Raw genomic sequence first — 72,089 nt, 5'->3', positions numbered from 1 at the left:
CTGCTGACCAAAAAGAACACAATGGCCCATCTCACATTTGCCGACAATCCCCAGGACTTTGGGTAAATATTCTGTAAACTGACAAGACAAAAGTAGAACTTTTTGGAAGAAGTGTGTCCCATTACATCTGGAATACATTTTAAAACACATCGACATACACTGAGTTTAAAACATGGTGGAGGTAGTTTGATGGTCTCCTTTGCTGCTTCAGGGTCTGCACAACTTGCTGTAATAGATGGAACCAGGAGTTCTGCTGTTTACCAGACAATCTGTCTATCAGTTTGTGACCTCAAGCTCAGGCGTACTTGGGTTCTGCAGCAGGACAATGATCCAAAGCACACAAACAAGTCCACCTCTGAATAAATAAATAAATAAATAATACAAAATGAAGGTTTTGGAGTGGCCTAGACAAAGTCTGATTGAGATGCTGTGGATGATCTTAAACAGGCTGTAAAAGCTGGAAAGTCCTCCAATATTTTTTTTTCCCTTAAGAAATGACATTATCATTTAAAACTTTTTTTATATATATTTAATCAAAAACAATAGAATTTTGTAGGGCAGAGAAAATACTTTCTCTTGGCAAGCCTCGAATTATCATTTCTATCTTGAGCAGCTGATCAGGGTGGGCTCCTCCAGTTTATTTTTACCACGTTTTGTATCCCGTTTTATCAAATCTGGTCATGTTTGGACGCTTTAACACCTTCAGGCTGGAAATGAGCTGCTTTAGATGAGCTGAGAGAGTGTTGATGCTCTTTATTCTTGGTGAGCGCTGAGTGTTGAAAGGTCCTTTTGCAGCGCTATTGTTATGTTCCATATTTATGGGGACGCTGTGAAGGGCTTTGAAGGTGTGTGAGAATTAGGAGAGACCGTCACTACCCCCTGCTGGTGGTAATAAATACAATTACCCTGATTGTGCAGTGCTGTTTCCTCTAGTTATTTCAAGACCCACCAACTTTTTACTGCACAGTTTACATCTATACACAGGTATACATGTACATGGACATATAGTGACAGAAGTATTGGGACACCTGCCAATGGATGGATCTTCTAAAATCAAGGGTGTTAAAAGAGTTCATCTGTCCATCATAGGCTTTTTAGCAGATTTTTAGACTTTGCTGTGAGGATTTGATTGCATTAACTGACAACATAAGCATAAGTGAGATCAGGATGTTGGATAACTTTATTAGACATCTAATAACATGAGGGGATAGGCTCCACCCCTGACATACACATACAGCACTCCAAGGATCCAAGTCCTATCAACCAGCAAAAACAATATATTTACAAAAAGACTTTTACTACTAAAGTTTTTACTATTGGTTCTGTATGGCACCATTTAAAATCTTACATCAAGGGTCGGCATTTTAAATATTAAGATATTTACCAAGCCATTACGTGTAGGCCAACAAAACAATTCTGTTTTGGAAAATGGAGTGTAATGGAATGGAGTGCTACAGGCTAGTAGCTCTCCAGCCCAGAGGGTTGTTGAACCCAATTGCAGAACAGTTGAATTCAAAGCAGGTAAACACGAGAAGAAAGGAAAAAGAATTTATAAATAAACACACCGCTTCTCACGCAGGATCGAACCCGTGTCATCAGGGTTGCGGTCCAATACAGTACCACTGCCCCGGCTAGTGAATTGGGACATGGCCGGGAAAAAAACTAAGGAAAACACTACAGCTATTAATGGAAAAAAATATGGTTTAGGGTTTAGTGGCTCTTTAAAGGAACTACATTTAAAACATACACCCAAAGCTCCATACATCTGATGAGAGCCAGTTTCATCATAATGCTTTTGATGGTTTTGCGACTGCACTTGAGGATATTTCCAAAAAATAATCTTGATTTTTTTTTTCCTTGACTGACCTTCATTTCTTAAAGTATTTTTTATTTACTTAGTTTGAGTAGTTCTTGCCATACTATGGATTAGAACATTATTCAAATACAGCTATTCACTGTATACCAACTCTACCTCTTCACAACTTTACAACTGATGCTCTCAAACACATTTAGAGGACAAGAAATTCAAGTAATTAACTCTTGTTCAGTACAGCTGTTAACTGAAGGCCATTTCAGGTGAGTCTACCTTATGAAACTGATTGACTGACTGAGGAAATTCCAGATGAGATCATCAGTATTAACAACTAACAGTTATAACACTACTGTGAGATCTGATTGCATTCAGGCCCTCAGAAAGACTAATGAGGTGAGTGAGGTACTAATGATGGCCTACCAGTTCTGCAACTGCTACTAGACAAGCATTTGCAGTTGCACATCTCTGTCAGGAAAGAGTACAACTTATTGTGTCTGAATGCATTAATTGGAAGTTATGTTCAAATGTCTTTGGATACTGTATTTGTATTCAGTGATATTCTGTGCTGTAAATACAGTACTACGTTTCAGTGTATGAATACTGTAAAATGTCAATTATGTTCATCCAGATTCACAGCCAGACCTCCAATTTGATCTTCTTGTGTTCAGAGAGCTGTATGACCTTTACCTGCTGGGTACATCAGCAGGGCTACACCTCAGGTGCTGCACTGTATGGGGTCAAATGTCAGTTCTGATCCAGTTTCGGTTCCCTATGGTCTGTAAATATCAGTGCTCTATATAAAGTCTCATGTTCATCTGATGGGTAAAGGCCAAATGGGTGGATCTGCTGTATGATGATGAAGTGTGAGGGCAGGACAAATGGACAAGCATAAGAATATGAGACATATTGACAAAAAATAAACTGTGGTGTTCTCAGCAGTGACTGCGTCAGAACATTCCCACAACATCAGGCAGGTCTTGTGGGGTGTTACTGGTGTGCAGTGGTCAGTACCTACCACAAATATCCAGTGAACTGATAACAGGGCATTAATATTGTTTTGGGTTTTTTTTTCAGTGGTTTTTGGCTCAATATCAGTTTTTCAGCTCAGTATATCTTATAATATAACTTAAAAGATCTATATTGATGTCTGGAGCTCAATATCTCTAATGTAAAGATCTATATTGATGGTCTGGAGCTCAACATCTCTAACTTAAAGATCTATATTGATGTCTGGAGCTCAATATCTCCAGCTTAAAAATCTATATCACTGGTCTGGAGCTCAATATCTCTAATGTAAAGATCTATATCACTGGTCTGGAGCTCAATATCTCCAGCTTAAAAATCTATATCACTGGTCTGGAGCTCAACATCTCTAACTTAAAGATCTATATTGATGGTCTGGAGCTCAATATCTCTAACTTAAAGATCTTTGTTGATGTCTGGAGCTCAACATCTCTAACTTAAAGATCTATATCACTGGTCTGGAGCTCAACATCTCCATCTATATTAATTCTTAACTCATTTTATAGCAAAATAAGGGCATGAATAAAAAGCTTGGTGAAAAGTTGGAGCTGCCGTTGTGCTGCATGCTGGTGTATTTGTCTTCTTTCCGAACGCTGTGTCTGATTCTCTGTGTCTGGAGAATAAGCTTTAAACTTATCGTCTTGTGCTGCACGTAATTAAGCTGAGCAATTAATCAATCATTAAAGCAGTGCAATAATGCAGGACAGATAAATTCGTTAGCTCTGAGCTCAGGGAGAGTTCTCCCCCCAGCGGGGTTCTACAGCGACAAACACTCGGGGCTTATTGTAGAAACAGCTTTATCTGATCTACTGCCGATTATTATTCTTATTATAATGTATGATATCCATTAATAATGCCTCAGCACTGTTTGTTATGAGTTATGAGAGTAGTTGAGAACTAACTACTGCTTTTTACCTCTGGTGTCTGGTGGATTTCTACATTTCTGAATGCTAATATGTGCATCATCGTTGAGGAATTTCTCCTCTACGTTTCATTCATTATCATGTATCTCCTGATTATCTTCGCTGGGTTTAAGTTGGTGGTGTTGTGGAGGCTCATCTGCTGCACCAATATCATTGATTTTCAGCTCAATAATTCTAACCTAGATGTCAGTTATCTTGCCTGTAGCTCAAAATCTCTAGCTAAAATATCTATATTACTGGTCTGGGGCTCAATATCACTGTTTTGTAGATCAATATCAGTGGTCTGGGGCTCACTATCACTGGTTTGTAGATCAATATCAGTGGTTTTCAGCTCAATATCACAGTTTTTTTTTTGGCTCAATATGTCCACCCTAGATCTCAATTACACTGGCCTGCAGCTCAACATCTCTAACTTGAATATCTATATCACTGGTTTGGAGATCAGTATCTCTGGTTTGTGAATCAATATCAGTGGTCTGGAGCTCAATATGACTGGTTTTCAGCTCAATATGTCCACCCTAACATCTCTATCACTGGTCTGCAGTTTAATATCACTGGTTTGGAGATCAATATCAGTGGCCCAAAGCTCAATATCTCTCGTTTAAAGACCAATATCTCTAACTTAAAGAGCAATATCACTAATACGAGACTAATTTCAGATCTGTAGGCCTGTACATACATAATAAAGATAATAAAGAAAATAAAGATGTGTCAATCACTAGCCTGGTTAAAGGAATTAATGGATGTTTGGTTGGATGAATATATGGTTGGCTGAATGGATGCATGAATACATAGTTGGATAGTTGGATTAATGGTTGAATGAATGGATGGAAGGATGTAGAGATGGATGGATGGATGGATGGATGGATGGGTAATTGGATGAATGTATGTATAAATGATTGGATGAATGTGTGGATGATTGGTTGGTTGGATGAATATATGTATAAATGGAGCACAATCTCACTTTCTGGTTGGATGCATTGTTGGATGTATATACGGTTGACTGAATAGATGCATAAATAAGTAGTTGGATGTTTGGATGAATTATTGGCTGGATGGAGGAATAGGTGTATGTATGAAGCTGCTTGGTTATAGGGATATATGGTTGGCTGAAAGGATGCATGAATAAATAGTTGGATAATTGGATTAATCGTTCGATAGATAGATAAATTGATGGACGTATGGAGGGATGGATGTATGAATTTGTGATTAGATGAATGTATAGATGATTGGATGGTTGGTTGGATTAATATATCTACAGATGGAGCTGAATATCACTTTCTTGTTGGGTGCTTGGTTTGATGGTTATGTGGTTGGCTGGATGGAAGCATGAATAGATAGTTGGATGGTTGGAGGAATTATTAGATGGATATATATGTGGATGGGTTGATGAATGAATGGAGGATGTAGGAATAGGTGTACAAATGGATGACTGGAGGAATGAATGTGTATGTATATATGTATAGCTAAAGCTCAATATCACTTTCTGATTGAACAGTTGGATACTTGCTTAGTTGGAGGGATATATGGTTGGCTGAATGCATGCATGAATAAATAGTTGGATAGTTGGATTAATGGTTGGATAGTTGGATGAATGATTGTATATAGTTCAATATCACTTTTTTAGAGCTCAATCCCATTGGCTAGAGTGTGATACGACTGGCCAGGAGCTCTTTAATACTGGCTCAAAGATCAGTATCTTTAACTTTTTAAGCTCAGCATTGACTGGACTGATTAGGAGTTTAAAAAGACTGATCTGGATGACTGTATTAAGCACCTTTTTAGACAATTTTCTTGCCACTCTAGTGTCTGTATTCTACTTTGTAACTCTTGGGGACTGTTGATATGTATGAGCACCTGCTCATGGATTTAGGGGATGTCGCACCGCCTCAGAAAAATGCTGTTTACTGCAGTTATCCTCTTGAAAAATAAAGCATTAAAAATTCTAATGTAAACAGCACTGTGCCTGAAGCCTCTGTACAAGAACTCCATTATATAACAGCACTACAGAGGCTCTGCTCTTAAATCTTTATATTCCAGTGTATTCTGTGCTACATTTCCCTGTGTTTTCTACTGTTTTATAAAAGAACAGCTATTTCCTCAGTCAATACCAGGCTGGAACATTGCTGCAGTTCCTACTGCAGGAAATAAAGATATTCCGATGTATAATTCACTCTGTCCAACTAACACATTTCCACTGAGATGAGTTTTAGGGCTGCAGATATCAAAGGAGCACACTCTCCTTTCTGGTTTAAAAGATAAAATAAGCTCACCAATGTAATAAAAATGTTATAAGAAACCATAAAACAATATAACAGAATAATATTACAGCACAGTCACACATATACACACAGTTTTAGCACTAGCTCTATAAGGCTAATAAGTGTTTGAATCTTATACAACACCAATTAGCATGCCGCTAACTGCAAGTTTTAATCATTAGGTTACACTTTATTTGGAGGGCGTCATTTTAAAATGAAATAAATAATCATCAGTAACTTATCATTATTACACTGTTATTACAATGTAAACCCATTTGAGTTGTTTGAACTCAAATAATTTAAGCCTGTTTTATATAAAATTGGATATTTCTCAACAATACTCAACTATTTTGGGTTAGTTGATCATTTGTGGGCACATATACATTTAAACTGTGATCTTTGAGTTGAACCAACTTATAATAACTGAGTTTATTCAGTTGCCATTATCAGCTTCTTTTCCATTGTCTTCTGTCACAATCTATTTGCATACTGGGTGTGTCCAACAGTTTCTGACTAACACTCACCATCAGTGTGTAGTGATTCCCCCTGGGCTACCTTAGAAATAAATCAACTTCCCCTTATAATAACTAAAAAACTTGATGTTTTAATTTAGGCTAACTCAAGTTTTCATTCTCTATTACTTAAAAAAAAATGAGCAAACTGCCTGCCTTAAAAAAGTTAAGTAAACAGTAAAACAAAAATAAAAAAGTTTAAATCAGCTTCCCTTTCAGTTGTAATAACTTGATGTTTTAAGTTATGCTAACTCAAGTTTCCGTTAACCATAACTTAACTTTTCTAAGGCTGTTTCCTCAATTTTTTTTAAGTAAATACAACTTATCCAGGCTTACAGTGTATTATTAAAAATATCAGTTATGTAGCAGCATTTGTACATCCAGTAGATTATCAACAGACTTTTACTAAAGACTAAAACTGATTTCAAACTAAAGCTGTTTTTCTCGTCATTTAGAGTATCTATCCTGTTATCTGTCGATTGTAATCACTGAGAAATCAGTGATCATGTAACAGTTCTAATACACACCATCTAACTCATCTAAACAGACCTGCTACTGACACCAGTCTGACACTGGAGCTTAACCTGATCAGGGATTAGATTAAGGGACCAGATTTAGGTCTTTAGGATTTAGTTTAAGGTTAGAACCAGGTTTGGTAATGACAAGGGCTAGAGTTATGAGTTTAGGACTCTTTTTGGACTGAGTCTGAGGTGAGTTGTATGAGAACCAAACAGTCAAACTTTGATCAGTGTCTTGCTGGATCAGTGGACAGTCATTAACTCAAATAAAGGTAAAGATATGAAATTAGATCTGATTGGATTTGGATGAGTAACAGAAAATGTGATCAGATAAGTCTGGCTATTGACTTATCCAGCAGATCTGACTATAACAGCCTAACTGAAATCAGAGAGCCAGAAGGTAACATAGACATGAGGGCATTGGGAAACACTGGCATCCACCCACTCTACCATCCTTAAACCCCTCTCTAAACACTCTAAAACGTGATTCTGTGTTATAGTCAGGAGAACTTACCGGGCAGTACAACTCAATAAAATAGGTTCAGCAAAATTCAACCTAAAAACGTAAAAATGCTTAATGAGCCGATGAAAAAAATGTGATTTTAACCAACTTTTAGTATACTACCCGTATCAACGCTCTTTCTACAGAGTTGGTTTATATACCTTTCCCATAAGGCTCTTGGCACCATATATTGGCATATTGGGTGTGGCCTGTACCTTACTACATTTTTTAAGCCCCCAATACTTTTAAGCCTCCAAACTGTTGAGTTCATTTAACTGTTGTGTGAACAAAACTTAGTTGAATAAACTTAACTAATTCAAGTTATCATCTAGCTTTGACTCAGTTGAATAATGTTATGTATTTACAACTTAACTTAGTCAAAGCAAAAGGATAACTTGACTGAATTAAGTTGAATGAACTTTAAATATTATATACGCACTAAGAAAAGTAAGTACAGATTTGTACTTAAAAGAGTACAAAGCTTGTCACTGGGGCTGTACCTCATATTTTTTCACCTTTCAGTGAAAGTCCTTTTTTGTACCCATGGTTTTTGTGCCAGTAAAGATTATAAAGATTATAAACATTATCATTAACTAAATATGGCTCAAAAACTTGATGATCCAAAATTGTCTGGCTTTCAAATAAAAAATGTGCAATTAAAATATATATAATTTATTAGTAGAGTGATACAGAATACTGAATGTACACTTTGGCTGGTTAAATGGTACAAATCTGTACTTATTGCTGTTAGAAATTACTTTGTACTTCAGAGGGAACAAATCTGACCCTGTAAAGAACCAATATTGTACCTTTAAGGGTACAATTATGAAGAATGTACCTTTATCGTACCTCTGTTTTTTAGAGTGTATTTACTATTTCCATCTTGACTGAGGCAAAGCAAAATGATGACTTAACTGAGTTAAGTTGAACCAATGAATATTTTTTTTCAGAGAAATATAATGAAAGCTGTCTGGGCTTTTGAATGAGAAACCAAACTGTTGTGCACTAAAATTTTTATAAAGAGAAAATCACTTTTTTTAAATGAAATACTGTAAATAATAAAAAGAAAACTCTGACATTACTGCTACATTAGACTTTTACAGCCACTGCAAAACTACAGAAGCAACCTTCAAATGTATTCATGTCTTGACACAAAGGTTGCCTCTGGAATAAATGAGAAAAAATGTTTTTTTTTTTTTTTTTTTTTTGCTGATGATCATTGAGTTAACAAAGTGTCTGACAGACACTAAAGCATTCATCATAATGTAATTGGATTGGACATTACAGATACAGTTCAATCTTCATATAGAAGACTGACTTCAGATTTTCTCCTTTTTCCATCCCCCAGTGAACCACAGGATGAGCAAAGCCCCCCAGTGCCTTTCAGACTGTGCTACAGGTAAATGGACCTCATCAGTGTGATAAATGTCTTCATTAATTCTCCCAGTAGGAGGCAGCGGTAAATACAGCAGAACCAACCAACTGCCTCAGTCTTAACTGAGGAGAGACAGTTCTGCAGCTGAACCAATCAGATTACACTATACAGATATACAGTAGATTAAGGTAAAGCGGGGTAACTTTCATTAATATGTTTTTAACTAATGATCAGTAGATGTGAACAAAGCTGTAGTTCATTATAATTTAAATATTAAAAAATGCTCACACATGACACTTATTTATCAGCATGATATTTATATTAAAAATGTTAGCAAATCATTAGCTCATTAGAATTTGAACATTAATAGATTTATTGCTAGTAAATGCGAATTTTAAACAAGGCAAATGATTATTAATTGCAGTTCATTTTATCAATGCGTTCATTAGTATTTACAAATGTGATTGCAACTTTTTAGTTTCTTAAAATGTAAAAATGTAATAGTTATTAATCATTAGTTAATGGTATATTAATGAAAGTTATTATAAAGTGTTACCAGCAGGCAGTTCTGCTCTTGTTGGATGCAGCTTTTTTTGTTCCAATAATCCAAAAGTTTTGGAATACTGAGAGTAATCTATTTATTTCTGCTGTAGACTGAAAACATTTTGGTTTGACATTAAAAGATGAATACGATAGAAAATATCAACATTTTAGATATTATTTTTTAGGTATATACGATTGAATCTGATACACACCTTCTGTCTGACCCCACCCATTTTTTTTTTTTTTGAGGAAAAGTATTGAAACAGATCAAGGAGGCTTTAAAGCCAAATAAAGGTACGTTTTGAGTTGATTTACTCCCCGTGTCTGTGTTCTCTCTGTGCTTCCTACTACCGGGTCACAGTGGCCACACCCCTAACCCCAGGGGCCGGTCACATAACACATGACCTCGCGTATTCTATTGCTTTTATAAAACAGTTTTTTTTTTTTTTTTACAAAATGAATCAAGAAAATAAAAGATCCTCAAAAAATTATATTGAATATGCTTTAATACGGACCGTGCCTTTCACCAAAAAGCAGTTACACAACAAGTGAACTGCAACAGAACTGTAGCTACAAAACGGCGTATGGTTTATACGTTAGCTTGAAATTAAAACTAGGGATTGAGGGGGTTAATAAACGTAAGGGCTGCATAATAATGCTGAAACTCTCCAGCTACATGAAGTTGTCTTCATGTGAAAGCTGCGCGTTTGCAGGCATTTCTGCTTGTTTTGCTGGGTGGTGTTGGTTAGCTAGCTGGCTGGACTGTGGTTAGGTTAGCGTAGCTTGCTTTAGCTTAACATTAGCTTAGCCTAGCCTGGCTGGTTACCATTCTGGCTGTGAGACTGTGGCCAAGGTGACTGATGCATTTTCTTTTTTTTTTTTTTTTTTTTTACACAAAAGACGAGCCAGAGCAACTCAGCAACACGTACGCGGAGTAATACAGATTTAGTGTGAGAAGGCCGTGCTGTTATCACAAATATCAGCATGGTTAGAACACTTCTCAACCAATCAGATTTTGAGGTCAGAACTAACTGTTGTATAAATAAGGGTTAATCTACTGTTGCAGTAAGTAAATTAATTCACAGTCTAAGTCTTGTGTCCAGACTGCTGCGTGACAACAAGGGGAGTCTGAATTCGGCACAACACCAATTCTTTTATCCTCTGCCATGTTTAAAGACTGACACAACTTCCAGTACTTAGTCCTAAGTTTCGACCTCTAGAAAAGTGTTTTTTGTTCTGCAGATGAACCAGACTATGGTTTAGTAGATCTCTTGGTTGAGCCCCTTTTACCGCTTTTTTTGCTTTAGTTTGGAACAAACTAAAAAGTTCAGAAAGTCAAGACCGAACATGGTGTGAGGTATGAAAGCACCCTCAATCTTTTTTTTTATTATATCATGGTCAGTAGAAGGTTAAATATATTAAAATATTCAAAATCTTCCAAAAATATAGTGAGGAACGTCTTTCTGAAATGGTTCCACTGTTTTTTTAGATGCAGTTTTTAGTAGATTGGTGAACTTCTGCCCACTTTTGCCTTAAAGGAGACTCTGCTTCTCTAAAATGTTCTACTGAGTCACGAGAATTAGTTATGATGACTTACTTTTCCAGCCTTTTGATACTCCATCACAACTTTTTGTTCCAAACAAGTTGAAATGGTAAAATGTCTCAATATGTTTCAACAGTTGATGTGTGTTTGATGTTCTATTGTGAAATAATAACAAAATGTGGGCCTATGAGATCTGTTTTTATTCTTTTTTTATTCACATAGTCTATAAACCAATTTTATTCAGTGCGTTGACCTTTAAAAGGGACCAGATTGACGTCCCAAACACAGCCGGCTGTCTGAATCTCAGCACTGAGGAGAAGCCCTTTAGACAAGTTTATGTTTAGACCTTTATAAACAGAATTGTGGACGCCAGGTTCCTCTTTACGTAACCTGCAGCCCATCACCTCGACTGACTCCCGAAACACAAGTCCGGATTCCACAGAGCTTCATAAACTGCCGGCATTTACAGCCCCGCCCCTCAGCCACCAGTTTTTACGCTCCTGATTCTAATATTTAGACGTTTAATCTGGAGACATTCAAGCTGAAGAACACTTCACACCCACACTGACATTTCCAAATGTTTGTGCCAAATTTCACACAATGACCTTTCTCTCTCTCTCTCTTTCTTTCTCTCTCTCTCTCTTTCTTTCTCTCTCTGTCTCTGTCTCTCTTTCTGTCTTTTGAGTCGCTGAGAGAGAGAGAGGCTTTTGTTTGTGTCTAATTCCTCTGGAAAGACTAAAGCTGCTCACTGCTACAAGAATAAGAACTCTTTCAGACAGAGGCAACGAGAGAAAAAAGAGGAAAAATAGTTTTTTTTTTTGTTTCTGAAGAAGTTTAGAAAACAGAAAGTTCCCTTACAGAATTCTAGGACACGCTCGGTATTTTTCAGATATATAGGTTCAAGGTTGCGCTCAAACCAACCCTGTTTTGTTCAGATTTTGAAGGTTTTCAGATCTGTAATCTCTGTAGTTTCTCAGGTTTGAATCAGTTGATGAGTTTGTTTACTTAGTTTACTGTCTCGGGGCGAGTCGTGGGAACCGTGCTCAGGATGCTCAGGATGTCCAGCTGAGCCGTATGGGATTAATCAGCTCAGCTGACCATATATAAAGGCAGATCTCACTCATTCATACCAATTACAGTAGGTTGAGGCTGGCTATCATCACCCATTAAGAACAATAGAAAAAATAAAGTAAGTGATGTTGTGCTGAAATGTGACTTCCCTTGGCATGAAAGCATGTTACATAGCAGTATAGGTAAAACAGATTACATTGGTGATTGCAATATCTACTGTAACTATATAAACACAAATAACAGGAATCTGAGGGGAATTTGTTACGCTCATTCTGCTGAGGAACAAGGATTAGTAAACAGGATGTAGTAAAGTTCTAGTTTAGTGTGCTTAAACACTAAACTAAAGAGTAAAACCAAAATTAACCAGACTAAATATTTAGTATACAACGTAACAAATACACAAAAATTGATGTGAACACTGATCAGGTTTTTGAGGTGGGAAAAATGTCTTTGAGTTCATGGTAGGCAAATCTAGCAGCCAACAATCGCTTACCAAAAGGTACACTATCCAGAAGTAGCTTCTGAGAATTTTTTATAGGGCAGCAGGGGTTAATGCACGTTTAACAGACCACACCTATAATCATTTACTGTGCATACAGTGATATAAAAAAGGTTGGGCAACCCTGATAATTTTCATGATAAATCATTGGCTGTTCAGGTTAGCAATTTCAGTTAAATATATCATATAACAGGTGATCACAGTAATTTCTGAGAAGTGAAATGTAGTTTACAGGATTTACAGAAATTGTGCAATAATTCTTTAAACAAAATTATGCAGTTGCAAAAATTTCAGCTGATATTGACTGAAATCCATGAGACCCTCAACTTTAACAAGATTCCCAGTACCTGCACTGATCACACAGCCCCACAGCATGATGAAACCACCACCAAATTTTACTTTGGGTATCAAGTGTTTGTCTTGGTATAGCTTTAGCATACCTCAAGTGACTCTGTTTGTGGCGTGTGCTCAGAAAAGGCTTCTTCTGCATTACTCTCACATACAGCCTCTCCTTGTGTAAAATGCACTGAAGAGTTAAACTCCATCTGTAATAGTAGTGACTCCATCTGCAGTAATATGATACTGTAGGTCTTTGGAGCTGCTCTGTGGGTTTACTATACCATTGTACTTGCCTGGTAAATTATAAAATCAGGACAAAATACATCTTTATTATCAAGCTGCCGGCGTTCAGAGGGAGCAAAATTGGCCCTGCTCCCTCCGGGTGGGTAGATGGCGCTCTCTCTCCCCACATCACTCCTGGGGTGATGTCCGTGGCACTGGGTGTCTGTGAGCTGATGTACCGGAGCCGAGCCGCTGCGCTTTCCTCCGAGCGGCAGCTCGAAAAGAAGCGGTGGCTGGCTTCACATGTATCGGAGGAAGCATGTGTTAGTCTTCACCCTGCTGGTGTGTTGGGGCATAACTAGTGATAGGGGGAGTCCTAATGAGTGGGTTGGGTAATTTGCTGTGTAAATTGGGGAGAAAATGGGAAAAAAAATAAATAAAATTAATAATAATAAAAAAAACCCATCTTTATTTACTCTCCGTTTGTCTGATTTGTTTAAATAAAACTAATTATGCAGCATACAGTATGTTAAGCCTTTGAGTTTCGCATTTTGTCCTTTAGTTTAATGTATTTTTCTTCTGCATTTTTCTTGATTTCCTGATTTTAATTCTGGCATTGTGTTCCATTTATTCTAATAAAGCTCAATACTTACATTTTTCTTTATTTACATACAGCTTTTCTGTACACTTTCCCATCTCATAGCCACTCAGCAGTGGCTGTTAAAGGGACTACGGCTGGCACTGACCCAAGGCCGTCCACATAATGAAGACTGTATAACGGAACAGCTTCCACTAGCAGGATGCACATTTTCACAAACTGCGGCCATAAATTCAAATTACTCTCCGTTCAAGGCTGATGGAGTTCGCCGCGTTCATTACCGCACTTTATCTGCTTGTTTGGCACTTTCCTGGCGAAGACCTTGTTAGCGCAACTCATCTCCACCACTTTACTGCCCGGGGAGTGGACACTTTCCCTTTGATTGTCAAACACAAGCACACACTCACACTTTTACACACACACACACACACACACACAAATAAAGAAAACAAGCACTATTTTATTTAACTTTATGAATCAAAACTTTTTTTCATCAGATTCAGCGAGTGCCTCAAGCTTCCCCACGGACAGAAATTGCTTTTAGGCTTTAAATGTGGAGTATATTCACTGCTTCAGAGTTTTTTTTTATCATCCTTTCATTTTTTCAGATAAACACTCACACTTAAATATCAGATAATTAAAATAAAGATAACCTAAATTAAATAAAAAAAAAACATTTTTTTAATGACAATTTCATTAATTGAGGGAAAATCTATCCAAACCAACCTGACCCTATGTAAAAAATTTGTGAAGGAATTTTGGCCCACTCTTCTTTTCGAGCATGTTTAAGATTATGCCACAGCATCTCAGTCAGGACTTCAGATCAATGTCCTGCTGCAGAACCCGAATACGCCTGAGCTTAAGGTCACAAACTAATGGCCTTTCAGGATTTTGTGGTAGAGAGCAGAATTCATGGTTCTATCAATCACAGCAGGTTGTCCAGGCCCTGAAGCAGCAAAGCAGCCCCAGATCATCACACTACCACCAGCATATTTGACTTTCAGTATGATGTTCTTTATCTGAAATTAAGTATTAAAATTTTACAGCAGATGAAGCGGGAAACACACCTTCCAAAAAGTTTTAAAATTGTCTCGTCAGCCCACAGAAGTCCTGGAAATCATCAAGATGTTTGTTGGCAGATGTGAGATGGGCCATTGTGTTCTTTTTGGTTCGCAGTGTTTTTTTTTGCCATGGAACTCTCCCATGAATACAATTTTAGCCCAGTCTCTTTCCTCCTGGATGAGTTGTCCATGCCCTTTTGGAGTAATTTCGGTATGCTAGTCACTTTTGGGAATGTTCAACAGTGTTCTGTGTTTTCTCCATTTGTAAATATTGTAAATTATTGTGGTCCGCTAGAGTCCCAAAGCCATAGAAATTACTTTGTAACCTTTTCTAGGCAGATAGATGTAAATATTCCTGTTTTTTTTTTTTTTCAGATCAGGACATAAAGTGATTTCCTGGTTCTATAAGGTTTCATTATAACCAGGGGACAATTACTATTTTTTATAGGGCTATGTTGGTTATGACTGCTTTTTTTATATTAATAAAAGGAATAATTTTAAAACTGCTTTATTATTTTTACTCAGGTCATTTTTTGCTGGTATTAAAGTTAAAATCTTACTCTGCCTCCCTCTACCTCACTCTGACTCGCTCTACTTTGCTCTACCTAACTGTACCTTACTCTACTTCACTCTACCTCACTCTGACTCAATCTACTTTCCTCTACCTTACTGTACCTCACTCTACTTCACACTACCTCACTCTGACTCGCTCTACCTTACTATACCTCACTCCACTTCACTCTACCTCACTCTGACTCACTCTACTTTGCTCTACCTAACTGTACCTTACTCTACTTCACTCTACCTCACTCTGACTTGCTCTACCTAACTGTACCTTACTCTACTTCACTCTACCTTACTCTGAATCCCTCTACTTTGCTCTACCTTACTATACCTCACTCCACTTCACACTACCTCACTCTGACTCGCTCTACTTTGCTCTACCTAACTGTACCTCACTCTACTTCACACTACCTCACTCTGACTCGCTCTACCTTACTATACCTTACTCTACTTCACTCTACCTCACTCTGACTCGCTCTACTTTGCTCTACCTAACTGTACCTCACTCTACTTCAAACTACCTCACTCTGACTCGCTCTACCTTACTATACCTTACTCTACTTCACTCTACCTCACTCTGACTCGCTCTACTTTGCTCTACCTAACTGTACCTTACTCTACCTCACTCTACCTTACTTTGAATCGCTCTACTTTGCTCTACCTAATTGTACCTTACTCTACTTCACTCTACCTTACTCTGACTCGCTCTACTTTGTCCATCTTACTCTACCTCACTCCAACTCACTCTACTTTACTTCACATCACTCTGCATCTCTTTGCTTCACTTGACCTCGCTCTGCCTCCAGCCTAGTTATGTCATGTGAGTGCAGCATTGAGAGCTCCCTCTGTTGCTGCATGTGGGAAACAGAATTTTAGTTTGCTGCATTCACAATGTTATTGCAGGTTTTTTAATGAGTTTATCATGAATGACTCTGACTCGCTCTACTTTGCTCTACCTAACTGTACCTTACTCCACTTCACACTACCTTACTCTGACTCGCTCTACTTTGCTCTACCTAACTGTACCTTACTCTACTTCACTCTACCTCACTCTGAATCCCTCTACTTTGCTCTACCTAACTGTACCATACTCTACTTCACTCTACCTCAAACTGGTGGACACCTCTTCTAATGAGTTCTGAATGTGTTTGCACCCATTGTTGACACAGATGTGTAAACGCACTCAAACAGCGTGTCTATTTCCTGTAGTAGTAGTATTAGTAGTAAGAACTGTCAATAGAATAGAAGTAAGCTTGCGGTATCCCAAGCAATGGTTGTGAAGCAGTATAACTGTGTTCTCTGGAATGATGGAGCTCCATCCGAAACTTTTAAATGGGATGAATTAGGGATCTGGTAATAACGGTGGTTGGGAGATCATCTTCCAATGTCCTGACCTCACTAATTCTTGCTCATGTTGGAAAATGCAATCAAATTCTCACAGCAATGGTGGGAATCTAAAATCTATCAGAAAGTCTTTTCTGGACAGTAGAGACAGTTACTCCAACAAAAGCAGGACAAACTCTGTTTGATACTCCTAAACTCTCTTGAGAAAAAAAAATAATGAGCAGGTGAATTAATGTCCCAATACATTTGTCCATATACTATACTGTATGCAAAGGCACCTTGGGTTAAACATACAATCAGCAATAAATTGCTCAATGCTGTTTCTTTAACAAGATAATTGTAACTCTGACTTGCCTTTAGAATAGTAGATTATTATGTATTTTTGTATTAATCCAATACTTAATAATCGATAATTAATTATGTAATTATCACACGTATTGGTTGCAAAAGTCTCATATATCCAGAATTATCAAATGTGCTACACTTTGAAGGTTTTAAAGGTTTTAAAAATGATTTAAAATGTACTGAGGCAGACAATATGTGCTTTCTGATGGTCCTAATCCATCTAATGCTTTAAAAAACAGAAGCAATAAAAGCTAATCTGATGAGAAAGTATTGCATTTTTTTTTACAGACTTTAGCCCACGGGGTGTTTCTATACTGGTTTCACTCTCTTCTCTGCCACCGTGCTGCTGAATATAGAGGCCAATTAACATGACTGACAGATCCAGTAACCTGTGGGAAGGTCAGTGATGGCCGTAAACAAGCAGACTGTTCTTTAGTGACCAATATATTAAATACAATCATTCAAGATAAAAAAATACCAGACCAAGAAGTTGATAGTAGGAATAAATGAAGCTTTATATGTGTGAATGTAATTATGATATATGTAAGTTAATCCTCCTGCTAGCCTTAAATTTATTAACACTCTTTATTCTCAGGGTCAACATGATCCCAGCTATTTAATCCTCCAGAAAATTATTATAATTACATTTAAATAAACATGTTACCAAAGTGTATTTGCCAGTTACTTTACGTTTATTTGATGAATTATCAGCGGTTCTGGCATTCTTACAATGTTATATTAGTATTATATAAGTATTATAAGTGTTGTGTTGTTAACCCTTTGAACTCCAGGCTGTTTTGGTGTGTTTTTTCTCTATTTTTGTCAGTTCCTCCTTCAGGTCTTATAACACAGTAATTATATCAGTCAGTCACATGATCTGATCTCTTTTACTGCAGAAGCCATACGGCTGCTCAAAAATATAATCATTTAAAATGTGAAAAGAAGCAGAATTGTTATATTTTCCTGGAACTGATCATGTTTTGGTCAAAATTTTACCAAGCGCCTGTTTTTTTTTTTTTTTTACTTATTTTTGAATGTATAGACTTTAAATATATTCACATCTAAGACACCTTTTCAAAAAAGTTTAGACTAGAGTGTATATGAGTTAAAAGCATAAGAATATTGATGATAGTTACATGGCTTATTAATTATTACTTTGACAAAATACATGGAGAGCATCAGGCGGATTTATTTTTCTTGATAATCACACCTCTAGGATACATGTAGATTAACTTATTAAAAACTTGACACTCAGAGCAGCCTATGCTTTTCAGTATTTTGATCAGGACACACAAAGAAACTTATATACTATTCATTTTTAGTCTAAATATACAAAAATGTATAGTGCAAAATAACTACTTAGTAAAATGTGCAAGTGAAATAAAAACTATATAAAGTAGTGCGCACACCATATCTAGCTTTAGTTTGAGTAAAGCAGGTAGTTTCACACTTTTTCTGTGGACACTTTTGAGTCATATACTGTTATTATTTAGTTTTATTTTTAGAAAGAGTAAATTCCGCCCTTTCTAACCATATATGGATTATGTTTATGTGTGAAGGGATTCCTGAGTAATTAAGCTGAGAACACAAGGTGCGATTTTGGACGTAAAATCCGTCCATAAGTTTCTAAGGGTTCAGTCAGGGCCTAAAGCAAAGAAATATTTAGAGAAAGATTATAAAACTGAATGTTATAGTGACCTCAACATTATGACCACACAAATGTGTTGATATAATATTGATATTTCTTATGTCCGGTGCATAAAAAACAGCCTTACTAACAGACAATGAATTCAAACCATTAAAAACATTTTATTTGTTACTTATGTCTTCAATAAATATGAATCACAAAACTAATCAATAGACATTAGACAATGTCAATTTTTTCAGAGACTCAAAACATTGAATGGCATCCTGCCGCACATTTACCCACATATGTTGCAGCTGGGTCTGTAGATCCTGCACACTTGTAGTTTTCTAAAGCTGGCATCCCAGCTGGTCCCATAAATTGCAATAAATTTGCCAAAGAACTGGCCAAAGAAGTGTTTCAATTTGGCGGAGACATTCTTAGGAAACTCTTGCTGTGTGTGGGTGATTATTATCCTGCTGAAAAATGTCAGTTGGTAGCCCTGCCATGAGAGGCAATGTTCAGCACATATCATTAAGCTGTTAGTGTCCCTCATATCACTTCTAGGGGTGACAGACTATCGTGTTTGATGATTAAACTAGCAGATGGTATCTCAAACAGAATCTGGATTTGTTGCTAAAGACAATGATGCAATTCTAGTCCATAATATTCCAGGTTACACTATTTTCTGTAGGATTTAATTCAAATTTTCTCTGATTTTCCTCAACAATTTAGGTTAGTTAGACTGACTGTTCAACATATTTAGCTGCTAGCCAGCTGTATATCTCCAATCACTAGTGATGCCACAACACAAGGAGGGTGAAAACCCGATACATGTGAAGTCAACCACTGCCTCTTTTTGAACAGCTGCTGATGCAGCATTTCCGAGTAGCATCACAGTTCACTCGGAGTAAAGTGCAGTGACTCGGTTCTGATACATCAGCTCACAGACGTCTTGTGCTGATCGACATCTACTCAACCAGAGAGAGTAAAGCAAATTGTGCTCTCTCAGAGCTCTGACAGCTGATGGCAAGCTGGATGACCAGGATTGGAACCAGCGATCTCCCAATCATAGTGGCCACGCTTTAGACCGCTGCACCACTCGGCACCACAAGTTACACTATTACAAACAGCCTAGATGAGCTAAATTGTGGGAATTTTGTCAGCGTAACCATCTTGCTTTTCTCAGTTCCATGATACAACCCCTCTCAAATTCTGTCACCTGGGCAAAATTTGAGTGCGACTTAGATTGTTCAACAGTTCAGTTGAATTGTGTTAGAGCACAGTTCTGCAGTTCTGAGCTGCTGCGCTTTCCTCCAAGTGCGCTGTGATGCTGCTCAGCAATGCTGCATCAGCAGCAGCTCGAAAAGAAGCGGTGGCTGACTTCACATGTATCGGAGGAAGCATGTGTTAGTCTTCACCCTCCTGGTGTGTTAGGGCATCACTAGTGATTGGGGGTGTCCTAATGAGTGAGTTGGGTAATTGGCTAAGCAAAAATTGGGGAGAAAATGGGAAAAATTAGGAATAAAATTATATAAAAAAGGCACTCCCTCTTGGGACCACATCTTCTTGATAAAAGGCGGTGCTGAATTCAGCACAACCCCATTATGTTTGTTTATAGGAATGTTGCATCAATAACATCATCTTGTTCTGTCCTTGTGCACGGACCGCTCTCACACTGCATGTCCAAATAAAGAGGTGGGCCAGGGCACGGTTCAGTGTACCATGCCTGAGTCCAAATGGACGGGCACAGTTTGGAGTGATTTCACTATGCTTTGGGAGGTAACTGTGCCCGTGCACGGAAACAGATTGCATAGTGGAGTAAACCTTTAGAGGCAGGTCTAGCAGTTAACGATCTCTCACCAAGAAGTACACTACCCAAACATACCTACTGAGAGCTTTTCATAGGGCTTTTATGTATTAATAATATCAGCCTGAGACAAACCTGCATGCTGAGTTTTATAGCAATCTGTAATGTGTTATTTTTCTATTAATTAGTGTATGAACCAATCATTTATAAGAAATTCATTATGCAGTCTACATCTCTGAGGACGGTTAGAGTCATATTATATTGTGTTTGTTGGAAGCAAGCACTTTTGGTACTTAGAATAGTGTTCCCCTCTCTCTCTTTCTCTTCCTCTCTCTCCCTCTCTCTCTCTTCCTCTCCCTCTCTCTCTCTCTCTCTCTCTCTCGAGCCCCGCAGGGATTGTTGACCCAGATATGAGGATTGTACGGGTGAATCTGGTGGCGGTAAAGCTTCAAAGCAAATTACTTTTTGTTGTGTTTGTCTTTTCGCTGTTTGCGTGCCCTCTTACAGCATGGCAATAACGCACCGCAACAGGCCTAATGCCTGTACCGAGGGACTGCTCACAGTACCGCTCACCCGGCCAAGAGAGAAAAGACGAGGAAGACAAAAATAGACCACAGAGAGATTCTGCTTTTGTCTTAAATGTTCACAGATAATGATGTTTATTCCCTCTATTAATAACATTAATAATCTGATCCTCTCTAATGCAGACAAGTTTACTTGTTACAGCAGCAGTCTGTCATATTTTATTTCTTTAAAAAAAAAAGCAGTAGAATTCCTGCTTCGGAGTTGGTAGGAGACAAAATATTCAAATAATGGTATTAGTCCTGGCATGACCATCGCTGCATCGAACATTCTGCAAATTAGAGTTGAAAAAATTCAATCTGATTTACCATTTATTTAGATTCATGATCCTGCATTCACGATTTAATTTTCTCATGATATTCGAAACTAATTTTGAATGACAAAAATGAAGAGACTTTTTTTATTAAGTGTATAAACAATGCAAAACGCCCCTTGTATAAATGCTCTCTGCATTAATATTTGTATAAGTAGTATTTATTCAGTTTTAAGCTTAAACAAAGTACTGTGCTTTTTAATTTCTCAAATAATTACTTATTTTTTAAGCAGTCTATATTAAAGTATCATTATCTAGGACCCCGGTCACCCCAGTCTTCAGCCTTCTTCCTGTTAGGCAATGGTGCTAGCCACTGTGCCACCCAAAGAGCAGTAACAAAGTTATTAGTTACTCTGCTTGAATAGTTTTTTTATGTATTTAAACTGAAGTATTTTTATTTTTTATACTTTTTACTTTTGTTTGACTGAATTTCAATACTAAATATCTTACTTTTTACTTCACTACATTGTTGGAAATCTGTTGTTCCTTGTTGTTCCTGTTGGCTTGTTTAAGCCCTTGTCACCTGTGGATTTATTGCTTCATTCATGCCAACATAAAAGACACATACAGGTGCGTCTCAACTCATAAGCAACATTATCAGAGTAAGGCTAAGCTCTGAATATCTAAATAAAGGGAGAGAGCCAGAAGGTAACATAGACATGGAGGCACCCAAAAACACTGGCATCCACCCACTTCACCGTCAGCAATCCTATATAACAACACCTGGTAGATTGACAGTGTGGGCAGATGCCAAATCCTGCTGAAAAATGAAATCTGCATCTTTATTAGTAGCAGAAGGAAGCATGAAGTGTTCTAAAATTGATGTCCTGTAACATCAGCATTCACATTCACAACATTCATGCTTATCCACTCTTTCTTCAGACTCTGGGACCCTGATTTCCAAATGAAATGGCAATTTAATTTACGGATGGTTAGGGATGAGTTTGGCATATCTAATAATGAAGTATTTCTCCATTCTGTTAAATAGATTAAATAAAGTAAGTGTGTATTAAAATGTGCAGGTGGGTGTCGATGTACTGAATTTTCACTTACAACATCAACAATAAACAGTATTTTGATCTGTGGTGCCCTATAACTATTGCACTCAGGTGTAAATGTTATTAGCGGGTTGAGTCAAATATAAGATTTGGAATCTAATTAGGCTAATTAGTTTATCTTACTAAGAACACATTGCAGATCACATCAGCAGTTAGTTTAGCTAAAGCTAAGGCAGGATCTACACCTGCTCTGTGCAGCTGAACAGTGCATGTGTCGGCTGATGGACTACATTAGTGGTAAATGAGATTTTCCTGGTGCTATGAGTCTTCAGCTCTGGAGTTGAGTCTCTCAGGAGAGCAGGTGCAGAAGTACGGGACGCCGCAGTAATGTAAACCACACTGCCGGCTGGAGGAGCAGCTGATGCCCGATCTCCGGGGACGGCTGCTGTCTGAGAGAGGATTTAATAACGCCGGAGCCTCCAGGAAAACTGTTCCCAAGTGCACACAGTTTGGGGACGACTGCCATTTAAGCCTGTCCAGAGTTCCCAACTACTGCTTAACCCAATACTGCCCAAATCTGAAATGGGAAATGTCTTACATGTGTTGTCAGTCAGAGTGAACACCTGAAGGTAGGGATGGAGTGCTGATAGCGTGTCCAACAGCAGCCCACACATATTCAATCAGGGATGAATCTGGCAGTGTTGCTGGCTTTAGCATAGTACCGTATTTTTCTAACTATAAGGGGCACTTAAAATCCTTTAAAAATCCCCAAAAATCATTAGTATGAATTATACCATTCAGGTTGTAAGAAGCAGTAAAGCCACTTCGCTGAAGTGCAGTGTTATACTGTACAGGAGTTTTAGTTTAGTTTTCCTGCAGTATTAGCATAAGCTGCTAAGCGCTAGCTCTTTCGCAGCTAGCACTGCTGGAGCAGCATTAGCACTAGCTGTTAACCCTGCTTAGCACTAGATCTTTCACCGTTCAGAGGTAGGTATTATCAGTCTGAAGACTTCTGCTAACCCTGGCTAGCACTGCTATAGCAGCATTAGCATTAACCGCTAACCACGATAAGCGCTAGCTCTTTCGCCATTCAAAGGTGAGTATTATCGGCCTGTAGCCTGCTGCTAACCCTGGCTAGCACTGCTGGAGTAGCATTAGCACTAGCTGTTAACTGTGCTTAGCACTAGATCTTTCGCCTGTCAGGGGTGAGTATTATTGGCCTGTAGCCTGCTCCTAACCCCGGCTAGCACTGCTAGAGCAGCATTAGCATTACCTGCTAACCACGCCAAGGGTTACCTCTTTCGCCATCCAGAGGTCAGTATTATCTGCCTGTAGCCTGCTGCTAACCCTGGGTAGCACTGATGCTGGATCTGTATTAACATTAGCTGTTAACCATGCTTAGCACTAAATCTTTCACCATTCAAAGGTGAGTATTATCGGCCTGTAGCCTGCTGCTAAGCCCGGCTAGCACTGCTGGAGCAGCATTAGCATTAACCGCTAACCATGCTAAGTGCTAGCTCTTTTACCATTTAAAGGTGAGTATTATCGGCCTGTAGCCTGCTGCTAAGCCCGGCTAGCACTGCTGGAGCAGCATTAGCATTAACCGCTAACCATGCTAAGTGCTAGCTCTTTTACCATTCAAAGGTGAGTATTATCTGCCTGTAGCCTGCTGCTAACCTTGGCTAGCACTGCTGGAGCAGCATTAGCACTAGCTGTTAAACCTGCTTAGCACTAGATCTTTCGCCGTTCAGAGGTGAATATATCAAACTGTAGTCTGCCTGTTTGCCATGTTAAAACAAGCTTTGTGGGATGAACCGCTACCTAATATCACCCTGGCTTACTGGAACACTCAGGGTTCCTTAGTGCTAGTTAGCTGCTAACGCTTTAGAGGAAATCTGAAAATCTAAGCTTACTGTAAAAAAAATGGAAGTGCTTTACTCACCCAAATAAACAGTTTTTAGGAGAGAAATCTGTGTAGATTAACATGCAGAGCTCATCTGACTGTAAAAGAAAATCAGTAAAAGAAAATTACAGTTTTATATAATTATCTTAGCTTTACTGGCTTTACACCACTCAGCGGTGTGACCTGCTGAATTAAAAGGAAACCATGGTGACACCCCTGTTCCTTACTAGTGTCGCATAATAGGCCATATAATCTAAAGCGCCTTATGTATGAAAATAGACCAGAAAATAGACGTTTATTGATAGTGTGCCATATAATCCAGTGCACCTCATAGTGTGAAAAATTTAGTACCTTTGTCTTCAAGGCAAGCTCTTGAGGCGCCAGCAGTATGTGAGCGAGCATTGTCCTGTTAAAACAGTGCAGAGGAGTGTAGAGCTACTGGTTGCAAGACATCATTTACATAAAGTCCTTGTAATGAAGACAAAAGGAGATCTGGCATTGTATAAAACTGCCCCCACACCATGATAGCAGTTCTTCTGAATCCGCTGTGTGTTGATGCTGTTCATCACAGTCACTGATGTCTCTGATTGGATATGAAGCACTGAGCCCCAACTCCAGACTATAAATGAAAGTGAACAGGTCAAAATTCCTCTCAGTCTATTAAACTTCTACTCACAAACAGTGAGCAACTCTGGTCCTGGTGTCCCGTTCATCCCTGCAGTGCAGTGATTACAAGACAAAAACAGAAGGTCTGAAATCACTGATCACTGTTTTCAAACAATATGCTGCACTCTGCTGAGAAACCCTGAGAGAAGGCCTGCTCCTTATCCTCCTGCTCCGCCCACACACTCCACTCACCCAACTGTCATACCCACTCATACATATTCATAAACACAGTGGGAGGGGTTAGGAATGATTATGACCAGAGAATTCATAAATAAAACTATGATTACTGTAATTAAATCTACAGTCAATTGATAATGTGATGATCTTGATTGTACTCAAGCGTTCTTAGGGTACCTGTCGTGTGAAAGCAATTTTCTAGATGCTTCAGAATTTTGGTCGGATTACAGGAAGTTGAGGAAGTCGAGGAAGTCTTTAAACAAACCGGAGGAAAAGAAAATTGGTGTTGTGTCGGAATCCGACTCCCCTTGGTGTGCAGGCGCATCACGCAGCAATATAAGCTCTATTTTAGTGATCTATAGCGCACTAGTTAATTGTGCTTTGCGCTTCTGGATTTAGGGGCTTAGTTAATATTTTAATTAATGCATCATGTGTATCAATTATTATTATTATTATTATTATTATTATTATTATTATTATTATTATTATTATTTTCCCCTACAAGTTCCATGTCTGTCTCTGTGTCTCTGTCTCTTTTGACAGCTGTGACAGCACTATGAATTATTCAAGATCTAAAATATTTTATTTATGATCTCTATTTTTTTAAATGTATTATCTCTACCAAATATGAGTGACACCCCATTTTCAAACTATAGGGTGTAATATGCAGTTACAGCAGCTTCAACTCTCCTGAGAAGGCTTACCACAAGGTTTAGGAGTGTGTTTAGGGGATTTTTTGACCATTTCTCCAGAAATGCATTTGTGAGGTCAGAAACTGATGTTGGAATGAAGGTCTGACTCGCAGTTTCTGCAATAATTCTTCCCAGAGGTGTTCTATAGGGTTTAGGTCAGGACTCAACTTTGCAGGCCAGTCAAGTTCTTCCACACCAAACTTGCTCATCCTTGTCTTGTCTCATCCATGTTAGAACAGGATGGGACCATCCCAAAACTGTTCTCATATAGTTGTGAGCATGAAATTGTCCAAAATCTTTTGGTAAACTAAAGCATTAAGGGTTCATTTTACTGGAACTAAAGGGGGCGATCCCAATTTCAGAAAAAGTATCCCCACAGCATAATCCCCCCTCCACCAAACTTTACAGCTGTTAGACAGGTACCACTCTCCTGGCGACTTCTTGCCAGAAATATAAACGTGATTCATCACTCCAGAGAACAAATTTCAACTGCTCTAGAGTCTAGCATACTTTATTTGTCATGAGTTGCTCAGAATTCCCTTTGAATTATTTAGGAATCAAAATAAACTATCCTATATTGATTTATTCAGTGTCTTCTAGGTATCTACTATGAAATATTCCATATTAACAATACATTATTATCCTATTATAAATTAGGAATTATAAAATGCAGCATAACCACCAAATGTTGGTTTATTATTCATGCAGTGAAGGATGTTGTTCAAAAGATTACGTTTGAAATTTAGTTTACATCAATACAGAATCACTACCTCTATCTAAGAATGCTTTAGTGAAGCTTCTAAAAATCTAAAAGTGACAAATGTGTGCATTGGGCAGTTTTGATTAGAGATCAGATACCCACAGCAGCAGAACTGGGTAGATACCAGGCAATGATTTGGAAGCTGCCACCTTCAACTCATGCAGTCTGCTATAATGGCTGAGCTGGTTCTCACGCTCAGAGAGTCAAATAATCTTAATCAATACCTGCCCAGAACTCATGAACTCAAACCACCAGTGTCTTTTCTGACCAGAACTGCTGATTATCTCCAAATATGACTGAAGAAGGTGAAATGGCGTTGTTTTATCAGTTCTGAAAATATATTAAGTCTAAAATATGTTTTTAAAATCACATACAGTATGTGAACCCTTATACATATACATTATACATTTTTTTTTCAAGCATAGTTTTATTAAACACAACATGTTAACATTTAAGTCCAGGGTGGAAAAAGTATGTGAACCCCAAGGCTAATGACTTTTCTAAGAGCTAATTGGAGCCAAGACATAATGAGTTAGGATGTGTTGGTTAAAGCTGCCCTGTCCTATAAAAACACACACCAGTTTAAAGGTTGTGGTTCTTAAGAAGCATTGCTTGATGTGAAAAGAGCTCTCAGAAGACCTACGTTCAAGAATTGTTGACTTGCATGAAGCTGGAAAGGGTTACAAAAGTATCTCTAAAAGTCTTAATGTTCATGTGTTTACGGTAAGACAGATAGATGGTCTACAAATGGAGAAAGTTCAGCACTGTTGCTACTCTCCTTAGGCGTGGTCATCCTGTAAAGATGACTGCAAGTGCACAGCTCAGAATCATCAATGAGGTGAGGAAGAATCCTAGAGTGTCAGCTAAAGACTTCTCACTTGCTAACATTTTTGTTGACAAATTTACAGTTAGGAAAACATTAAAAAAGAATTCATGGGGGTTCATGACAGGACACCATGGAGGAAGCCACTGCTGTCCAAAAAAAACATTGCTGCACATTTGAAATTTGCAAAAGAGCACCTGGATGTTTTACAGCAGTACTGGCTAAATATACTGTGGACATAAGAAACCAAAAATCTAGTTGTTTGAAACGAAAACACAGCACACCATCATCAAAACCTCATCCCAACTGTGAAACATGGTGGAGGGGGCATCATGGTTTGGGGCTGCTTTGCTGCCTTAGAACCTGGATGGATTGCCATCATCAACAGAAAAATTAATTTTCAAGTTTACCAATACATTTAGCAGGAAAACTTACGACCATCTGTCCGCCAACTGAAGCTCAACAGAGTATGGATGATGCAACAGGACAATGACCCAAAACACAGAAGTAAATCAACAACTTAATGGCTTCAACAGAAGTAAATATGCCTTCTGGAGAGTCATCAACCCCATTGAGATGCTGTAGCCTCATGACCTCAATAGAGCGATTCACACCAGATATCCCAAGATTATTGCTGAACTGAAACAGTTTCGTGACGAGGAATGCTCCAAAATTCCTCCTGATTGTTGTGCAGGTCTTATCTGCAACTACAGGAAACGTTTGGTTGAGGTTTTTGCGGCCAAAAGAGGGTCAACCAGTTATTAAATCCAAAGGTTTACATACTTTTACCCCCCTCACTGTGAATGTTAACATGTTGTATTCAATAAAATCATACAAACATATATTTTTTTGTGTGGTATTGGTTTAAGCAGACTGTGTTTGTCTATTGTTGTGACTTAGATAAAGATCAGAACACATTTAATGACTAATTCATGTAAAAAGACGACATGTACATGGACTTACAGGTGGCTGAGACGAAATGGACCTGCAACATCATTGTATGTGAGAGTGTATTTATTGACTTTAATTTCGTCTTCTGGTTAATTAAAAATCCTGTATTAGTATGTAATTGTCTATGCAATCTACAATACTGGTTTTCCTTTTTTATATTTTATGTATATGGATGATATAAAGGGTGTTTGTGACCTGCTGCCTACAGTGTTGTGCCAGTTCACAGCTTTTCTGAACTAGTTCAAGTTCAGTTCATACATGCTCAAAGTGAACAGTTCACGTTCAAAGTTCACAATTTTAATTCTGAACTAGTTCAAAGTTCAGTTCATTTTCCTTTGTTTCGTGAGATATTAAAAGTAAATACTTTTTTTCACACTACAAGCTAGAAATCACTATACTGTATCTGTGTGTCTCTCTCTCTCGCGCGCGCGCTCCGCGCTCTCGTCGTCGGTCTCTTTCTCTCTCTCTTTCTCCCCCTTGCGCTCCGTGCTCTCGTCGTCGCTCTCTCTCTCTTTCTCGCCCTCGTGCTCCGCGCTCTCTAGCCAACGTTCATTTACAGGGATGTCTGCCATTCATGACACACACTGTGAACTAATTCACGTTCAAGTTCTTTATTAAAAATGTATTGTGTTCAGTTCAACGTTCACGAAAAAATGAGCGTGTTCAATGAACGCGTTCTTTTGAACTCGTTCACGCACAACACTGGCTGCCTAAATCATTTGAGACTTCAGCTATCTCCTCGAATCGGAGAGTACTTCCCCTCTCACACTGCATGACCAACAATGCAATACTACAAAATACTACTAAATACTACAAAGCTACAATTCAGCCGCATCTGACCAGATGGGGCTTAAATCAGGCTAAAATCACACACAGTGTCCGTCTGGCTTGAGGAATCAAAACATGATTAATTATCTCGAGATCACGCTGTCTTCAATTAAATTAAATGTTAAAAACTCAGCATTTTCTTTATGTTTCTTTTTTCCTAACTTTTCTGTTGTAGATGATTACAGCCAAAACTTGTAGAGTAAAACTTGTTGAACACTCGCATCGCTGTGCTGAAGAAGTGCTGAACGTCCCAATGGACTGATATCTGAAAGATAAAGCTGCTCTCTCAAAGTACAGCTCTCAGATCTGTCTGTGGATGCTTTACTGGTTTAATGAGAGTGGTTTAGATGGCAGCTGCCAACGTTTAGACAGAGCGGCATTCAACCTGGCACTCAAAGCGTTCCTCCATCGCTGTTCAAACACATCAAAGAGTCTGAGGGGTTCATCTCCCAGTGTTTGAACTTCAGCAGGTAGAGTGTATTTATGTGTTTTCTACATACAAACTTTGAGTGAACAGCACAAAAAATACATTTATTAATTTCAGAAATTACTAAATATGTATACACACTTTTTATTAGAAATGCCTGCTGCATTTGTAGTTCCACTTACTGGCCACATTATTGGAAACACATACCTTAAAGGAGAAGTCTGGTGTAAAATGGACTTCTGGTGCAGTAAAACATGACAAAAGTACTTACCTTCGATGAATAGCACACCTCTGTCCTCCCACAGCTTTTGTCCAAACATCCTTCAGACTGGGTGACACATCGCTACAGAAATATATACATAGACTCTGCATAGTGTAGCAGCCGGTGCCAGGAGGCAGGCTATGCAGAGTCTATGTATATATATGTCTGCCATTATCAGTACAATGATGGTGGCACACGGAGCTGAAGCTAGCGATATGGGATGTAAACATAATGAGCTTTTTAATGAGCTTCTTGTGCACTTTTTAAGTTATTAATGCCTCGTTTTAAATGTTAGGGCTCTCTGGATTCAAGCAAGGAGGTGTGGAGCTACTTTGGAAAAAAAAGCGATTTATCGGGGCAAATTATGCCCCGTGTCACCCAGTCTAAAGGCTTCTTGGACAAACCGTCCAAATTTCTGGATCTTGGAACGCTGTGGCAGAACGGAGTTGTGCTATTCATCAAAGGTAAGTACTTTTATCATGTTTTACTACAACACCAGAAGTCCATTTTACACCGGAGTTCTCCTTTAACAATATAATGGAAGATTTTCTGTTTCTGTTGATACACAAGCTTTGACATAAGAAAGTTAAAAGAAGTCATTAATCAAAGACATAGAACTTACTATTCATTCATTAAAAAGAGATTTTGAGTGGGAAGAACCTTTAAATGCAGTGTATTGCTTATTCCATTTGTATATTTATTCATAATTCATTTAATAAAAGATTTGTCTCTGTCACGCATGGCACCGAAAGCATTCCTCTCTTTTCCACACTGAGCTCTACCTGCAATCTCCAGGTTCCGGACTATGATAATCAGAATACACCACACACTGATGTTACTGCATCGCACCACCAGGAAGTCAATCACCAGAATATTGATTACACCTGTTCACAACACCATCACATTATACTTACCTTTTTTGTTTTTTTCTGACCTCGATTTCTATCTTCCCTCTGATATCTCCTGCCTGTGTATGACCTCTGGACTGTTACTCATCTATGGTATATTTGCTCTCTGTTGCTGCTGTTTACTGGTATTTACCCTGCTTTTGACTACTCCTTTGCATCTACTTTATTTAATAAAGTGCTATAATTGCATCTGCACATGTCTGGGTTTTGTCCAGCCATGACAGTTGTTCAGTAGAGTTTGGAGTTGAGTTTTCGTCTATACAGAATCACTACCTTTATCTAAGAATGCTTTAGTGAAGCTTCTAGAATATCTAAAAGTGACAAATGTGTGCAGTGAGCAGTAATGATTGGAGATCAGAGACCCACAGCAGCAGAACTGGGTCGATATCTGGCAATGATTTGGAAACTGCCACCTTCAACTCAGGAGGTCTGCTATGATGGGTGATGGTTGGTAAATGTGTAAGGAGCTTTTAAAAGGTTCTTTAGACACATATCTCTAATTTCTAAAATGGTAGTGATAATAATAATATTTATTCAGCAGAATGACTCTTCTATGTAATCACCCAATTTACCCTTTGTAGCATTTACAATTTGCATAATCATGTGCATTTATAAACCATCACTTTCTTAAATATAATTATGAATATTTCCTATTACATTTGTATTAGTTGATGGTCTCCATGGGAGAGTTCAAAGACAAAAAAACACTGCTGACCAAATAAAAAAAACAGTCTCACATTTGCCAACAAACATCTTAATAATCCCCAGGACTTTGGGAAAATATTCTTTGGACTGACATGTCAAAAGTGGAGCTTCTTAAAGGTGTGTGTATCCTGTTAGATCTGGAGTATAACTAACATATAATTCCAGAAAAAGAACATCATACTGAACTTAAATCATGGTGGTGGTAGTGTGATGGTCTGGAGCTGCTTTGCTGCTTTAGGATCTAGATAAATTGCTGTAATAGATGGAACCAGGAATTCTGCTGTTTACCGGACAATCCTGAAGGAGAATGTCCGGCCATCTGTTTGTTACCTCAAGCTCAGGCATACTTGGGTTCTGCAGCAGGACAATGATCCCAAAGCACACAAACAAGTCCACCTCTGAATGGCTTAAAAAAACTAAAGAAAATAAGGGTTTGGGAGCAGCCTAGTCAAAGTCTTGATTGAGATGCTGCGGATGATCTTAAACATGCAGTTCATGCTCAAAAACCCTCTTATGTGGCTGAATTAAAAACTTCTGCAAAATAAAAGCAGACCAAAATTCCTCCACAGAGATGTGAAAGACCCACTGCCAGTTATCAATAAAGCTTGATTGCAGTTATTACCAAGTTATTAAGTTTAAAATATATTTTCACATAGGGCCAGATTGTTTTGGATGGATTTTTCTCTTAATAAATGAAATTATAATTTGAAACTGCGTTTTATATTTACTCCGATTATATTTGTCTGATATTAAAATGTGTTTCCTAATCTGAAAATGTATGAAAAAGCAGAAAGAAAATAAATCTGTAAGGGGGCAAAAACTTTTTCACACCACTGCTTATCAATATGTGCCATCAAATATCAATATTTGAATAATTGAAACATAGATGCTCTAATACTACTTAAGCCTTGCTGCCCAATTTGATTTACTATAGTTACTGCTTCACTATTCAATATGTAATGCTAATCAAATGAATAGTGTATTGTGATACCATCATGATACCATTATTATCTTGGGCAATGTATTGTGATAATATTACATACTGAGGTGCCCTATAATTCCCACCCCTAATAATTTACACAGATTAATAGTTTAATTTCAGACTTTATTTGTGTTTAACTATTAAAGGTCTTCTTACGCTAAAAAAAAAACACTTTTTCTTGTTCTTTGTGAACTATGGGTCTCTCTGAGTTGTATATGATGCTGCACATGAAACTGTTTCTCAGCCTCCCTTGTCTGCAGTAAAAGAATACCCTCAGAAATACGAGTTGATCAGAAAGATGTAAAATGGCAATGAACCAGTGACTTCATGGCCTTGCCAACCTTGGCTCAGGACTGCCCACAGGTGGATCTTCCAGCTCTGTTTACAGAGCTAGTTGGCGTTAGCAATGTTTGTTAGTAACTGTTGGTTTAAATCGGACCTCCGGATCTCCATTTTACAGAGACCTTAAATATACACTAGGGAAGCACGGTTTGACAAGGTAGCTCGACAGAACATCAGTCAAAGCAGGTGCCGTTCGCAACAAATTTTATGATACAAAGCGGACTCTGAGGTTTTGACGTGGTGAAACTGCCCAAAAACCCAATCACCAAGTCCGAGGTAAAAGTTTAGTAACTGCCAGGGTTGTCTGGGCTTGGCTCGTGGTGTTAATAAAATTTTTTGGCCACAGGGCCGCTTGAGTCTGACGTTAAGTAAAGTTTAAGGGTTAATTTTACGTAGCACTCAGTGCTGTGTCTTTATAACTAAGGCTGTATCTCTGAAAACATTTTGTCCTTTGAGTTTTAGAGCTGTTAAACTGACTGTGGGGGGGCTGGTAGGAGTCCTCTGCTTCATTGCTGTTAGCCAATCAGAGGCGATATATTTGCATGCATGAATATTCATGAGCAAGTGCCAAAACCTTTCTTCAGAGACCTCTAATTCAGTGATCTAAAGCAGGGCTAAACAGAAACACCTGAGCACCTGAGCTCACATGGCATTCATGCATACTAAAGACCACAATTAGACTGTTTAAAATTAGTTTAAAAACTATGGAATGAGACATTTTAAACTTTATCTTTAAAACTACAAGCTGTACTCAGTTCAGTGTGAGGTGAAAGTGTGATGACTTGGGCAGTTTGCCAGAGCCAGATCTGGGGATACAACCAGAAAATAAAAGCTTTTAGAATGAAGAAGCAGTGGAACGCCAGAACAGATCTACTACAAACACACATTCAATAGACCACACAATAGAGTACACACAGGGCCAGGCCCAGCTTAATTGAAAACACACACACACACACACACACACACACTCTTTTTCTCTTTTTTCCTTGAAAAGAAAAGAAATTAGAAAGCAATCCACTCTCTTTTTCTTCAGAAAATGCTGACCTGCCACAAATATCTAACAAAGCACAGACAGATAAGAGACGGGTAAGACTCAGGTAATCACTGTGTTCAAATAAACTTGCTCTTCTCTAAAATGAATTCGATTGAGATGCTGTGGCATGACCTTAAAAAGGCCGTTCATGCTCGAAAAACCCTCCTATGTGGCTGAATTACAACAATTCTACAAAGAAGAGTGGTGTCATGATGGTGTACAGAATACAGACACGTGCAGATGTAGATAAATAATTTAATAAAAATAAGAGGCAATACCATAAACAGGAGACAGTCCAGAGTTCATACACATGTAAGCCAGAAACAGAGGTAATCCAGAAATCGGAAACGTGAAACAGTCCAGGTCAAAACACAGTAAATCCACAATCAGAGGTAATCCAAAAATCGGCGTCGAGTAAATAAAATAAAGGTCATACACAGAAAAACATACACAGTAGTGTAACGCTTTGTAAAGTGGTAGAAACCAGGCAATACGCGTAACAGGTGAGTTCGTGAAGCGTCCTTATATACCCTGGGGTAATCAATACACCGGGCTTCCTAGCGGAAGCAGGTGAGGTGTCACATGAGTAGGTGTGTGCGTGATGTCAGCGTGTGGTGCGTTCTGGGTAGTGTAGTTGTTAGGCTGCAAACCTCCTTTAGGGCAGAGTGAGAGAAGAACAGAAGCGCCTACAGCACCAGACGTGACAAGTGGACATAGGCGTAGGAACCGGGGGGGAAATAGGTGGATTTGTCCCCCCCCCCAAAAATGAAATCAGTTCGCTCACATCAGCCGTAATATTAATGAGGAGACAGACCGGACCAATCGGAGGAGGAGAGTCAGTTTGCTGTTGGGGAAGCCCCGCCCCCTCGCTGTGAGATTTAGCAGCGGGATCGGGCTACAGCCGCTTCAGCTGATTTTAAAACAGATCTGGATATACGGAGATTTTTCTAACAGAAAGGTAACGATAGGCTAACCACTTCAACTGTGATGATATGTTTCTGATAGCTGGTTAAAAATACACGTCTCTGAATCAAAACACACAGTTTAAACCCACTGTGATTAATAAACTGCAGCTGTGTTAGTGAGTTAGTTTAACTTAAATTAATTAGATAGGGAGTCAGGGTTAAAGAAAAAAATATATATATGTAATGTTCAACTTGACCTGTACCTGATCAGCTAATCACTGTTTCATTTTCAAATTGTTTATTAATTTAGGATTGCAGGACTTAGTGTGAGCTATAATGAACGAAAATGAATTTAACTAACTAGTTAACTAGAAGCTGCATGTAGTGGATAGCCAGGATTTAGTACAGTACTTTATGTTTGTAGTTTAAAGCAGTTTCTTAACCCCGATCACTGCCCTAAATCTGTGTTTTCCACCTGATCCACCTGATCAGCTAAACAGTCATTTACTGAGTTTACCTGTTAAAATCCTTTAGCCCCCTATGGAGCCTGAATTAATCATGTAAATCCAGCAGTGTATTAAACACATCATACCACCACTTTATTAAATGCCTTTAAAGCAGAGGAAGCTAGAATATGCAGAACAGTTTTAATATGCAGTAGAATATATAAGAACTGGGTTGAGAAACACTGCTGTAACGTGACTTCTGTTCATTTGTATTTCACAGTAAGACCACATATCCTGACGTTTATAAAAGTCTCTATGCAACGTAAAGTTACATTCTTTTACATAAAAGGACACCATCTTAAGAAGAGCTCTCAGTAGAAAAAAATAAAAGCGCAGGAGAAAAATGTAAATATACAACAGAATTGACATGCCAATACATAATAATAATAATAATAATAATAATAATAATAATAATAATAATAACCAAATCTGTTATATTATTTTAAATATTAGGTGATAACTGATAATTTTTGTTATATGTATATAATTCAGACATTGCATGCATATTTTTTTCTAACAACAGTAACTGTAACGTGGAGTAACCTGTTTAGGTTGTAAAATCACCTTATAATAATAATTTACTTTTAATTTAAAGTAATTTCCACAAATGTTGTTCTAGGAAACTATAGGGTGGGCTTGGGTTCATATTGGCAAATGTGTCCCCCCCAATATCAAGCCCGCTCCTACGCCCTTGCAAGTGGAGCCAAAACTTCTCCACAGCGCTGTAAAAGACTCATTGCAAGTTCCCGCAAACACTTTATTGCCGTTATTGCTGCTAAGGGTGGCTCAGCTAATTCAATCAAGTCTGTATCTAACTACAGTTATGAAATAATTTAATCCGAAAGTTCATTGGGTTTTGGTTCTTATAAAGCACAACCTCACCACGTCTCCAGACCCCAGTGCACCCCTGCATTGTGTTGATCTTCAGCTCCAGCACAGCTGGTCCATTTACTCGTCCCCGGTTAGTTCAGAAGGGTGAGGTTTAGCAGCGTCCCTCAGGCGAGAGGCAGAATAAATTAAACCCACTCATTAAAAACACTGTAATTGAAGGCCAGGTGTTATTCTGGGCTTCGTCTCTGCTCTGCCCTCCGGCACCATGTTTACAAACGCCCTCGCGTACTGCAGCACACTGATTTACCCCCCCCGCTAATTACCGTCCACGCTCAGACCCCTCTCACTCACTCACCTTCAAACACTGTTTAAATATCACTACTCACACAAACACACAGACAGACAGACAGACAGGTAGATGAGATGATGAGACAGAGGTGAGAAAAGATGGAGACAGTACAGGGTAGGAAATGATCAGATGAGATGAGACAAAACAAGATAGGACAAGATGAGATGAGACAAAATAGGATGAGATAAGACAAGGCGAGACAAGATGGGGCATAACAGGACAGGAAACAAGAGAACAAAATGAGATGAGACAAAACAGGATGACACAAGACAAGGTGAGACAAGATAGGACAAAACAGGACAGGACAAAATGAGATAAGACAAAACAGGATGACACAAGACAAGGTAAGACAAGATGGGACATAACATGACAGGAAAGGAGATGACGAGATGAGACAAAATTATGAGACAAGACAAGGTGAGACAAGATGGGACAAAACAGGACAGGACAAGATGAAATGAGACAAAACAGGATAAGACAAGACAAAGCGAGACAAGTTGGGACAAAACAGGACAAGATAAGGAAGAACAAGATGCGATGAGACAAAACAAGATAGGACAAGATGAGAGGAGACAAAATAGGATAAGATAAGACAAGGCGAGACAAGATGGGGCATAAGATGACAGGATAGGAGATGACAGGATGAGATGAGACAAAACAGGATGAGACAAGATGGGACAAAACAGGACAGGACAAAATGAGATGAGACAAAACAGGATAAGACAAGGTGATGTGAGACAAGTTGGGACAAAACAGGACAGGATACGAAAGAACAAGATGAGATGAGACAAAACACAATAGGACAAAATGAGATGAGACAAAATAGGAAGAGATAAGACAAGGCGAGACAAGATGGGGCATAACAGGACAGGAAACAAGAGAACAAAATGGGATGAGACAAAACAGGATGACACAAGACAAGGTGAGACAAGATGGGACAAAACAGGACAGGACAAAATGAGATGAGACAAAACAGGATAAGACAAGGTGAGGTGAGACAAGATGGGACAAAACAGGACAGGATAAGAGAGAACAAGATGAAATGAGACAAAACACAAGGCAAGAGCTTGGCTATATAATGCATATCATGATACAGGTGTTACGATTCAATATATTGAGAAGCAAGACAAATTATATATAGTGTTTTTATTTGTTTCATTTTCTCTACCTTTTAATTGAATACTGAAGTCTTCCAGACTATGAAGGGACACATAAGGAATCATGTTGTAACTTAAAAGGGTTAAACAAACCAAAATACTCTGTCAAGCATTTAGGTGCTCTTATCTGGGTTGCTGTTAACCCTTTAAACTCTAGGCTGTTTTGGTGTGTTTTTTCTTCGTTTTTGTCAGTTCCTCTTCTCAAGTCTTATAACACAGTAATTATATCAGACAGTCACATGCCCTGATCTCTTTTACTCCAGAAGACATACGGCTGCTCCAAAATATAATCATTTAAAATGTAAAAAAGAAGCAGAATTGTTATATTTTCCTGGAACTGATCATGTTTTGTTTAAAAAAAATTTTTTACTTATTTTTAAATGTATAGACTTTAAATATATTCACACCTCAAACATATTTTACAAAAATGGTTAGACTAGAGTGTTTATGAGTTTAAAGCATAAGAATATTGATGATAGCTCATTACATGACTTATTTGACAAAAAACATAAAGAGCATCAGTCAGATTTATTTAGGATACATGTACAGTAGATTACTTAAAACCTGACACTCAGAGCAGCCTATGCCTATCAGTATTTTGATCAGGACACCCAAAGAAAACTACTGTATATACAAAAATATAAACTTTTTGGTCTAAATAAATAAATGTGCAAGTAAAATAAAAATTATGTAAAGTAGTGCGCAGCATACCTAGCTTTAGTTTGAGTAAAGCAGGTAGTTTCACACTTTTTCTGTGGACACTTTTGAGTCTGATATTTACTGATATTATTTGGTTTGAAACATCATATAAATATGTTTGAGGCACTAAAGGTAAATAATATTGGTTGGGGAAGGAGATCTCCCTTTTTTAGGTGTTTTTCTCAATGGGTTTCTTGTAGATTTAGCTTTACCGCACTAAGATGTCCTCACTATTTTTTAGAAAGAGTAAGTTCCGCCCTTTCTAATCATGTATGGATTATGTTGATGTGTGAAGGGATTCCTGAGTAATTAAGCTAAAAACACAAGGTGTGATTGGTTTTGGACGGAAAATTCGTCCGTAGGGTTCTAAGGGTTAACTTGAGGTTCTGAGGCTGGTAACTCTGCTAAATTTACTCTGTGCAACAGAGGCAACTCTTGTTCTTCCTTTCCTGGGGTGGTCCTGATGAGTGCCAGTTTCATCATAACGTTTTGATGGTCTTTGCGACTGCACTTGAGGATACTTTCACATTTCTTGATTTTTTTTCTGATTGACTGACCTTCATTTTTTTAAAGTATTTTTTTCTTTTCTTAGTTGAGTATTTTTTGCCATAATATGTAGAACATTACTCAAATAGAGCTCTTCACTGTATACCACCTCTAACTCTTCACAACTTTACAACTGATGCTCTCAAACACATTAAGATATTAACTTGAAAAATAGAAAAAAATTAATTTAAGGTGTCTAAACTTTTGATTGGTACTGAATATGTCAGTCGTCTGTAAAGGAAGAGAAGCTAATACTCTCTGTTACTCCCAGTATGATAAAGAGCTGAGATCTGAAGATGTTCTCAGGTGCTCTCCACGAGCTGTCCTGAGACTTCTGCATGCTGCTGCCTGTAAAGTGGACGTTTCTTATACAGGAGTCTACAAGCTTCAAACACACCTCTCTAACATATCTCAGATATTTGTGTGTGTGTGTGTGTGTGTGTGTGTAAAACTCTCTGACAGTCTCCAGGTGAGGTATCCATGGTAACATGGCAGAAGTGCCAGGCATCTCCTTCAGCCGGCTTCTCGTCACTCGGCTCAGTTTTTTCTGACAGCGTTAACTTTAGAGCTAACTTTAGCTCCAGCTCACAGTTAAAGAGAAGATAGCTGAGCTGCAGGAGGAATGAGGGACATTTCAACACTCTGAATTTTACATGTTTGTTCTGTTTTTTTTATGTAAAATGACCAAACTTTAACTTTATCCGTATCTCATAGTTTTTATCACGTTCATGATGAGAGCAGAGAAGGGGTATAATGACATTACTATACTTAAGTACTGTAGATAAATAGCAAAATAGACAGGATGAGAAAAGACGAGGCAGGAGGAGATGACATGGGACAAAACAAGAAAAGACTTGAGATTATGATATGAGAAATGAATAGATAGGAAAGGATAGGATGAGGTGGCACAAGAAGAAATTTTACAAAAGAGATAAAACAGGATGAGACAAGATGAGATGAAACAATTTACGATGAGACGGTATGTGAAAGGATAAGAAGAGATGAGACAGAGTGAGAGATTGCAGGGTAGGATAAGACAAGCTAAGACAAGTCAATAAGACAAGTAAATACAAGATAGAATAAGATAAGGCAATATAGAACAGAACACAACAGAATAAGAAGAGATGAGACATGATGAGACAGCACAGGAGGAGACAGAACAAGACAGGAAAGGATGATACAAACAGGACATACCAGGACAAGATAGGTTGAGATCAGATGAGATGAAACAGAACAAGAACAGGACAAGGCAGGATGAGACAGAATAAAAAGAGATGAGTTGGCACGTAAAAGGATAAGAAGTGATGAGACAGAATAAAAAACAAGACAGGATGGGACAATACAAAACAAGACAAGACAGGATGATATTATATGAGACAAGAGAGATGAAATGAGATGGGACATGACAAAATGAGATGAGATATGAGATGACAAGACAAGACATTTTAATGTAAAATTATCAAATGAACAGATTTATCCTCTGCCTGATCTTATTTTGGTTTTTATTTGGTTTATGATCTTTTAGCAGAGGCGGGAGATAAAAAAAAAAAATCTACCAAAATACTCCAGAGCCAAACACATGAAAAAAGAGCATTTAATGCAGGAAAAATCTTTACAGTTTGATTAGAAACAGAAGAAAGGTCTTTGACATAGGCCCTGTCATGGGCCCAGGTGTTGTAGCATCTGAACCCTTGTGGATCAATCCTGGACAACCGGACAGGACCAATCCTCTGTAGGAGGACAGGGTGAAATGCGTCTGAATGCAGGTCTGATCAGAGGTCTTGTAAAGACTGGTGACAGCTGGTGATTGGTCAAGGTAATGTGAAGTAGCTTTCCTAGCAAGACTACATTAAGCTTTTATTAAAAGTAATTAGTTACTGTATTTAGGTAGATGTTTAAGTATCTGTATTTTACTTGAGTATTTATTTTACTTAACACATTTTACTACTACTTCTGACATTTCACAAGAAACATCTGGCTCTCAGTAGTAAAGCCACCACAGGATTTGTGTATTTGTGTATGCTGGTTGGTTTGTAGTTGATTCGTAGCAGTCATCTAAATTATGAAGAAAAACATATGCAGTTATTTAGTAAACAAAAAAACAAAAAGTGTTAAACAAACCAGAGTATGCTTTATATTTTAGATTCTTTACGCAAGTACATGTTTGCTTAGATGACAGTTTCTCAGTCAGTTTTATGAGGTAGAGTCTCCAGGAATGGAACTGGCACTCATCAGGACCACCCCTGGAAAGGAAAACCAAGAGTTACCTCTGTTGCACAGTTATCAGTAAGTTCATCAGAATTACAGAGTAACAGCACCCCAGATAAGAGCACCTTAATCTTCACAGAGTATTTTGGTTTGTTCAACCATTTTAAGTAACTTATTGATTCAGTATGTGTTCCTTCATGGTCTGGATTACTTCAGTATTCATTTGCAATAATGGAAAAAATGAAAATAAAAAAATTGATCGAGAAGGTGTGTCCAAACCTTTAAGAGGTACTGTATTTCTTGCAAATAACAGTGTGGACAGTCATCTTAACAGAAATGATAAACAAAGAAACAAACCTCACTTGTCTGCAGTCTAAGCATACTGTAGCTTTAAACACAGATAAACAGTGTAGCAGTGTAGTGTAGATCACGAACATTTTCTCCAGGTCAGAACTGCTCAGTGAACATCGGTGGTTTGGGTTGTTATTTTTTTCTCTCTATCTCAGCAGGGCCATATGTTTTAGTGGCTGCCATATGGAGCGGAGGTCTAGAGCGCTGGCGGCCAGCCTGGGGTCAGGAAGCTGGTGGTCAGTGTTTGGGTGAGTGGGCCAGTCTGGGGGAGGAGGGGGTGGAGGAGGAGAGATGGGTGGGTGTTTTTTTTTTTTTTTTTGCGAATAAGTGGACAGAAGGAGCTTCGGGCTTCAGCTTATTTAAATATTTAAATCATGAAACAAGCACAGTACTGGAAACCATTCATCAAAGGTTTGGGGACTCAAATAGTTTTAATTCAGATGATCAAGCTTTCTTTATCAAAGTCCTCCAAAGAGTTAATGGAATATTGGGACAGATTCCTGGACAGGGATTAAGACTATGTAAAACATTTTACATTTCAATGTAAAATCTCCATTCACAATGCTGTGCTTTCCAGGACGGGGCTTGTTCCATGTCTGGGGAATATATTCTAAATAACCGCAAGTGTGTAAAGTTCAGTAGTTTCAAAGTTCAAAATACTGGAGCTGGAGAAGTTGTCTGCTCTGCCTCATCCTCTCAAGACAATAAGCTCACATGGGTTGCCAGGTGGAGGACACAGAACCAAGTTTTTGGCAAAAAATTAGAATGACAATGAAGTGACAATGAATCATATTCTGTCCATTAATGAGCTGATGTGTTCATTTGCAATGCTTCTACCCATCGCTATGTCCGTTATCACAAAAATATACAAATGCAAGACTTGAATGTTAAAACGACTTGAGCCTAAAATGCCTGTCCCTTCTAGAGGTTGCAAATTACCTAGCTAACGTTAGCTAATCTTACCTAATGCTCTCTGTTTCGTCTTGTAGTCCTTCTGGGCTCTGAGTTGTCTTTCAAATACATTGCTATATTTACTGCCATTTTACTTCATCTCAGTTAATGGAATATACCCAAAGAGTTTTTTTTTAGCCATAGAAGCCATAGAACAGGGGTGTCAAACTCATTGTCACTGAGGGCCACATCGGCATAATGGCAAATGTAATATTAAATGAATGTAACTACTCCTTAATGTTAAATATCTCTGAATGTATTACTTATTTAATTAAAACATTACAGTTGCATAGAAAAAAATGTTGCTTGTTTCTCGGTTATAACACAAATCCTTTTAATTTGTCATGTTATAAAATCCACAAACTCTATCAACAAACGATCAAACGATTCAAGTGAATTTTGATTTCTCACGAAGGAGGAAAGATAAGCACTGAAAGCCTCCTGTGTCATGGTGTACACAGAATACAGACACTTGTCGATACAGCAAAATGGGTTGTTTATTGAGTTAAAGGGCAGAGAAAGGGGTAGTCGTACAGAAACAATCAGAGCACCGGTAAACAGAAGCCACATAGGAAAAACCATACCATGAGTGGAAAACAGTCCAGAGTTCAAACACGAGGAAGCCAGTTCAAAAACGAGAAACAGTCCAGGTCATACACAGAAAAATCCACAATCAGAGGAACAGGCAGAAATCGGTGTCGAAAAAAACAAAGAGCAAGTTCATACACAGAAAAACAATCACAGAAAGGTAACGCTTTGTTAAGTGGTATAAACCAGGCAATACGCGGAACCTGTGTGTTCGTGAAGCGTCCTTAAATACCCTGGGGTAATCAATACTCCGGGCTTTGTGGCGGAAGCAGGTGAGGTGTCGTGTGCGTAGGTGTGTGCGTGATGTCAGCATGTGGTGCGTTCTGGGACGTGTAGTTGTTAAGCTGCAAACTTCCGTTGGAGCTCAGTGTGGAAGGAGCAGGAGTGCCTACAGCACCAGACGTGACATCCTGGTACTGGTAGCATTGTGAGATACTGTATGAGGAGTCCCAGCAAGTGGGGGGACTGGAAATGACTAAACTGACAATGACATACATATTTACCATTTGTGTTGGACACAGATATAATTTGACCTTCACTATTATTTAATCTGTGCAAGGAACACTAATATACACACACTGGACAGCACACATGCACATGCCTGGCAAACCTAAAACCCTATTACCAATACCCCAGTGCTCTAACCACTACACACCACTGCCCCATTCTGGGAACAATAAATCAAAATCTACAGTCTATTTTGTTTATAATCCCTTTGGAACCATAAATATTTGTGGAACATTTAAAAAGGTTCTACATCAATTTAAAGTACGTAGAGGTTCTTCAGACCTCTTCATACATTTTTTGTGAGAAAACCAATAATGCTAATGGATCAGATTTGTAAGATTGTAGCTGCATTATGTGAAATAAAACCTTTAAATGATTTTTTGTCCTCAAGCTTGAACTTGTAGCAGGCAGCGTGAGGAGGGGTGCAGACCGGACTCTCGCTGAGCTCCGTTTACGTCACTCCAGCTTTTACGCAAAGAATCCCTGCCTGTGGAGACTGAGCCGGCCTGACATATGGCCGGATATTAAAGGATTTACTGTTTAATTTCCATTGGAACAGATCATTGAATCAGAAACAACACTGACAGCACTGATAGCTCCAATCTTATAATATATGAAGAAAAAATACTGTTTTTTTTACTCGTTTCAATACTTTTATTTCACAAATATGTTTATTCCAGTCAATCGTGTCAATCGTGTTTCCACAATCAATTAAATTATCTAACTTTTTGCCACAGATGTAAAACACAATAAAATGAGTAAAATGAAAATTGTCTATAACTAAGACTGGTCATTTTCTAAAATTCTAATAACAGGCATATAAACAGAAATATATCATACATTGGGTCCAAAAACTGCTAAATCATTACAATCAGTATCAGAAGCAGAACAATAAGTGTGTTTACATACACTTAATAATCTGATTACTGCAGAAAATTATATTGTATTTTTTTTCATTCAGCTTCATGAGGAACGGCTGGAGTGGCTTTCAGTTAACAGCTGTGCTGAACTTGTCAAGAGTTAATTACTTGAATCTTTTGCTCTGTTTGAGAGTATCAGTTGTTAAGTTATGAAGAGGTAGATTTGGTCTACAGTGAATAGCTCTATATGAGTAATGTTCTAATTCATATTATGAAAAGAACTACTCAACCGAGAAAAGATAAAATACTGTAAGAAATGAAGGTCAGTCAATCCAAAACATTTTAAGAACTTTAAAAGTACCCTTAAGAGCAGTCGCAAAGACCATCAAAAACATTATGATGAAACTGGCTCTCATCAGGACCGCCCATGGAAAGAAGCAGTCACCTCTGTTGTACAGGATAGGTTCATTAGACTTACCAGCCTCAGAAACCATCCAAACCATCTAAATTATATTAAGAGTATTTTGGATTGTTTAACACATTTAAACATGATTACTATATGATTCCTTATGTGTTCCTTCATAGTTTGGAAGATTTTAGTATTCATTTACACTGTAGGAAAAAAACACATAAAACGTGCAAGTGTTTCCAAATATTTGACTTTTTTTTGTTTTGTCAAAAGGGGCATTACTAAAGTTTTTTTTTTCAAGTACAAATATTTTGTTACTTTACTTGTAGAATTGTTAGTAGAAATGTTGGTTATCTATACTTTATTGGAGTAATTATTTTTCAGATGATTGTTTACATCTACTCCTTACATTTGAACACATACATCTAAACTTTCTACTCCTTTCATTTTAAAAACAGCCTTGTTGTTTAATTTCAGCTTGTTTTCATTCCGGATTCACATTATTTAAAAAAAAAAACTATCCAGATAAATATGTTTATCCAGATAGAGTGAATTTGATTGTGGTTGGATGAGAAGTATAAACATTCACCATTCCGACTCCCTATTGGTTTATACGGAATCCATCACACCTGCAAAGCAGACGTATGTAGTCTAGTATGAAGATGATCCGTGCAGTGAAATGTCCCAAATAAGCTTCTTTAATATATTTACATTGTTCTTAAATAAATGCATTTTCTATGAGCATATATGCAGCTGAAACAGGAAGCCTGGTGCATCCCAAAAGTATCAACATTTACATTTTAATACAACAGTATAATCATTATGAGCTTTTAGAAAAATGTTTTTTTGGGAAAGGGGGGGAGGGGGGTGGAGTTGCACTATTGGCTCCTGTGTTGGAGCTTAGGCTTTTGTCCTTAATGGAATTTTTCTACTTTTACTTACATTACTTTTACTTTTATATTTTAAGTGGTTTTGAAACCAGTGCGTTTACATTTTTATTTGAGTAAAACGCTTGAGTTAATACTTCAACTTTTACATAAGTATTTTAATCCCTAGTATTTATACTTTTACCTGAGTAATGAATGACAATACCTTTGGTGCATTTACCCCTGAACTTCCAACTTTGTTTTTATAAGGTTGTTATTTGTTATTAGAGACACACAATATGTGTTAAAATCTGATTTGAGCACCCAGAGCATCCAGACTGAGACACATCTTCACAAATCCAATTATAATCACATTTTAAACCACGTTAAAATGTGGTTTCATGTGGTTTTATTTGGGTTTCTGGCTGTTCAGGCTATCAAAAATCAATGTGGATACAGTCTAGATATGCCGAAATCAGATTTGGCCTGGCTCTGAACATACACCCTGGACCCCACTGTAAGTAAACTAGATTTATGATTATGTCTTACATTGCTATCGCCTTATAGTGCTTTTACAAGGCAGTGTGAGTAGCGATTAACCCGAGAACATACAGAAACCATTTCCACAGCTAAATGTGTGTATGTTCAAAATGTCCTTGAGTCGAAACGCACCCTAATAGACTTTCTCGCACAAAAAGCGCCAATAAACCAGCCAAGAATGGTAGGTCATCTGCCAGTTCCCCATTACAACTGGCAAACAGCTTCACCACGAGAGAGGAGGCGGCAGAGGAAAAGACTTCCCATAATGCAATCTCATTATAGACAGCCATAACACACCATCATTACAGCAACACACACACTCACACTCACACAGGCAGGCCATTTAACCCAGCCGCCTGCGTTTCACACCGTGGCCAGGAAATATACATATATATTACTGCAGGAGCTGCGGCTCGCCAGACCTGAATGGAAATCAGGTGTCATTTTCCCAACGGAGAGGAAAAAGCGAACAGCGTGACCCACGCAGAACAGGACCCGCAGAACCCCGTTAACCCCCTGACGAGACCGCGGCAGCTGAAAACGCTGCATTGTGGTCTGAATTGGGCTCGCCGTGGGCTGCCGGTATTGACGTGGCTGGATGAAAAGGCTGGCAACTTTGTGCTCGGCTTACCGCCGCCAGTTCTGATCCGTAGCTCAGTAGCCAGATAAGAGAAATTATTGTAAGAAATGGAGATAATAGCAGGGCAGCTCCGGCGCTATTGTCCAGAGTGCTGTTTTTTTTTTTTTTTTTTTTTTTATTAAACATGATATTTAGTCACTGTGAATCTGAAAAGCTGACCATATCCCTTCTAAACTGTCCAGACTATGAAGAAATAATCACAGAGTTCAAACACTCTGTTGATTCCAGTTGTGCACGAATAGAGTGGAGCCTGAAATACAATGTGGGAAAGTATACGATATACAATAACATATAAATTTTAAATATGTAACATATTAGAATATAATAGGACTCTCAACATTAAATTAAACGCATGCAATTAATTTGGAATCAGTAACACATTATTATTATTTTTTTATAACTTTATTTTTATTTTTAAATAACTAAGCCATCAAGTGACCCTGGAGTGGTTTGCTTGCGGTGAGAGTGTAATCTGGTCTCTATCAGACCCAGCTTTCAAATATACTGCTATTTAATTGAGCTAAACTGCTGATTAGGCACAGTGTAATATATAAAAAAATATATATACTGCTGTAAACAAACGGTGTCTCTGCTGTTCAAGCTGTTTACACACTAAGAGTACGGTATATGCAGCATTCACTGCTTGCAGACCCCACCCCTGTCAACTGTCAACTGTTGACTGTTACCTGCAGAGGCAGGTAATTTTCATAGCACGAAAGGACAACTGTGAATTCAAGAGGGAAAAAACACCCGAGAGGAGGAATAGAGTCCATATCTGTGTTGGGTTTCCATGTCCTACTTGTGTCTGAGGGGTTCCTGTGTGTAAATGATAATAAAAAAGTTAAAATAAGATAGATATGCAAGTTGGAACTAATTGAGCAAGTTGGAACTAACTGAAAACACATTTTTAAAAAATAGCAAGAAAATTAAAAAAGGTGAACTTAATAAAAAAAGTGATTAAAAAATAAAAAGAAGCACACAAACAAAAAAAGAGCAAGAATAAAAAAAAATCTGACACACTTTTATAAAAAGATGAGCATTAAAATAAAAAACTGACACACTTAAAAAAAGAATAGCAATAAAATAAAAAACTGACATAAAAAAGAACAGCAATAAAATAAAAAAAACTGACACACTTAAAAAAACAGGAATTAAATAAAAAAATGACTTAAAAAAAGCAGAAATAAAATTTAAAAACCTGACAATTTTATAAAAAGACGAGCAATAAAATAAAAAAGGAGTGAATAAAAATAAAAGGAAGCACACAAATAAATAGAAGCAATAAGTGCACAGAGGGTGGTGCTGTTTCCCCCAAAGAACACTTCATCTCTTTGCACAGACGGTGGTGCTGTTTCTCCCCAGAAAAAGCACCATCTAAATCCTAAAACTAGCAACAGAAAAATAAAGAAGGTGGCTGAAAAATAATAAAGAGTGGAAGCTAAATGCTAAAGCTAACACACACAGGATTATGGGATCTTGAGTTTGGAAACCCACAGGAAACATGTCCAGCGGGAGAAATCACTGTTATAAGGATTTTACTGCTCATGTAAGTATAATTCACAGTTAGGCAGCTGGTTTAGCTCACCTAACTCAGTAATTTATACAGATTTACCACAGCTCACGCTGTTAGCAGAGGTTTAATGTGTGTAATTATATTATGAGAACTATGTGCTTATGTATTGTTTAAAATGGTACAAGAAGCTAACAATTCCACCTTAAACAACACAGCAGTAACGGGAACTGCTGTAGCATTTAAGGTGGAATTGAAAACAGTATAAACTTATTTCAGACTGATAAACACGCAGTGGTTGTGTTTAGGTTGGTTTTACTGGGATTATGAGGAGTAGAGAGTATTAATATTACTGTAGTTCTGAAATATCAGTGACATTAGGGCTGAGAAACTCTTCAGCTGGTATTAAAGGATAATATGAAAGTGCTAACTTAAGTGGCCACAAGTTCAGCCGTGTTATGCTGCTGCTGAATAGGCTGTTATACTGGATTTGAGACTCCTATACTGTGACATAAGTGTTATTAAATATGATTTAATGCTCCTATAATGGATTTCCTGTTTGTTATAAAGAATAAAATAGAAGCATTTTATACACGGCCATGGATGAATGTTTTTGTACAAAAAGGCAAAATATTTACATGATTTATTTTTATTAGAACAGAATAGGACTGCTGTTAATCCAGATGTCTTTTGGCAAAACCTGTTAGCTAGGTATCAGTTCAGTGTTCATCAAACTAGCTATACACAGATTAATTATGATAAGTGATTCTGATGTAATGGTTTTATGTAAAATGATTAGTACAATCTTACCGATATCAGTTCAGAGTTTAACACATGATTACAAACAAAACAATGTTAAATTATTGGTTCACAGCTTTGCTGTGCCGATGTTCTCTTTTATCAGATGCTGTTGTACTTAAATGACACAGACTTGATATCAACTAGTGCTGTGCGATATGACGATAAATATCGTTTCTACTGTAATTTCATCAATTATTCTTGCAAATATAAAAAGTAGAGTACGATTAAATGTATTGGCGTGGTCACTTTGATAATAATAAAGTGATAAAAAGCTTCATAATGTGGTTTTGCGACATGACGCTGCTTTACATTATTTGACGGACACGCCGGTTTGCGTCATGCTGTACATTATTAAACTCATGAGAGCTGAGGTATGTTATGCCCAGCCGCAAACACTTCAGTCAAGTCGAGTTGCCTCGCTTATAGGAAGCATGCCGGACCAAAGTAGAAAATGAGGTTCGCAGTGTTTCATTATGCTTTGACCATAGACTGTATATAGCTGGACAGAGCATCGTCTCTCAAAAGTGAAGCCACCACAGGTCGGGCGCCCCCTGCTGTTTGGTTGCAGAAAGCTGTGTAACCCCACCCATCCCCATAGGTTTCAATGGCAAAAGACAACTTTCAATCACGTTTTCTTCTAATATGCTGTAATTCTACCTCCATTATTTAAATGCAGCAGCTAGTGTAACCTCTGCTTATATTGTCAATTTTTTTATCCCGACAGAATTCGTTTTTTTTAAACGTTATTCAAAAAATGTGTGGTGTGGGAGGGACCAATAACAGACCGTCCGCTCCGCAGCCTGTGACCGCGAGGCAGCCCTCAGGGGCGGGGTTATTTAAATGAGTAGGCTGCTCTCCACAGTCTTTCTCCCTCCTCTGGTCTCTACTGCGCAGACTCGGGTTTCAGGATCGCCAACATGGTGGAAGATTTTGGCTTCATTTTCACTGAATGAATGGGAACAGCAACACGGCGTCCATCTTTTTTTACAGTCTCTGGCTTTGACAATTGACCTGTTGACAAGCAGAGTGACGCAGTCCTACAGGCCAGTACCATCCATTTTATTAGCAAAGACTGGACCCTCTGCTCTCGCTGTTTACAGACTGCCTACTGAAAACTGAAAACATATTTAATGGTGGTATATCATGATATATATGAAAAATTCCATATCGTGATATTTAATTTTTTCCGTATCGCGCAGCACTAATATCAACCAATACATATTATCTTTCTGCTAACCACTGTTCTCATCTCACATACATTTCTTTTCACTTTCTTCAGAATGTCCTCTTTGTTTGTGTGTTTGGAGCACCAGCTGACAAGGAAGACACATCCTTCTGTACTGTCCGTCCATAGTCCAGAGGTCAGTCTGAAAACCAAGTTTGACTCTTAACACAGTTTATCAGAAGAATTTATGTACCTTAGTCCAATTACTTACTTTTAGTGCCTGATAAATGAATAAATTATTTTCCCAGTTAGCCCACATCTGTCCCATTGAAACACCTGGCCCAAGTTTTGCAGCCAGAATCAAACAGTTCCAAAATGCATACATTTACTTATGATTTTTTAAACAATTTTTAAAAGATTGATAGATTTATCGATACTTTATTGAGCCAGTAGCAGTTACACAATACAGCACAGTAAAGAATAAAAAAATGTACAGGCACAGCACAATTATTAGTCAAGTCAAGTAGTTTTATTGTCAATACTGCATATGTACAGGACATACAGAGAATTTAAATGACGTTACTCTCCCTCCCAAAAATTACAGCAAGTACAGAAAATAACAAATATAAAAGAATGGGATACACTATATTTACAATACAACAAGGACACAGATAGACATATGTGAGACAAGAGACACAAGACAATAGTGCAATAGTTATTGGGGGGGGGGGGGGGGGTATATAGATATACCATTGGCATATTTGCTGTTAATTTGTTGCACTTTTATAATGTTTTTGGTTAGAGTAGATGTTATATTTTTATTTTTTGCATATTGCAGTCTGCCCTAGACAGGCTGTAATAATATTATTTATGTTATTTATGTTCATGTTTTAGTAACTTTATATTTTAGTACCTATAATATATTTTATATATGTATTAAAAAATAAAAGAATGATAATATTTTTTATATATTGTTTTTTTTTTTTTTTTTTCAGCGTTTATTTAAACACTAATTGTGAGAGCGACCCACAGTGGGATTTCCATCTGCCCAGTCCACCACCTGCGAAACCTGCTGCAAAAACCACGGCAGCAGGTATCACCGACTGAAGGGTCTAGAGCCAGCATGGAGCGAGGCCTTTGGGAACTCCTCCTTTGGAGAGTTACCTTCAAGGCCCCTCCAATTCCAACCAACTCCTCCACCTGAGCCTCTGCCTGTCACTACTGTTCCAGTGTTGATGAATAAGCTGACGGCCTACAACTCACCAGGTAAATTCCAGTTTTAAATGTTGAGCGTCCTTAATCCCTAAAATCCCTAAAACTCCTTATTATACCTTACTTAGTCTTGCATTTAAATGTTCATATCACCAGGTAGCAGAATACCAGTACTGGACAGGCAGAGGAACCTGAGGCCAGTCCAAGCTGTGGGGCAGCCTACTAATAACATGGCTGCCCATAGCAAGGAGGACAAAGAAGGTCAGGTGGAGCGAGTACGCAGGAAGAAGCCCATCACCATCAGGGCAGCTCCTCAGGCTGTTGGGAAAAGTCAGGGAGTGGAGCAGCCACTGGTGCCACCATCCCTGACCAGCGAGGATCCCCTCAACAGGCCTGAGGAAGCTCTCGGCCAGGCACTGTGCTTCCTGCAGGATGAGGAATGGTAAGATTTCTACTACAATTCTAACAGAGCAGTGATGTGTTTCAGAGTAGTGATCAGACTAGAGTTATAAGAGCTGAAGATTAGTGACAACATTAGCCACCATCTTTCAGATGTGTTCAACCTATAATTCTCTGAATGTTTTGGTTGTGAAACAGGGAAAGGAAAACCGAGGGACTGAGGCTTGTGCGAGCTCTGGCTGAACACCAAGCTGATGTGGTGCTGCCAGAGCTCCACTACATCACCACAGCCGTCATCGCGGAGGTAAGAGTTTAACACACTTCATACACACTATACAGCAGCTTCTTCTGTAATGATATGATTCAGAAACTGATTGGGTTCAATAGGTCGAGGCTTAGTGAGCTTCTATTGTCTCCACTGTCTCAGGTTAAAAACCTCCGCAGCATAGTCTCTCGGGACGCCATCACCACCATGGCGCACCTGTTCACTCACCTGCAGCGGCAAATGGACAGTGAGGTAGAGGGCGCTGCTCGCACCCTCCTTCACAAGGCTGGGGAAACCAGCCTGTTTATGAGGCAGGGTGTGGAGCTAGCCCTCGGCACTTTAGTGCACCACTGTTCACCTGGCCGAGTCCTGCAAGGATAGCTGGCTGGTGGACTGAGGTAAATATATTCACGTTACTTATTAATAGATTTGAAATAGAAACTAAATCAAGGAAGTGCCACCAGGTCATGTGATCATGTGTATCTGCTGTATTCGTTCACTCTCTTCTGCTCAGGCACAGAAACCCAGTCTGCAGGGCCGCCACCTCACGGAGTCTCTACATGCTCCTGCAGGTGGTTGGGATTTCCAGTGTGCTGACTGGGAGGAAGACGTTTGCTAGTGAAATCATTCCTGCTGTTAGCACACTGGCTTTCGACACAGCCCAGGAAGTGAGGTAAGCAACTCTCTGCTTTCCTCAACCAATCTGATAAAGGAATGAACGAACCAGCACTGAATCCATTAACTGTTATCTTACTTTCTCCACAGGACCCATGCCCGAGCCGCTTTGTGGTATCTGGGCAGCCATAAGAAGGCTGAGAGCACTGTGGAGAAATTTGTGAATTTAAAAGATCAATCAGCAGTAAAGCAGTTGCTTCTTAAATAATCAATCTTTTATTTATTGTTGTCTGTAGTTGAGATGTGTTCAGTGTTAAGCTGTTCAGACTGGGTTTGGTGGTTTCACCGACTGCAGGTTTCGCCGACGGAAGGGTCTAGAGCCAGCATTGAACGAGGCCTCGGGGAACTCCTCCTTTGGAGTGTTACCTTCAAGGCCCTTTCAATTCCAACCAACTCCTCCACCTGAGCCTCTGCCTGTCACTACCAGTCAAGTGGTGGTGAATAAGCTGACGGCCTACAATTCACCAGGTAAGTTCCAGTTTAAAATGTTTAGCATCCTTAATCCCTAAAAAATCCCTAAAACTCCTTACTAGACCCTTAATTCTTCCATTTAATGTTCATATAAATCACAGGTAGCAGAATACCAGTACTAGACAGGCGGAGAAATCTGAGGCCAGTTCAAGCTGTGGTGCAGCCTAATAACAACATGGCTGCCCACAGCAAGGAGGACAAAGCAGGTCAGGTGGACCAAGTATGCAGAAAGAAGCCAACCACCATCAGGGCAGCTCCTCAGGCTGTTCAGAAAGGTTAGGGAGTGGAGCAGCCACTGGTGCCACCATCCCTGACCAGCGAGGATCCCCTCAACAGGCCTGAGGAAGCTCTCGGCCAGGCACTGTGCTTCCTGCAGGATGAGGAATGGTAAGATTTCTACTACAATTCTAACAGAGCAGTGATGTGTTTCAGAGTAGTGATCAGACTAGAGTTATAAGAGCTGAAGATTAGTGACAACATTAGCCACCATCTTTCAGATGTGTTCAACCTATAATTCTCTGAATGTTTTGGTTGTGAAACAGGGAAAGGAAAACCGAGGGACTGAGGCTTGTGCGAGCTCTGGCTGAACACCACGCTGATGTGGTGCTGCCAGAGCTCCACTACATCACCACAGCCGTCATCGCGGAGGTAAGAGTTTAACACACTTCATACACACTATACAGCAGCTTCTTCTGTAATGATATGATTCAGAAACTGTTTGGGTTCAATAGGTCGAGGCTTAGTGAGCTTCTATTGTCTCCACTGTCTCAGGTTAAAAACCTCCGCAGCATAGTCTCTCGGGACGCCATCACCACCATGGCGCACCTGTTCACTCACCTGCAGCGGCAAATGGACAGTGAGGTAGAGGGCGCTGCTCGCACCCTCCTTCACAAGGCTGGGGAAACCAGCCTGTTTATAAGGCAGGGTGTGGAGCTAGCCCTCGGCACTTTAGTGCACCACTGTTCACCTGGCCGAGTCCTGCAAGGATAGCTGGCTGGTGGACTGAGGTAAATATATTCACGTTACTTATTAATAGATTTGAAATAGAAACTAAATCAAGGAAGTGCCACCAGGTCATGTGATCATGTGTATCTGCTGTGTTCGTTCACTCTCTTCTGCTCAGGCACAGAAACCCAGTCTGCAGGGCCGCCACCTCACGGAGTCTCTACATGCTCCTGCAGGTAGTTGGGATTTCCAGTGTGCTGACTGGGAGGAAGACGTTTGCTAGTGAAATCATTCCTGCTGTTAGCACACTGGCTTTCGACACAGCCCAGGAAGTGAGGTAAGCAACTCTCTGCTTTCCTCAACCAATCTGATAAAGGAACGAATGAACCAGCACTGAATCCACTAACTGTTATCTTACTTTCTCCACAGGACCCATGCCCGAGCCGCTTTGAGGTATCTGGGCAGCAATAAGAAGGCTGAGAGCACTGTGGAGAAATTTGTAAATTTTAAAGATCAATCAGCAGTAAAGCAGTTGCTTCTTAAATAATCAGTCTTTTATTTCTTGTCTGTAGTTGAGATGTGTTCAGCTGTTCAGGAACCACATCTGAAGAGGTGGATGAGGCAGCAGCTCCACCTTTCTCTTGCCAGAAGCTCTTTCTTAGAGTCCTGGTAAGTGAGGTAACCCAGTTTCTGGGCTCCTCTAGGGAGGTGGGGTCTCTGTTTGGTGGGAAACGCACCGGCAAACCTGTGGCATCGGGGCTTCCTGGTCAACCAGCTGGGAATGTCCAGCCCCAAACAAGCCCTTAAAAGCTTGTGAGGGGTTCACCCAGGGCCGTGGTGTCACCCAATCCCCCCTTCAGACGTACAGGTCCCGTCTCCTTCACTGAGACCGGTTCTAACTCTGTCGACTTCTCTGGAACAACGCATTTCACACCAAACCCACTCTGAACAACCGAATACCGAATACATATCAACCACAATGAAAAAAATGACCAAAATTTACACAACTTTAACTTGGTTTCAAGACTTAAATGTTACGTAGAGTAAATAAGTGGCCTGAACCTTTCTTTTAGTGAACTTAACTTAATTTCTGCATACAATATTACCTAATTACAATTACTTAATTTGTACAATATTACTCAAATAATTTATGAAACTATTATAATATATTTTAATTCCTGTGTTTCAAATGTCAGGAATTATAATATATTGCGTATCATACATTATTTTAGTAATATTGTATAAATGAAGTAATTGTATTTGGGTAATATTGTATGTAGAAATTAAGTAAAGTTCACGAAAAGAAAGTGTAGCGCCCTCTAGGGGTGGTTACATTTAATAGTTACTTTAATAAGAACTAGAGAAAAGTATGGACCAGTTAGGTTCGCTCTGGAAGCAGTGGAAATGAGAGACACAAGACTAAGACTAAGTGTATGTAAACTCAATATATATTAGCAAACATAGATTTGATAGTAGAAAAACAAATAAATATTCAAAAGTGTGATGTAAACAAAATATAAAATAATCCCCCCAAAAAAACAATAAATAAAACCCTTAAAACAATTCAGTTCAATACAAAACAACAAAATATATCAAAATGTCAAGTAAGTACTCTCAAGGGTTTCCTTTTCTATAGTGTATCACCTGTTATTTATTGATAGTAGCTATTATTTTAGGGTTGGTTTCATATTTTTATAACTCAGTCCTCAGGTATCTTTAAGTAGTATATAATTAATTTAATAACTGTTTGTCTTTTAGTTTCAGATTCTTTTAGGATTTTGGAGCAGCGTTTAAGGTAAGTATGATTATTAAGGATTCAGGTGAGTATTTGGGTAAGTATAATAATAATAATAATAATAATAATAATAATAATAATAATAATAAAGGTAAATATTATTAGAGATTAGAAAGTTGGTGATTATTTAGTTATTATAATAAAAGTTACTAGTGAAGTAGTATTACTTTGATTATTTTAACCAGATAATATTTACCTTCAAAATATTAATGACTACTAGTAATAACCAGAATAACACAAAGAATCAGTTTTACCAAAATAAATCAGAATACCCCAAAATAAAAATAATAAATCAATATTAATCCCAATAGGAATCAATAAAACCAAACAAATCTGTAACAATTCAATAATCAGTAATAAACACTTAAAGGGATGTTCGAAATTGTTCCTGAGTGCAAATAGCTCTTACTCCAACAACTGCAGCTCCTGTGATGGTTTTAGTTCCTGCGATTTTTGTTTGTCCAGTAGGTGGGAGTGTAGTGCAATTCACTTGTGGGGAAAAAAAAAAACAGTCCACGTGGGTGAAAAAAATATATATACTCAAGGTTCAAAGCTCAGAAACTAAGTTCCACCAGACTTTGGCTCGCCATCTCTTCTCCAGCACGACTGGGGTTCTTGTAGCCAGGCAGCAGATCTCTATCAGCAAATTTTCATCCACTCAAAACTGACCTGTTCATAGAAAACAGGGCCTTTAGTAACTAATCACACCATTTACTCTTACACTTAGGACTATATACAGCAGTTTCCAAATTACATAATTACACAGTAAACATGTACATACTTAGAAAAAACACAGTAGTGGTGTGCCATATCATATCCTACGTGATAATATCGCCAAAAATTTTGAATATCGTGAACGATATTATACCCAGAAATATCGTGCTCACCCCTAATTACCTCATTATCATATCAGGGTACTACTTTTTTTGCTGTTTTTAACAAAAGAAAAATTCACACTGTTCTAATTACCCATTATATATCTATTAGAGACAGATTATATCTGTCCAGTATCATTTATTTTACTTTAATCCTGGGTATCTATAATCCTAGACTGTTACAAATCTGACAATATTGTTTTTTTTTAAATATCTCAGTTAGCCATATCATATTGAATGCGTTAATACATTTCTTAATAATTCTAACTCTAATGTAGTGTTTTGTCATATCGCCAAAAGTATCGTTATCGTGAAAATACCATGAAATATTGTGATATTATTTAAAAGCCATATCGCCCACCCCTATAACACAATATCATATTACAATAATAACTCATCAGTAAAATAGTGCTCTCAAATTAAAACAATTAGCTTACTCCACTCTTAGAACATAACAGTTTTAGCTTAGAACAATAGAACTCTCAAATAATCAAGTAACGTTAGCCTAGCTTAGCCCCTTTGTTCAGCACATTAGAAGGTTAGCATAGCAGAAAAATACAACTTTCAAGTGAAAATAATTAGTTTACTACACTTTTAACACATTATAGTGGTGGTTTAGCAGTTTTACTTTTCGTTTATAGCATTATTCCTTTCAAAATTATTAACTTAAATGAGTTTATCACTCACCAAATCCAATCCGGGTGTTGAATTCCCGCCAATCTGGCAACCCGCGCGCGGCAACTCGGCTCCGACGTGCGGCGGTCAGTTAAGTCACTCAACGTCGGTTTTAAGTGGCTAAACTAGCCTAGTTAAGCTTCCTAGCTTTAATAGAACTGAAGTTAGCACTTAGTTTTCTAAAGTTAACTCTGAAACTCTCTAAATCCTGAAGTTTCTGGCTCTGCCTCTCAGCGAGTAGCTGCAGGGAGATCTCGTCTGCTCGCCCAATCACCAGTGAATGGGGTACTGCGGCGCCACGAAGCTCTTAGACCACACCCACTTGATTCCTAATTGGCTAATATTTTGCGCAGTGGGCGGTCCCAGGGATCCTTCAGGTTAAGCTGCTGATTGGTTTATATTTTGCGCAGTCAGCGGTCTTAGTACTGTTACACAGTTTAAACACTATTAAAGTGGACATGAAACATTTCAGTTTTGTAAGATTTCTAAGGGATTAAATATAATGGAATTTATTTGGAAGGGAATTTTTTTATATAAAAAAGTTGGATGACACAACTTTTTCTTACTTAATTCTGATAAATCACTCTTCTATAGAGGGACCATTGAGAGCATCCTGAGCAGCTGCATCACTGCCTGGTTTGGGACCTGCACCGTCTCTGACCGCAAGACCCTCCAGCGTATTGTGAGGACAGCTGAGAGGATCATCGGCGTCTCTCTCCCCTCCATCACGGACATTTACACCACCCGCAGCATCCGCAAAGCAACCAGCATTGTGAATGACCCCACCCATCCCTCACACAAACTGTTCTCCCTCCTGCCTTCGGGAAAAAGGTACCGCAGCATCCGGTCCAGCACGAACAGATTCTGCAACAGCTTCTACCCCCAAGCCATCAGACTCCTCAACTGCAGAGACTGAACTGATGGTTTTTCTGTACATGCACACACACTCTTACCCCACTTACCCCAGAAAATGGAAAGCACTAAAAACCCTACTACCTCACTGGACTCTATTGCACACTGTGAAATAGAGGTAATTACTACCTCACTGGTCTTTTTTGCACACTCATAATTTGCACACTGTCTTGTTATTTATTATTCTTTGTCTGTATTGTGTTGTATTGTCTGTCTGCACTTTTGTACTGTTGCACTTATTGTTTTGTCTACACTGTGTTTATGTGCACCATGGTCCCTGGAGGAACGTTGTTTCGTTTCACTGTGTACTCTGTATATAGCTGAAATGACAATAAAAAAAACACTTTGACACTTTGACTTTGAATAAGACTGAGGTCCTTCTATTAGGTCCTGGTAAAACTGTGAGAAACCTTGGGGACATCTTTGACCCAATTCTCTCGTTTGATGCACACATATGTAGCATAGTCAAAACTGCATTCTTCCATTTACAAAATATAGACCGTTTCAGAGGAATATTCATGAGCGTAGGAAGTGACGTAGCTGTTCCTAGGACACTTTCGTTTATCGGTAACAGCGTTCAAAACAGTGGACGTAACTTTTTAATTTAACATGAGAGTCACAAACAATAAAAAATCAGGTCAAATTGTTCTTAAAACAATGGAGGAAAAAAATGACATAAGTATAAATAAATACAAATATAAATGTATAAATATATAAATAAATAAATAATTACTGTTGAAATGAATAAATATATAAAGAAATGCACAAATAATTGTATAGGTAAATAAATAAATTAATAAATACATTTCTTATTTATATATTTATTTATTCATTCATATGTGCATTTATTAATGTCAACATTTATTTATTTATTTATTCATTTATTTATTTCAACATTTATTTATTTATACTTATGTCATTTTTGGTCCTCCATAGTAAACACGCCTGCTTTAGTTTTTCACACTGCTAACCTGCCATGCAGTTACAGTGTCTGCTCACAACTTCTCCCTCCTTCTTAGCTACAAACCATGAAGAGTATGTGTTGGATAGCGTTTGACTTGCTCCAACCTTAAAATACACTATAGTGATGCTTCTCTACTACAGGAACAAATATTCCCAACTTTTCCACTGAGAAAGTAATTTTACGCGCCCAAACTGCGGTGCGCTTTCACTGCCTCCGTTTCAACGAGGTAGTGATCACATCTGGGTAGTTCACCTCTGGCAAGCGTTTTAAATCAGAGGAAAAACTTCCCTCTTAAATCCTTATCAAACGGATCAGGAAAAGAGGTTTGATCACTTTTTACTAACACTATAGCGTGTGCTATAGCGCGCCGCCATTTTGCCCGTGCAGCACTGGTGGCGTCACGAGGTTGGTTGGTTGAAGAGCCCAAGTATATATGTAACGGTCACGGTTAAGGAAAAGAGCTTGTTGTTTGTGGAGATTATGGATGAAGACAAAGCTGAACTAGGCTAATGTGGACCATTTGCTCAGAGATCTTTCCTGTATAGGAAATCATCATTAAGACTGAATGAAACGTACATGATTTAAGTGGATATTGAAACACACAGGCACTGTTTGGTTGATAAACCGTTCAGTTTGGAAGTTAGAAGGCTTGCTGGTTAGCTAGCATCTTCTAGTTAGCGTTAGCTAGCTATGGTAAGATAGCTAGCTAAGTAGCTAACGCTAGCTATGTTATCTTTTAACTGTCAGCTTATCTAGGTAGTTGTACCTCTCGCTGCTCTGCTGGGTGGGTGCGTTGTTTGGCTCGTTCCGTGCAGCTCACAGCTGCTGCTTTCATAGTAAGGTTACCCTCAGTCGGACGGTCTGTACATCCCAGCTGTTTAGAGGAAAATTTTAAACTGAGTAAAAAAGCCTCGGACTTTATCTTATTTATCCGGCACTAATGCTCCTGACTCAAAAACCCTCTCTTTCACATAGTCCTCGTGCTTATTGTGTCTAACCGGAGGATTCTCGCGCTTCAGCGCCGCTAGCCACCGCTAAAGAACAGCTGTCCGTTAAGAGATGAGGTATAAAAGTGAAAGTGAACATTTTTCTCATTCTTCACCCTATTAAATTTCACTACACCCAGTATTACTACACCCAGGGTCAATACAAAAGTGTCCACCGTTGCAACGATTTTTGATTTGGCTTTTATTATCTATTGAGGAACTAAGTTACTGTAGACTAATAGTTTATGTTAGTGAGGCGTTCGAGAACCAACCTTGTGATGTCACTTTCAGCGCTGGGACAAGATGGCGCTGCCCTTACTTTAAAAAATGACATTTAGATTCATTCATAATTTTAATTCAGTTTCACTGACAACTGTTAAACTTATAAGATTTGTTACAGTGAAAATACATCTTGTGAATTATACTAAATACTTGAAGTGTTTCATGTCCACTTTAATAGTAAGATATTAATATTAAAACGCTAAATATTACATATTTTTCATTTTTATAATTTTTCACAATAATTAGGATATTTTATAGAGATCAATTATTTCTTTTAATATCTTAAATTCTTGTTAAATTAATATTATTTATTTTCTAACATTAAGTATTTATATGTACTATGTAATAATACGTTATAATTAATTAACTACTTTGAAACCTGGGTTACAAAAGGATTGACTGAAGTTCTCCACTTATTTACTGTACATAATATTTAAGTGTTGAAACCGAGTTGAAGTTATGTAAATTTATCTGAAATTAAAGTTACTTAAAAAAGGCAAAATGCAGAAAGTTGTGAAACTTTTTGTAAGTAAATTGTATGCATAATTTTTTTCAGTGCAGAACCTTGCAAAATAAAATTCTAAAAAAAAAAATCATTGTCTCTGTCATCATTACAAATAAGGGATAAATAAATTATAACCACATAGACAGACAGTTATAAACAGACAGACAGTAAAAGGTCTGTAGGGATTAGGACTTGGTATTGTTTTAAAATTTGATACAGATAGCGATACGGTACTTTGAATTAGATACTGAAACCCAAACGGTACTTTTTTAAATATATTTTTCTAAAACGCTACAAAAAAATACAAAAAGCGATAATTATGCTCACAGAACTGATTTATTTAACAGCCGACATGAGTGATCTCATTCTCATACTGTAATTATGAGAGACTAACATACTTTTGGATCTTGTTGTTGGAACAAACAAACAGTGAGCGTGATTGTGGCGCTTTATTAAGAACAAAATCAACAGCATTACTTAAACTACTTTAACTACAAACCTTTTTTTCCTGACGCATACTGCTGGATGCATTTCAGTTTTTAAGAGTTCTGTTCAAGGAATATCAATAGCATTAGATTGGCAAAGTTAAATTGTATTAGTGGTGTCAATCACTTAAAATGAATTAAAATTGTGATTTTTTTTATGCTGGATCTATTTCCCAGTATTATTGTTAGGAGAGATTAATAATAGTGTAGAGTGGTTTAGGTCTGGCAGAGAAAGCGAGCACGAGAGCGCGCGCGAGAGAGAGAGAGAGAGAGAGAGTAAGAGAGAAAGACAGTACGAGACAGTACAGCACAGTGGCGGTGTGTGGACAAAATAAAAGCGCATATGTCCAGTTTCTCTGAGAGGTACAGCACAACCAGAGACTGTAAAAAAGATGGACGCCGTGTCGCCGTTCCCATTCATTCAATGAAAATGAAGCCAAAATCTTCCGCCATGTTGGCGATCCTGAAACCCGAGTCTGCGCAGTAGAGAACAGAGGAGGGAGAAAGACTGTGGAGAGACAGCCTACTCATTTAAATAACCCCGCCCCTGAGGGCTGCCTCGAGGTCACAGACTGCAGAGCGGAGCGGAGCTGACTGTCTGTTATTGGTCCCGCCCATAAGCAGCCCTTTTACCATAACCACACCTTTTTTGAATAGAGCTGAATAACGTTTTAAAAAACTAATTCTGTGGGGATATAAAAAAATGACAATATAAGCAGAGGTTACACTAGCTGTTGCATTTAAATAAAGGAGGTAGAATTACAGTATATTGGAAAAAAATAGGCCATTGAAACCTATGGGGATGGGTGGGGTTACACTGCTTTCTGAAACCGAACAGCAGGGGGCGTCTGACCTGTGGTGGCTTCACTTTTGAGAGACGATGCTCTGTCCAGCTATACACAGTCTGTTAGCACAACACACACTTCGGTTCTCTACGTTATCAGTGTAGCTACCCATGTGCCCGCATGCTTGATGTAAGGGGCTCCTAAAGGGACAGTGTTCACATTACTAAATACTGGCTATTACACACGTCCCATTGAAAACACTGTCTAAAAGTGTATAGCAGCAGCATACATACAAGTAAAAGAAACCAAGATGATATAAACAAACAGTATTTTTTTTTTCACTTTTACTATTACTTTTAAGCTGAGCTAACAGGACAGCACTGTGGCTTAGTGATGAGCACATTGCCTCACAGCTCTGGGGTCTTGGGTTCAAGTCCATATCTGGGTGGAGTTTTCATGTTCTCCTTGTGTCTGTGTGGGTTCCTCCGGGGACTCTTTCCACACTAATAATAAAAAAAGTTCAAATAAGATGAAGTTAAAATGACTGCAATTATAACAGCTGTACAACAGGGGTTCTCATTACTGGTACAGTGGAAATACCATGCTGGAGATTTCAGATCTAACACACCTGAGAATGTTCACATTACCTAGATCAGGTATGTGAAATTAGGGGGGAGGTAAACTCTGCAGAGTGCTAGAGCTCCAGGACCAGGATTGACCACCCTTGTTATACAAATTAATAAATAATGCAAATAATAATACATATGAGTACATTTTAAATAAACATATTATGAACAATAATAAAAAAAGATTAAAAATAAGAAAACTAAGAAATAAAATAACTTTAGAATAAAACAAAATGTAAAATGTAACTAAAGTTAAACAGTTACAGGCAGAATATGATACTGTCTACCTCAGACATTACCTCTTACAGTAGATGTTAAAGACCGCCGTGGGGAAGCCCACCTGCTCGTGATGGAGTGCTGACCTTTCATAGACAGGTTAGCTCATCCCAGGATCCTCTTCAGATTGACATTCTCCTCCATCACACCACACCCCTGCCTACTGCTGCCTGCTGTTTCCCGTAGAGTCTTCTGTGATCCGTGATTTAGTTAAAAGCTCTTCAGACAGTAAAATCATTCAGGCTGAAACACTGGGTTGGATTTTGTGTAATAAAACTTGGATATTTGTAAGCTTCTATGACTGCAGCACTGTTGTGTTTTTAAACCTGGCAACCTCGAGGAATTAGTGAATTAGTGAATTAGTGTTGGGGAATGAGCAGCAGGCTGAGTCAGAGATCAACTCCTACAGGGATTTCTGTGATGTACTGCACAGTTCTAGTAATAAAATACTGAGCAAAGCTTTGCTGACAAGAGATGACAGTGCTTGAACTTTGCATGTTTTTTTAATATCTGATGACACATCATGATCTCTTTTTATCATTTACTACTGAAAATATAATTCTTATTGGTCCTTTAACTTTGGTTTGTAGATTAACTTAAAACGATTAACTTAAAAAGATGTATGTTCATTTATTTTCCTTTTTATCTTATGAATAATCAATTAATCTTAAAAAATAAAGGTTAGTTGCAACACTAGCTGTGATTGGTCAGGGTTCTGCTGATGTCAGCCTGACCCACTTTTAGACCCATCCAATCTGCATCCAGAGAAGAGTGACAATGATAAAATACAGCAGATATTTATTAGACTTTGAGAAGATAGTCATAATGAATACTGGCATCACTTTATTTAAATGGTCCATTATTGATGTCTTATAGATGCTCAATTAACATTCAACTGAATATCTGTTAAATGTAACAGAACTCTCAAACATGGGGATCTCAGACAATGCGCTGTCATGGTTCAAATCATACCTTACTAGGTGCTCATTAAAGGTGTCATGGCAAGGACAGCTGTCCTCAGCCCACTCCTTACCCACTGAGGTTCCCCAGGGTTCTGTACTGGGACCCCTTCTCTTGTCCATGTACACCACCTCTCTAGGCCAGGTTATCCACTCACATGGCTTTTCCTATCATTGCTTTGCTGAGGACTCCCAGCTATACCTGTCATTCTCACCTGAAGATCACTCAATCTCTGCACGAATATCGTAGTGTCTCTCAGACACATCCTCATGGATGAAGGAGCATCACCTTCAACTAAATCTCTCAAAGACTGAACTTCTGGTCATACCAGCAAAACCATCTTTTCAACACAACTTCTCTATAACCATCGACTCTCTCTCTCTCTCACCGACAAAGGTTGCTATAGGAACCTGGGTGTTATGGTTGATGACCAGCTCTCCTTCATGCACCATGTGGCCTCAGTTGCTTGATCCTGCAGCTTTGTGCTGTGTAACATCAGAAAAATTCCACCATTTCTGACGCAACAGGACACCCAACTCCTGGTACAAGCAGTCGACATCTCACGACTCGACTACTGCAATGCCGTACTAACTGGCCTCCCGGCCTGTGTAGTAAAACCACTCCAAATGATCTAAAAAGCAGCAGCATGTCTGGTCTTCAACCAGCCAAAACCAAAGGGCACGTCTCCCCACTGCTCACTGAGCTCCATTGGCTACCAGTTGATGCTCGTATGAAATTTAAAGCTCTTAAAATCGCCTACAAGGTGAGGACAGAACAGCTCCTTCCTACCTGCACTGATCACTCCTGAAGGCTTACGCTACCTCCCGGCCGCTGCGCTCCTCCAATGAACGTCGCCTCGCTTTACCAAACAAACATTCACACAAAGCAATCCAGACTGTTCTCATACAGAGTTCCCCAATGGTGGAACTAACTACCTTCCACTACCAGATCAGGAGAATCTCTCACTATCTTTAATAAACTCCTAAATACAGAGCTCTTCAAAGGGCACTTACTATCCTAACACCTCTAACAAACTAACTACTTCTAACCTCATTTCCTTCTTCCCCTCTGCCACTCCTCTATCCCATTATTTCCCTTTAGCCTCCTTTAGGCCCTATCTAAAGATGTTTTACCTTTAACTTCTGTTGCTAAATGTACATCAATATTGTAAGTAGCAAAAACGTCTGCCAAATGTAATGTAATGTAACTCTTGTTTGAGTTTAAATGATTCTCTACAGAACCTGACTTTACACCTCACTGTAACTCTAAAGGTTTAGCCTTAATCATAAACCTAATCCAACCCTTAATTGAAACCATAAATCTAACTCTAAACCTAACTTTAAAATGTTAAGATTAGAGATTAGGGTAGAGTTCAGTGCTGGGATACATAAACAATAAACAATCATTTACTTTCACCTTAAAGTTGCATTGAATAGACATGCAGTTGCATCTATGAGGCATATACAGTGGCTTGCAAAATTACTGGAATGAAATTGATGGTTTTGAAAAAGTATTAATCCCACCTATGTCAATACGTAGTAGAGCCACCATTCACTGCAATTACAGCTGCTAGTCTATTGGGATATATCTCTTTTTTGCCCATTCTTCTTTGTAAAATAGCTCAAGTTTAGCCAGGTTGGATGGAGAGCATCTAAAAACAACAATTTTCAATCTTTGCTACAGAAGCTTAATAGGATTTAGGTCAGGACTTTGAATTTGACTTGCCATTCTATCACATGAATATTCCTTGATCTAATCTAAACCATTCCACTGTAGCTCTGGCTGTATGTTTATGGTCATTGTCTTGCTGGAAGATATATCTTCTTCAATCTCCTCCTACAGGTTTCCTTCCAGGATTGCTTCATTCAGTATTTAACTTCATCCATGTTCTCATTAACTCTGACCAGATTCTCTGTCCATGCTGAAGAAAAGCATCTTTACAGGATGATGTTGCCACCACCATGTTTCACAGTGGGAATGGTGTTTTAAGGGTGATAAGCAGTGTTACTTTAACACCATACATAACGCTTTCCATTTAGGTAAAAAAGTTCAACTTTGGTCTCATCTGACTACAGAACCTTCTTCTACGTGTTTGCTTTGTGTCCTACATGGCTTGTGGCAAAGTGATTGCGAAATACTTTGTACATTTTCTATTGTACATTTATATTTAGGTTTCCAGGGGCTTTGAGTTAACTGCAGATACTTTAGCGCATGTCCTTCAGAACATGGAAACAAGCAAACAAGCGGAAATCGCTCCCGGTAAATAAAAATAAAACAGGGACTTTTCCTCAAGAGTCTGGAAAGATCTGCCAGCTCTGTGAAGCTAGCGTCGTTTACAGCCCGTTACAGATCGGACGTGTCAGAGTCTTTTGCACAAGCGCAGCTTTCAAGGCTGTCTGCTCATTAGGCTGAGTCGACAGTGTGTGAACGAGCGACAAAAAGACGGAGAACAAAAATAATGATTTGTAGAGTGAAGAGGAGTGTCCTCCGAGGCTGTAAACACCTGTTGAACCCAGCGCAAACTGCAGCGCCAGCACAAAGACCAGGAAACACTCGGCATCCTCACCAGCCTGCTAGAATATTCCAGCCACAGCTCTCTGTAGACACGGAGACGAGCGAGGAGATTACCCTGTCCCCGAAAAACAAAGAGTGCTGGCAGCACTTTCAACTACGGTAACAGAACCAGGCCAAGAACGTCCTAAATAAAGTCCTCCCGACATCCCACTGCAGTGGAGGCATACATCACTGACACTCTGACTGTATAAACACAAAACACACCTGCTGATATTATTATTTATAACTGAACCTTATTCATACTCACATAGCCTGACTTACAATTATTATAAACACCTCTTATTAGAACTCTATTGGTTCTGAGTGGCTCAGCAGAAGCTGATACTTACAATATTACATCAGAATTAGCAACTGAGAATTTCAATCCAGGGTCAAGCGAATAAAATACTCTGAGAAGCAATTTTGGGTAGTGTACCTCTTGGTGAGAGATCACTGACTGCTAGAAACACCTCTACAATTCCCCTTAAAAACATTTTAACATCTTTTCAAGTTGACAGACTTAAAGACTGGGCACAACCATTATTGAGGACTAAGAGAAGCAAGATGTTTATGTTGATGTTTGGATGAATTATTGTATTTTTTCCTTTCTAACACTTGAAAAAAATCCTTTTTCTATCACAATCTCTCTAAAGCACAACATGGGTCAAAAATGACCTGTGTTCATTTTCTAAAGTATTTCAAGTACGGCGTATAAGGGTTTCTATGATATATCTTTTAAATAAATTCATCATTAATCATTTTCTATTCCAAGTATGCAGTCAATATCCTGTTTTTGTTCAACAGGAATCTGGATTTTATTTTTCTTTCTTTTTTTATGACAATCTCAGCTTTTGTATTTCTACATAAAGTTCATACACATTGGTCGCAAACCACATGCCCTTTGCTACTGGTTGGAATGCATTTCACATTTCACAGCTCAGCTAGCTTAGCTAACTGGCACTACATAAATTATGACATTTTATTTAGTATAACAGTTTCAAACAATCACTAGAAACAAAAAAAATGTAAACCTTTAACTGACCAAGATACCAAGTTTTTTACAATAATAATAAATTATAGATTTTTAGTGGTTCAAAAATATGTACTTAGCTAAGTAGTTGTAACTAAAATTGTTCGCAAACTACAGTAGATTTACCAATTAAAATAGAATATGAAACAGCTAGCTATAGTTAATAATAATTACTTACAACTTTATAATGTTTTATTAAGGATGCTTCATTTAAACTCCCTCTGTTAATGTGTGTGTGTGTTGTGTGTGCTGCAAATACTAAATAAGTGTTTGGCCCCATTCAATGCTAAATGTACTACTTTAAACTAAATATTATAGAATAAGTATCTTTATATTAATTTATGTCATTGTATATCACACATGGATGAATGGCTCATTTTTGACCTATGTGTGTAAATTCAATGTATTAATATAAAAACTATTTGTGTTTGTCACACCGCCTCAGTCTCCTTCTACACTGTCGGACTCCATTTCCCAGAATCCCTCTGATTATGACGTCAACAGCACCCGTTCGTCTGCACCCAATCGCATTACACTCCGACGCTCTGATTCTCCCGTGTTCTGAGTTAGTTCCGGTTCATCTCTATCTGGCTCCGGTATTTAAGGCAGCAGTTTGTAAACAAACACCACGAGGTATTGCTAACTTATGTTACATACTAAGCGTTTTTCTGTATATTGTTTTTGCCTTCTCGTTACGACCCTGTTTTCGGATTATCGGTTTCTGTCTTTTGTTTTGCCCTTTCTGGATTTAATGTATGGTTGGACTGCTTCTCGGTTACGAACTCGGACTGTATTTTTGACTACGTTTTCTGTCATCTGTGAGATCACTGTTTGCCTGGCTATTCTGTTAGCAGTGTCTGTTAGCCATCCTGCTAATAAACCTGTCTGTATGACTCCTCACTACCTGGCGTCACAGTGTTCTTAAAGTAAAAATTCAAATAATGATTAAAAACAAGATATTTTAAGAATACTTGAAATATTCAAGCAGCAGGTTCTGCCTCGGTTTGGACATCAATAGAATAAGAGTATTGAGGCCTTGTGGTTATCACCTGAATCCTGCCTTTGCTGTAGAGTGACACTCTTCCCCATCGCATACAACAGTCGTTTGCCCGTAGTAGATAAAGGAGGGACACCAACAGCTCAGAGATATGTGCAGAACATACTGTGGCCACATGTGTTGTCTCTCATGACTAAGCTTCCAACTTGTCTCTGTCAGATTACCACACTTCCTTGTCCTGCCCAGTCGCCAAATTTATCGCCAGTCTGTGGCTAAATGTGCTGCAGGATGCCATATAGAACCTGTATGTATTTATGATTTGTTCAGCTGCAGGATCACACGTCTCTCCTAATTAGAAACGACTACAATTTAGAAACCCCTGCTTGGACCACAGGTTAACTGTAAAGGAGGTGGGGTCACGTCCAATCACTCAGTGCTGCGTCTAATTCCGGCTGGTTAAACGAGCCACCAGGAGAATAGAGTGACTGTGGGATCAATACAAAGTCTTTACGCTCTCTCTGTTTCCCACGCTCAGCATTAAGCTACAGCTTTAGCAGCACAAACTCAGAGTTTAGAATAAACAAATTAAAGACTTTCTTCCCCCGTTAGGCTGGACCTCTGACCAGCTCTCTATTTACTGTCCACAAATCCGGTAATGCTGTTTAGCAGAGACAGATGTGTCTACAGTTTAAAACTACTGCATGCTTAAGCTCTGTTCAATTTAACTTTATTTATACTGTATTAGAACTTTTCACAATAAATGTTTTCACAAGCAGTGATGTGAGTAATGTGTTACTCTAATCTAATCATTTTTTTCAGTAACGAGTAATCCAACAAGTTACTATTTCCAGTGCAGTAAGTCAATGTGCGTTACTTTTTATTATTTTTTTCTTAGTAAAAGATATTGTAGCGTCTGGCTGGCCGTGCTGAAAGAATGGACGAGAAAGACATTTACAGTCGCTGCTTTATTGCTGGAACTGTCAGCCGCAAACACGGCAACATAACAACAGGCTAGCAAGCTAACATGCTAACAGTCTAAAACTAGCACTCGGGCTGAACACACACACACACACATAGACACTGCATTCTCAAGCTTGTCTTATCCCCTAAACACAACAGTGTATTTTTTAACTGTCAGTAAACACAGAAAATTACTGCAGCTTCATTACAGTATATTCTTACTCTTGTTTTTTCGGGAGAAACGTCTGGATTATGTGACACACATGTACAGTAACACCACGCAGCAACACAAACACTGGAGGGAGGAGAGAGATGTGCGTTTTCTAGCTCAAACTGCAGACACTATTCTGAGTTTGTATCAGCTACAAATGATCAATATCAAGTTTGGTTGTTCACTCTGTGCTGCGACAAAGTTCTACCCTAGCCTTAAAAAACACAACTCCAAATTTGAAGAAATGTTTGGAGTTTGGAGGCGGCACACTTACAGAACAAGTCCCAAAGGTGATCAAATGAACTTAAATGCAATCTATTCCAGTCATGATTGAACAAAATAAAGCTTTTACTGATGCAAGATGACTGACTGAGTGTTACCTAAACAATATCTGTTTTATACTACAAATGTGTCCCTCCCAGTGTTAAACCTGCTCTTACTTTCTTTGCAGTGGATTAATAAAAAATACACAAAATTAAAAAGTAAAATATTGTCATGTAGACACTTTCTTAATAAATAAACCAAATATCTAAACACAAGACGAAACAACTACATTCTCACCTAAAACTAGTTCATGTTTATGCCTCTGTCTTTACACTGATACTGGGGTGAAATGCATTCTAAGATCAGACTGTACTGAGTTCACGCAAATCATAAACTGACAATGCATCCCAATAATGTGGGAGGAGCTAGTTATTTACCCACATCCGGGTATTTGCACTGTACTTGCATAGCTACAATTTTTTTGAACAACTGATGAATACAAATACAGAAAAGAACACAGATTAAGAAATGAGGAATGTCTCTAATCAAGTACATCACTGCAGCCCCAATTAAAATCCCCTGTTTGTGGAAAACCAACTGAAATCATTTCCACCATTTTTGGAACCACAGCTAAATTAATAACCGCAGCCCCATTTAAATGTTTTTTTTTTTTTTACAATTTAATTCACTGATCAATTTAGGTAATTTCCTCATTTTTAAAACTCAATTAAAATAATTTACCCTATTTCTGCCAGCCCGATTAAGGTAATTACTACAGCCCCAAAATCAATTTCCATTTTCTTGAAACCCAATCACCATTTCTGAAAACCAGTCCAGTTAATCAGTGCAACCCCAATCAAACATTGTTCGCAAATTAATGGATACTTGGTACCATTTCCCCATTTCTGAAAACCCAATTAAAATATATAAAAAATGAGTTCATTACTGAAATCCTAAAAAATCCCTAATTTGGAAACCCAATCAAAATGTTTTCTTCCATTTTTGGAACCCAAATCAGTTGAGTTACACTGCCTGTAAAACATCTTTGTATTCATTTTTATAATTTATCTCTCACTCAGAGAACATATTACTAAAGTTTATTTTAGACCCCTCCCCCAACACACAAACACACATACACACATTGTCAACACAAGTCAAGCTGTAGTTTAAAATTTTAATAATCTCTCCAGATTAGTCAGAAATGTCTAAAATTTGATCAGATCTGCTGTGTTGAATCAGGTCTGCTGCATTGATCATCTCAGCTGCTCAGGATTAGCGTGATCTGTAACAGAGTTGTGGGTAAAGTGGCACCTGCCTCGATTAATTGCTGCTACAAGTCCTGAGAGCTGCCGAGTGCCAGCCTGGTCCTTCTAATTAATCCAACTTACAGCAGAGCGCGGCTCTGAGCGTGGGCACCGTGGCCTGATGGGAAAGCTCTTGTGAATTGATAATTGAGATAATTCCTTCAGAAACCTGGAGCTAAAGCCAGCAGGCTGAGGTTTATCAGATCCGAGCCGTCAGGCCGAGGCTTTAAAACTGTAATATAAAATTACAGCACATGACATTAAGACGCTGTTCACACTTGGCATTAACGTGTGTCCGTGGTGATCTAATTATATGTGTCCAGCACAAAGTGTGAACAGGTGTGAACAGGATACAGTGCATCTCAAGGAGCTTCATAATCCAATCCCTCAGAATGATTACATTTGGAGGTGATCAGAGACACACGTATGACCACATTACTACTGCA

The 72,089-nt window shown here is 38.4% G+C and overlaps 1 protein-coding gene and 1 long non-coding RNA gene across 7 annotated transcripts; one reads left to right on the top strand and one right to left on the bottom strand.

Moving 5' to 3' along the window:
• The first annotated feature begins 48,133 nt into the window (after positions 1 to 48,133).
• Positions 48,134 to 55,310, top strand: LOC103038495 (TOG array regulator of axonemal microtubules protein 1). Of its 6 annotated transcripts, XR_007424984.1 has the most exons (9): positions 48,140 to 48,301; positions 50,346 to 50,427; positions 51,227 to 51,497; positions 51,600 to 51,885; positions 53,796 to 53,901; positions 54,025 to 54,260; positions 54,377 to 54,535; positions 54,628 to 54,651; positions 54,771 to 55,310. XR_007424984.1 is itself a non-coding variant. In XM_049466105.1 (7 exons), exons 3-6 carry the CDS (start codon positions 51,467 to 51,469, stop codon positions 54,241 to 54,243), a joined length of 642 nt encoding a protein of 213 aa, XP_049322062.1. In that variant the 5' UTR covers positions 48,140 to 48,301; positions 50,346 to 50,427; positions 51,227 to 51,466; the 3' UTR covers positions 54,244 to 54,260; positions 54,377 to 54,591. The 6 variants fall into 6 exon arrangements, 1 of the variants encoding a protein (XP_049322062.1); XR_007424983.1 differs by lacking the exon at positions 53,796 to 53,901 and adding an exon at positions 52,041 to 52,146 and having other exon boundaries at positions 48,134 to 48,301; positions 54,628 to 55,310; XR_007424982.1 differs by having other exon boundaries at positions 54,628 to 55,310.
• A 1,179-nt stretch (positions 55,311 to 56,489) lies between these two features.
• LOC125782362 (uncharacterized) lies at positions 56,490 to 57,813 on the bottom strand. The gene is made up of 2 exons (XR_007424995.1): positions 57,556 to 57,813; positions 56,490 to 56,662 (listed from the first exon to the last, which is right to left on the bottom strand). It is a non-coding gene; the product is annotated as an uncharacterized LOC125782362 (long non-coding RNA).
• Positions 57,814 to 72,089: the final 14,276 nt, after the last annotated feature.

This window comes from Astyanax mexicanus, chromosome 17 (genome assembly GCF_023375975.1).
Source record: "Astyanax mexicanus isolate ESR-SI-001 chromosome 17, AstMex3_surface, whole genome shotgun sequence".
NCBI lineage: Eukaryota > Metazoa > Chordata > Actinopteri > Characiformes > Acestrorhamphidae > Astyanax > Astyanax mexicanus.
The sequence above is the reverse complement of the archived record's forward strand: the minus strand, read 5'-3'. Positions and strand labels throughout refer to the sequence as shown.

Excerpts from the sequence above, each read along its gene's own strand:
- LOC103038495 (XM_049466105.1), top strand. The coding sequence starts at position 51,467 with ATGAATAAGCTGACGGCCTACAACTCACCAG. Across the intron at positions 51,498-51,599 it reads GACGGCCTACAACTCACCAG|GTAGCAGAATACCAGTACTG; the intron begins GTAAATTCCAGT and ends TCATATCACCAG. Across the intron at positions 51,886-53,795 it reads TTCCTGCAGGATGAGGAATG|GGAAAGGAAAACCGAGGGAC; the intron begins GTAAGATTTCTA and ends GTTGTGAAACAG.